Genomic DNA, 72,089 nt, shown 5'->3' with positions numbered 1-72,089 from the left:
ATGGCAAGTGGTTCATATAATTTTATTATATTAATCAACTTTAAAATTACTTTTAGAGACATTTTTGTGTATTCTTAAGTTTATTTGGAGACCTTACATTGATTTCGCGTGAAAAAATAACGCTGTACCTCCTCGTGGGGAGCGCGTCAGTCACTGTACTCACCTCTTAACCCCAGTCCCATTCCAATTTCGTATTTTCTAAGGACATCTGCTATTTTCTCCGCCTACCTTTCTATCCCGGACCACAGAAAGTTCTTATGTTACTATTGTTGGCACCGTTAGAGTCACGCCCACTTCTTTCCATTTCGAGCTAAAAGGAAAACCCGAAATTTCACCAAACAACCAAGCCATGACTGAAGTGAGAGATTAGGGTCAAGTTAGTCGAGTTTCCTCCCTTCTCATTTCATTTGTGCCATCGGTCATCGTCTAGATGTGTTAATAATTTATCTCCTCAAATACGACTTTCACTCCATTTTGAGTCGCGGCAACCCGTCTAATGATCACCGCATTTATCTTACAGGTATTCTCTATGAATTACGGACAACTGATTCATGCTCCAGATTGGCTCTCCTTTCTGATATAGGGACTGTGATGAGGTGCACATTACTTATTTTGTTGAAATCTGAAAGACTGAGGAGGATATTTTGAAACAAATTAAAAATAAATCAAATAAAATATTATCCAAAATATTTGGCGGTATGTATTAATATTAACGGCTAAAAACGTCTAATTGATGTGATTAGTATGTTGTAGAATTAATGAATTTTTGTCGCCTTCATAAATTGCATGCGGTTGGCCCTGGTTCTTGTGATGGTCATGTTCAACACAGTGTAATTTATATTTACCTACTATGACTATAACCATGGGGTTTGAAGGCAACCCATGTTTAATGGAAATACCTCAATTCCATTTACATAAACTACATATTTATCTTACATGGCCAGCACCCGATTGCTCATCGTCTTTAAGACAATTTAGTGAAAAGATTAGTGAAGCTTGTTGTATTTTTCTCGAACCTCGTTATCCTGACCTAAGATTATAAACATTAGCAATCATTTCAGCACTCCTTCGAGTTTACCAAGCTAATCTCCGAATTAATCCATCAAAATCATATAATAAACTGTAACGCAGGAGCGTGTGGAAAGGGCCTCACGCCATATCAGCTACTAGGGTCAATTCCAAGAAACTGAGAGATGCTGCGACCTCAACTTTTGACGGAGTCATCCGCTAATATGCATTAAAATGCAACGATTTCAGAGTGTAAAATTCAATCCCCTTGACCGGGATTCCGGTGAGGGAGAATGATTTTTTCAATCTGAAATTGTTGCATTGTAAAGCTACTAGGCTAAATGTCGATTTTTAACATTAGTTAACACTTTTTTTGCGAGTGTTTTACATTGTCGTATATGATATTTATACTGTCACATCAATGCATTGTTAGAGGAACAAAATAACCATTTTAACGCATCCCTCCGGTAGTCACACTAACTTCCTATGGTTGTTTCACCTACCAATGTACAGTGGATTTGAAGTTAATATTGACGATTCTTAAACCTTAGAATACTTCATCAGGAGTGTTTTTCACTATCCCGTCAATGAGCTTTCTTGACGCATTCTTTAAAGATCGTATACATTCCTATTCTACTTCTTCCCACATCTTGGCTTATTATTTGCTATCTTCGCATTTGATCGAAACAGAGCATGCATTAATTTTCTGTTTTTAAAACCTTTCCGAGCCCCATCGAAATAAGTAGTATTATGTCCCAGTGCATTTTGTGAAGTCCTTTCTAGGTTCACTTAGGTCAATTCCTGCTATTCTTCCATCTCCTCTAGATAAGTCCGAATAACTAATATTACTTCTCTACTTCTTCAGTGACCAGATGGATCTTTACATAATTACTCCTGGTCATAACCCTTAATTCTTTGAGTTATGATTCTTGACGTAGTTTTTTTTTATGGTCGCGTAGTCAAAGATATCGCTTGAAACGTTTCAAACTCGTCCACCCTTTTCTTATAAGCGCCGGAATTATAATGTTTTTCACGCATGATAGGAAAGGGAACTTAAGATAAGCTCATAATTTATTCAGGGTACGCTCATTTATGAAATGGGTCCCAGGAGGAGTATATTTTTCACCGTTAAATTAATAAAAACCTTTATTATTTCATATTGAAAACAATGCCTCAATAATATTATTTTACAGAAATGCGTGTAGACATTTTTCCCTTTTATGACTCTCTTTGAGGACACAATATGTTAACCAATAGTCCACTGAAGCTACTACCGGTCATCCATGTTCTTATAGCAAAATTTGATTGAGCGCGATGGAAGTTTTAAATAACCAATTCCTCTTGATAGTTTTGGAATTAGGATTATTGTAGAATTATAAAGCTATTACATGAGTGTACTAAGATAATTCATCGTATAACTTCATGGAATTGTAAAGGCTCGGTGTGATATATTAATGTTTCTTTGGGGGAAATTACTCTTGGGTAGAACCCCAAAAGAGAATTTTTCTGGACTGACCAATAAATCAAGCAATATAAGCAAATGAGTTAGAGGGCATGAAATTTACATTTGGAAGGAAAACGTCATTACCAAAAAATCAGCATCCAAAGAAAGCACTATTGGCATACGTTCTTCAGATCAGAAATAATAAAACATACGTGGTTTTCAGCCAGAGAAAAATTTTACGAGTTCAGGAAGGTAAAAATTAACCTACAGATGGGTAAGCTCTAAAATAAAATAATAGTTCAGCGGAATATTAATGTTAACCCATTCGCCAGAATGAATAGACATAAAATATTACATTATCAAAACAATATAAATGATATTTTTTATACTTTTAACATGAACTTAAACTTTTCATCCAAAGAACCTGTAGAAGATCGATAGGGGATAATACCTCATGGCAATTAAGTTCAAGAGTTGATGCAACTCCAGTGGGCATAAAAATACCAGTTAGAATACCAAAGCGAGCTAAAATGAGTTATATACAGCGTCTCTGAGTGATCCAAGTTGGTAAGGCCATTGAAATTCTTCACATTCACTACAAGTAAGGCCCAAATCTAATGGCTGTAACTAATTCTAAGGCTGCATCACCGCGGGAAAGAGATGCACTTTAAATTGTACGTATATGGAATATATTTATTAACATATCTCCTTTTGATATTATACTGACCTTATATTTATATGTATATATTTTTTTCTTTTAATAGGACTCCTTGGTCCTTTAAGTATGTATGCGTAAGTACGCATCAAAAGAGCTGCTGAGGTAGAGAGAGAAGGAGATCTGAAAAATCCCCTTATCTACTGGTTAAAGGAGGCGATGAAGAGGTATCGTATGAAAATAGAAACAAAATAAAGATATTTATATATGAGCTTCACAACGTGGCACAAATTAAACTTGAGGAGCAAAAGCAATGAGAGAAAACAATTTTATTTGCGATGGAAGAAGCAACCCTGAAATAATTGGCACGGTACGCGAGGAAAATAAAATATTCTACCAAAAGAAAAGTCTGAAATTCACTAATAACTTTAATAAAATGTTCATTTGGATTGCATATATCATGACATGAAAAATGAAAGCAGTAGAAAAAGCGTGGAAGCCTTGGAAAATCTGGAAGTTTAGGAGAATGAGGAAGATCAAAAGACGACTAAACTAACAAAGTGGTTCTACAGGAGTCGGAGAAGAAATAAATCTAATGCTGAATTTGGGGAGAAGACAACCGGATTAACTTTCTAGACTCTTTTGGGACTGGATGGCCTGATATAGGCAATATCGTAGAGGTTAAATTGAACCAGAATTGCCAGGAGATACGTGGAGCAATTGATTGCAGCCGACCAAGACTGGAAATATGAAGACATGAAAATATTAATCAATGGGGAACCCGAGTAAAAACCCGCGTCAAATCAACAGGAGGATTAGCAGCTAGTGATGATGTTGAGAATGAAGTTCGCTCATTAAGACGCGAGGACACATTTATCTTGAAATTTTAGGACTGGTATAGGTTACGAACGTTCACCACTACAGTAATGAAACAATAATTTAAGATTAAATATGGGTAAGGCCCATATTGGATTTTCAGTCAACACTGACCGCAAAGCCAAAGCCAACCGCACCCGATTTCTGTGGCTATACCCTCCATTCCACTCAGCTCCGATGCTCTCTCGCTCAGAATCCATCTTGCGTGACCATTTGTAGAGAGTATGTTGGAGATAAATCAGACGTCGGTATCGGAATACACTTTAAGGTGCCAGGAGGTTCACATTTATAACGTTCCATGCGACGGACGATTCAATGGTCTCCAAGTTCTGAGAATCCCACCACATTTGTATGAACTCCCGCATTCAGAGCAGAATTGAAGCAGCTGCGCTAAATTTCGTCCCTGGTTGCTGTATTTTTGGCAGGTCGAAAATCCGGGTTCAATCACCGGCTATAGCAATAATTTTTGGAAGTATTCCATTCCCTCCTTGGTGGTCACGTGGCGGAGAGCACAAGTTGATAACGCCGTTCATTGAATGGGACGTTAAACTGCTATCCCCTTGCATCTTTGGTTAAGATTAGGATACTACCGATATCGGGTTTATTTCTATCCACCCTTCTCCCATTCCATGAATATCCTACCTCCACAAAATCACCCACGTTTCCTGTATGGCGCAAATTACCTAAGGTGTCGGTCGCCTTGCCTTACAACTACTTAGCTGCGCTAGCTACAACACCAATGCGTTTCCACCTGTTCCTAAATGCAGAAAAACCCAAAATCTACCAGAAAGGTACAAAAAATGGAATGTACCTACAATTAATTCGCTCTTGCAGTGGAAAGTGTTTGCGTTCAGCTAGGCAGGATCCTTTTTTGTGTGACTAGAAAAACTGCCAACCCATCAAAACGGTGGAAAATATTTTTGCCACGCTTGGTTCGCTTCATCCGTTCATGTGGGGATCCAAGTTTTTTCAGAGCGAGAGAGAATTTTTCCGAAGCACGGTGGCAGAAGTTTGCACTTTCCACCTTCGATCGCCGGCACCTGACCATTCGGCCCCCTCGTGACTTTCCCCCTTCACCCGCCCGGCACTCAACTCTTTCTCACTACGAAAGGCCTTCCAACACTCGGCTTCGAGCAGGCCGCACTTCGGGTGCGTGGACAGAGAGGGTCAGGTAAGGGGAGGTCCACCAATGGTGCTGTGTTCAACCGTTGAGAAGCTCATTATTCCTTTCACGTGAAGTCCGGCAAAAAAAGGCACACTCAGCCCACGCTCCCGAAAAGTTTCGCCCTACGAATTCGATATTCCTCCGACGGGCTACCGCCCCTTGTCCGAGCGAGACCACAATCACTCACCTCCCGGATTACCGCATTATGTATACACACATGTAGGCAGAACGAAACTGAAAAGTGACAAACGACCCATTAAAATGATCTTCAGCCTTTATAAATTTATAAGATAGGGGTTCATATTTCGATAATATAGGTGCAAAAAGACGAGGTATGGAGAAGATGGATGGTAGGTATTTGGAATGAGGGAAGAGAAAGAGCGGCAAGCGACTATTAATACCAACTTTTTCAGTGAAATTCCTGCAGTGTACACAACATCCTATGCAAGTGCTCATATGTCATGAGATATTTACAAAATCATATTTATTAAATAAGTATGGCTCCGCTCATAACTTTTGTCTCCAAATAATAATGACGAATGCAAGTCAATCTGTCATTTTATGGTGTGGGAATCAAAGAATAATGAAAGCATACCTGTATAACAGGAGAATGCTTTAAAGCCGATGTTAAGTCATATTTGCTTCGAAGCTCTTTATCACTTCGCCTTCGATTTTATAAGTGAATAAATCTACAGGATTGTGACTATTACGCTCTTGGGAATAAATATAACATTTTGAGACAGTAAATTGAACAGTGAGGTACCAGTGAATGAGTAAAGCTAAGATTCTCAAGTACCAAAAATTGAAATACACGTTTGAAATACGTTTAAAATTTCATACATACATTCTAATTATTAGCAAATTCAAAGAATGCATCCGCATATGTATAGAATTTAAAATATACCACACTAATTCTTCATTACGTATTCTTTCAATGATGAATATTATCGCTTGATCACATCACGTTTAATTTAATTCACTTTCGTTTCATATTGTTTCTTGGTTCAGTGGAGTGGCCTCCGTCCGTGTTCTTAATTTTCAAAAGCCCACTGACGTATCTGAATATTATACGAGTATAGATTTCTCTTTCTGCGTTAAATTTAAAATATAAAATCTTCTTAGGCATAATAAGTTGTAACTTCACATGATAATTAGCATTTAAGAACTATACATAAACTGTTACTGTATTAATTGCTAACAAACTAGCTGAAATCAAAAGAAAAAATTATTTGGCTGACGTTGCTGCCGTAAGAATTTTTGCTGAAGAGTTTTATCAAGTGCTTGAAATATTAAAATTCCATTTGACTCCCAATGTTATGTGGACAAAAACATTTGGTGCCTTAATTATGTTTTATCTTTCGTCCTACCCCCCAGAACAACTTGGTGTTTTTGTGCATTATATCATCCAAGCCATCACTATGGTGTGATTGCCCACCAGGCACGCAACATCAAGGTAAAGTTTAGATTAATTGTTAGCTACTGATAAATATATAACATATTTCAATTGGGGCCTTGTTAACTACAGCTACAAACACCATGGTATCTAAGAGTAAAAGCTTTGCTATGCATGTGAGATGACCTGCTAGTAATAAGAAGAAAAATAAAGTATACATTAGATTTAATAATGTCAACTTAACAATTCATTGTATTGAACTTAGGATAAGACATTATTAATATTTTATTTAGAAGTTGACATCTCTTTTATCTTTACTTTATATAAAATTTTGAATCAATTTTCATTAATTATTAGTCCAAGTTTCAGAAACGCTTAATCCGATTAGTTGATACAGCTTACGAAAATAATTGGGTTTTTGGCTCAGATACTTTTCATTTTTCCTTTACGTCGCCTAATCTTGCAAGCAATTTGAAGTTTTCTGCTTTAAAAGCTCTTGTTAATATATACCCCAGAACTTTCCAATGCTCTATAAATCACGTGTAAATATATTTTGCACCTTCTTTTATGCAAACGGTAGTTTATTTGCTAAAATATATGTCCTGGAAAAACGAAACCGATAATTATGTCGCGCGGCGTATTAAAGTATCCAAATGAATACATCACTTGGAAGCAATCCGAAGGAATTCAACATTTCGGGCGAAGGACTCCTACATTGGAATTTTGATTAATCTCTGCAATGTGCTTATTCCAGAAGGGTTCATGCACTTGTATGTGAAGAGCTCAAATATCCATCCAATCTCGTTAATTAAGTGCATCATCTGCGCCAAATGGCACACTTAATCTCATTGAGTGCAGCTTTATTCTGTGTAACGCTCCCAATACACGCCATCAAATACCACCGTCAAGCCATTACCTTAGGGTATACTTTCAAAATATTTCACCGACACCCCAGGAGGATTGGAAGAGATAAGGAAAGCTGAGAGTCACTATTTCCTCCTCCTCCCACCACCATGCTATCTCTATATTTCCCCATCTCTCATCGATCCCACGCACGACTTCAAAAAGCTTTTACCGCTAGGAAAAGAGAAAGGATTTTATTTTTTTCTAGCATCGCCGATGAACAAATAATGACCACAGGACAGGTAAAATGTAAGGTTCGAGGAATAAATAAAAAAATAAGACATTTTCATAAGTGAACTTGTTCCCGTATATTCTAAATCACACAAAAAACTTTCGATCCAGGTTAATCAGTCTCACAATGAGTTGTAAAAAAACGGCAATTACCTCATAGCTAGTCAGCAGTAAAACTATTGATTAAATCTCAAAAGCGTAGGCTGGTCTAGAAAAATAATGGGTAATTTTCTACAACAGTTGTTGCGGTTTATTATCGAACCATTGAGTTTAAAATCATCACAAAATGTTCTTCGAGAAACACCAATACTAAACTTTTGTTCCTTTACTGTAATATTTTACATGGCTAAGATTTATTATAATATTACTTTTCTCCTGATAATTCGGTGGTGTACAGATCTATATTCAAAATCAAAAATAGATTTCCAATCGAAAAAAAATGGATATGTAGAAACTTTGAATTGCATTTGAAAAATAATTTTTGAGGAAGAAGTAGTTTTCTCTGGGACACGTCAAAAATCTTCTGTAGGATACTCACCGAAAACCTCTTTTGTAAGCACCAAGTGAAATATAGGAAAGAGCTAATAGAACACTGCAATTTATTAAATAAGTAATGGAGATATCCAATGAGAAATTAAAGATCTATAAAATGCATATAAAGATTTATGCTCTCACTTGAATGATGACATGCTGCCACGCTTTTTCAATCTTAAGAAAACTTCAATTCAACACGGTCCACTTAGTTATCATGAGGTATATATTGGTACATAAACACCCATATATATATATATATATATATATATATATATATATATATATATATATATATATATCCCTCCCCGGACTACAACCTTGACGTGGTGGAAGGGCTTGTGCGTTCCGATGACCCCTAGAGCTGTGCTGGCGGGAGTAATAAAAATTGCTCCTGGTAGGGTCACCCATGCCAGATAGGTCGAAGGCTAGGAGCCAGACGAAAGGTAATCCGCACAGCGTCTGTTCCTCAGTGAGGCGGCTGCAATGGCGTCTGACCCCAGTGGGGCGGCCAGTAAGTGATGGTGTCACGTTAAAAACACTATTGAGGAAGGCAATGGGAAACCACCTCAATTATCATTCCCTAGATTAACATGATGGACTCTACAGATATTTTGAGTCCTGCCAACCACGGGGCTCGGCCCAATCGGCTGTGTGTCGTGCCCGGCAGCGGGGGAGGCAAGGCTTCCGCGGTCGTCATCCCACGAAACCCTTGCAAGGGAAAACCAGCAGCAGCAGGACAGAAGACGCAGGAGAAGACCAAATTAGTTAGAATAGGAACGTGGAATGTTAGGACAATGATGAGGACAGGGAAATTGGAGAATGTTAAGCGAGATAGATGGAAAGGGGAAATATAGATATTTTAGGTCTATGCTAGGTGAGATGGAAAAATAGCGGGGATTACTGGAGTGATAATTATAGAATAATATACAGCGGCGGGGACAAGAGGCAACGAGGGGTTGCCATAGTATTAAATGAAGAGGTAGGAAGAAGCGTAGTCAACATAGGATAGGCAACGGATAGAACACTACCAGTAGAGATAAAAGCAGAGCCGACGAACTTGATTATTATTCAGTTATACATGCCACCGAGCAACCATAAGGAAGAAGAGGTCGATAAGATATACGATCAGTTAGAGGACATAATCGCGTGTGTTCCTGCAGGGAAATATTTGATAGTGATGGGGGATTGGAATGCGACGGTAGGCGAAAGAAGAGATGGTGACGAGGTGGGGGACTACGGTTTAGGCACAAGGAATGACCGCGGGGAGAAAGCAGTTGAGTTCTGCAGGAGATAGGGGTTAGTCATCACCAACACTTGGTTTAGACACCACAAAAGACGCAGGTGTACATGGAAAATGCCAGGTGACTCAGGAAGATATCAGCTAGATTATATCCTGGTTAGACACAGGTTTAGGAACAGTGTGATATATTCCCACAGCTTCCCGGGAGCGGATGCGGACTCAGACCACAATTTAGTTGTTATGAAATGTAGCGTACGTTTCAAAAAGATAAGGCAGGGGCGGCGAGTTAGAAAATGGAATGTAGAAGCATTAAATGGATTGAAAAGGAAGGAATACAAACAGGCGGTAGAGAAAAACATGGAGGATGGTAAAGGGCTTAGTACTATCGAAGAAAAATGGGAAAGGATCAAGAAAGGGTTGTCTAAAGCCGCAAAAGACACTATTGGAACCGTTAACGCTAAAAGGACTAGGAAACCATGGATAACGGATGAGATGATTACAAAGATGGATGAGCGGCGAAAATGGAAGAATATAAATACAGAATTAGGCAAAATGAAGTACAAAGAATTGAACAATAAATTGAGGCGGGCAACAAATAAAGCAAAAGAAGCATGGTGGAAGACGCAGTGCGAGGATATGGAAAGTCTGCAGAGGAAGGGTGAAATTGGTGCGCTGTACAGCAAAGTTAAATCATTATCGGGAAGTAAGAAAGGAAGAGCTATGCCAACAGTTAGAGATAAGGAGGGTAAGGTAATAGTTGACGCAGGAAAGATCCAAGAGAGATGGAAGGAGTATATAGAAGAACTGTATAGTAAAGAACTCAGACCAACAAAGTTAGACATTGAAAAAGAAAATGACGTAGAGGAAGACAGCTTAGGTCCAGGCATACTAGACAATGAGATAGAAAGGGCATTAAGGGAGATGAAACTAAATAAGGCCGTGGGGGTAGATAACATTCCCGTGGAACTTTTAAAATGCTTAGGAAAATGTGGGAGGAAGAGGCTATATGGGCTGATTCGTAGTATTTATGAGGATGGAATCTGGCCGGAAGACTTTGTGAGATCAGTTTTAGTACCTATTCCGAAAAAGGTAAAGGCCACGTCATGTGAGGACTATAGGACAATTAGTTTGATATCCCACGCAGTCAAAGTTGTTCTCAGAATCATCAGAAAAAGGATAGAGAGTAGGGCAAATGATTACTTAGGGGATGATCAGTTTGGGTTTAGGAAGGGGAGATGTACGCGTGATGCCATTGCAGTAATGAGATTATTAATCGAGAGGAATATAGAACACAACCAGGAGGTATTTGCCTGTTTCGTAGATTTCGAAAAAGCGTTTGATAGAGTGAATTGGGAAAAACTAATGAGTATATTGCAGAAAATAGGAATAGATTGGAGGGAAAGGAGGCTAATCCGCAACCTGTACATATCTCAAACTGCTCAGGTGCGGGTGGGAAACGGGGAATCAGGATGGGCAGTGTTAGGAAGGGGTGTAAGGCAGGGTTGCCCATTATCACCGTTGCTGTTCAACCTGTATGCAGAGGAAATGATCAAAGAGGCATGGGAAAACTGGAGGTAGGAATAAAATTGGGCGGGGAATTCGTAAAATCAGTTATGTTTGCTGATGACCAAGCTTTAGTTTGTCAATCATCCAAGGGGCTGCAAGCATTGCTGAGTGAATTGGAAATTCAGTGCGACAGGTATGGGGTGAGAATCAATGTTAATAAAACAAAGGTTATGCGATTTTCTAGAAAGAAAAAGCCCAAGCTTAACACTAAAATAGGTGGGCAAAAAATAGAGCAGGTAGAACAGTTTACGTATCTCGGTAGTGTTTTGGACCAACACGGTCAAAGTAATAGGGAGGTAAGGAGAAGAATTGCGCTAGGTGAAGAGGCTTCCACAAGGAGGAGGGAGTTGATGACAGGGACTTTGAGTAAGGATGTTAAGAAAAGACTCGTAAAAACTTTGATATGGAGCGTAGCTATGTACGGTGCGGAAACGTGGTCATTGAAGCAGGAGGATAGACGTAGATTGGAGGCTTTTGAAATGTGGGTGTGGAAAAGAATGGAGAAGGTGAAATGGACAGAGAAGAAAACAAATGAGGAAGTACTTGGAATGGTGGGCGAAGAGAAGGGTTTGTTGGGAGAAATCCTATGGAGGCTGGAAAAGTGGATGAAGCGGGTGTTGACCGGCAGTGGGATGTTGAAGACTGTGATAGAGGGTAGAATGTTGGGCAAAAGAGGAAAGGGAAGGAACAGGATAGGGATGTTGGATGGGATGAAGGGAGGAAGAAAGTACTCAGAGATGAAGAGGGACCTGATATAGAGTAGGATGATGGATTTTGTGTTTTGTTAGGAGTAATAAAATATTTGTTTGGTAGTTGTGTCCATCCAAAAACCTACCTTAACCGGTAGATTACCTTAATATATATATATATATATATATATATGTATATATATCCATGATATAGAAGTAGTCGCACGAGCAGTGTAATATTTTGACGGCACAATAGAACACAAATAAAATGGATAATGTTTAAAAGGACACTCACATTGTAGATTGTTATATATATATATATATATATATATATATATATATATATATATATATATATATATATATATATATACATACATATATATATATATATATATATTTCTATATAAAGGTCTTGTAGATAGCATATACAACTTAGAAACACAAAATAAGGTGACATAGTTTTGTTTTTATAACAATGTGGCGGCCACTTTCCAGCGGAAGGAATGAAAAGCAGTTTTTTTATCTTCATTCCGTTGAGAAAGGTGATTGAGCATCGAAATATTTTTAAAATAACTGAGTCTCTATATTCTAAATTTTTAATTACATCTCCACTTTTTCTTGAGGCGATGACTGCTGCAAAAAAATAGAAAAACTTCAAAAGCTACCCATGCCACTAATTCAGTAACAAGGATTTTAATGACTGGAATAGCATTGTTTTGATTCCACGAATTACAGGTATTAAGTAAAATATCTTATTGCATTGGTTTCCATTCGACAATATACATATACGACATGTGTGGAATTATTCAATCATCCAATTCTACTTTAGTACCGAAGAAAAATGTTGTAGTCATCAAATTCATTTAGATGGATACAACCTTTTCAGCCTGAAAATAAGTTTGAATTTGAAAAATATTCAATTATCCTAACAATTACTGATGATGCTATTGCTCTATCTATTCGCAAAAATATTAAGATGTAGAAAAAATTGAATATACAACATCTCTTTCCATTTATGGAAAAATATTTCTTTTTTTATATGAAATGGTCAATGTTTTCTATTTCACTGCACATATTCAGCAGCGAGCTCACGTAACCTTTAGGAAAAGCACATTAACTGTGAAAGAGTGGTTTTCAATTCGTAATTATTTAATATTCTTGGGCATTAAAGAGGCCAGGATATTCCAGACGGATGCGCTAATCATGCATTATAGTTCCCTTCGTGTATGATTGTGAAGTTCTCTAGTCCATGATTTAAGTCTTTTTTGGGGAGACGGCTGGGAAATGGCAAGGAATAGCGGTCGATTGACCTTATGCCCTCCCCACAGAACTTATGTTCCATTTGCGTCTCAAGTTTGGAATTACTTACCACTACTTCCGCCCCAAGTCGTGGAAAATCCCTTTGGGGAATACAAGAGTGTGAAAGACCACACTAACAAGAAGAGGAAAAGCATTTCGGACTATAGTACCTACTGACCAATAAAATTGTCATTTAATTCGTGAAAGCCACCATGTATCTGTGTATCCTGTCTTAACATATATAGGCTAACGATAACTCTTATTTCAGAGAAGATTAATATAATTTGTCAATAACAAAGACGAAGAATATTACAATTTTCCACTTAATAAAGATTTATTACCGACTAGTTTCGATGCACTACATCATTTTCTAGTTTAAATCTTTATTAAGTTAACACTTTTAATAGTCTTCATCAACAGTTCCCCCACATCACACGTATAATTTATATCAGAATTTGTGAACCCCTGTATTCTATATTTGACGGGATGAATGGCGAACATTGTGGCAAAAAATATGCTAAGAATTTAAGTCAGCTCTTATCTAGCAATATAATGCAAAATTATGCAGAGAATTTAAATTTTAAAATAAAGGAAATTTAAATTTACACACATAGATTTATATGCATCATAAATTTAACACAAGAATTTCAACGTGTGTGGTTTTAGACATAAATGATAACTAATGGGATATAATTTAACTTTTAAAAAACTGTTATAAATAACATTGCCTTAGCTATTTTGCTCGTCTTCACAAAGAGACAAATACAAATGTTTAGGCACCCTGAAAGATAACGCCATTGTTTTGGAAATATTTATATGAACCATCAATTAATTTGACCTTGAATGCCGCGTTTGTGATAAAAGAAGGGGTTGAGTCCGTGGTTAGGATTTTTAATATTCCGCACCATATCAGAGGCGGCAGATAAATCTACCAATAAAGCAACTGGGAACAGACAGATAAAAAATGAAAAGCTCTCTCTCGTTACCCCTAAGGGCTAGTTCATATAAATATGTCTAATTTCATCTCTGTCCACTGCGTTTTCTTGTATTCATTTGCTTTCATTTACTTAGTCTCTCTCTGTTCTGTTACTGTTATTACCAGCGCAGGGAGGCTATACATTCATTTCACGCATAAAAAAAACAAAATTTACACAAAAAATGTAAAGCGTTTTTTTGACGCCCATATAACCTCATTAAGTAGCTTTTATTTATCGATTTAAAAAAATATATATCGATTAAGAAGGTTACGATTTTCAAAACAAAATTACATGTAAACGCTAGATGATTCCCATTTTGCAATGGTAATATACCAATTAATTATGCCTAATTATATGTTCACAATCATAGATAGCTGCCACAAAGTCATACTAAATTTACTCTAGCGTAATATATGGCAATAAAGTGTATTTCTTATGAAATGATCATATATAAAGTATAGTTGAACTATTGATCGATACTAGACCAAGTAAAGAGATTGATTGTAAGGTATTTTAAAAACTAAATGGGGGTGCTAATGGAACGATGAGCCACATTTACTGTAGCACTTTTAACTCCTTCCGAAATAATTATTTAATACATAATCATATTTACTATCGATTGTTCCATTGCAAAAATTTCTGATAAATCAAAATTACATCTATGCCATCATTAACATCCAGCAGAGGGTGCTGTTGTATAAGATGTTGGTTTTTAATTCTATTAATTTTAACGAATGTAATATTTTATAATTATTGGTAACTATAATAATAATAAAACGACTTTATTGGGGCGAAATTGTGACTAGATAGTCCTTTCCTTCATCTAACCTCTCATTATTTGCAGGCCTCATCATTATATCCAACTGGTAGGACATTGCCATCCCACCCACAGGCAAGTCAAGCCATCGGTCCATGGGGAGAAAGAAATTAGTTCTCTCTCCTCCCCACCCCCGCTTGCCTCTATACCTCAATTCATTACTTTTCTCTGTCTTCGGGGCAACTTCCCATATGCCGTGATCGGGCTGTGGATGACGGCGGAGAGGGGAATCGTGATGGAGAAAGAATGGAGGAGGGGTGTAAGAGTTTACGTGGGGGATGGAGCAGAGAAATGATATAAGAACGGTCCACGAGAGTTCCCTGACTGATCCTATCACGCCAATTGAGAGTTTGTCGACGGGGGAGGGAGAGAGTGACGTGAGCTCTTTCCCGACAAATATCATCGCTTTCTGATGGTGAAGTGGCATCCTTTAATAAAATCATTTATCATACGCCTTCTTCTTAATATTTCCTGGTTTTTCTATCATGTCAAACCATCCGTTCACCTATTCCTCTTCGCAGACCTCACTTAGTCCTCATCCAATATCCCCTGCTTTCATTACACCATCTCCATCCAAATATACATGGTACCTATCCCTGAGGTATTGATTAGGGGATGATTTCACACCAAAAATGAAATATTCGTTGAACGTTGTTGAAGTGTTAGTTAAGGTATTTGAAATTGTCAAAATAATGGCAATAATTAATAAACGAAATATATACGCACTACGATATGAAATGTAAAATACGCGTATACACATGTAAGATGAACTGTCAGTAACAAGGTGAATGAAATAAATAAGATGACACAATGACAGCGCAGTGGGCTGTTTTAAATATTTTTCCTTTGTCCCTGTTTATTCTGTCTGTCTCATTCTACTAGAGCAGGGAATTAGGGGTAAGCAAAGACATTTTCAGATTTTCTCATCCTCATCCAACATTCTTACATACAGTAGTGTTGTAGGAGACAAAATGTAGTATTTTTCCTTTCCACATCCTCACCGCAGTACCTTTCCAGTGTTTACACAATGCCCGCTCATGACGCCAAATGGAAAATATGGTCCGAGGAGCACCTACCACTTGGGCCGAGAAGATTTTAAATGGCTCACTAGGAGGCATTTCCCTGCCTTCTCAAGCCAGCAACACCTCCTGCGTTAAACCTCACTCTCCTACCAAGACGAATTCCCCAACACTCCCTCAAGAAAACCTAAACGCATTTTCCTACTTATGATGGCTCGCGGATATCAAAAATACTTTAGTATTATAGAGGTAATTTTTACTGTAAAACCATATCATATATCCATTTTTAGTGTATCCTTAGCGCAAAGTTACATTACCAAGCACAGCAGTGGTGAATTTTGTATTTATGATATGTTATTAGGTTAAATTTCTTTTATAAACCATAATAGTTGGCCAACGAAGAACTTTCTTGAGTGAGGAAAAACCATGGATCTTTTACTTAGTGATGATATCAGTTCATAATGTACTTCCGGGAAACTATTTTCGATTTTTAAACAATTGTAGATAACATTTTTCTATGGTCATCACTCTCGAAACGTGCACATATCTCAGACTACCCAAGTGCGTGTGGAGGATGGATAGTGGAGTGTAATGGACAAGGCATTGCAATACAACAATTTTAAAGTGTTACTATCATTCTCCTTGACCAGGATTCGAACCTGGATCCCTCGATATCCAGCCGAACAGGTCAAAATTATATTTACGCTTAGAAATGTTAGCATAGTAAAACGCAAAATGTGAAGAATCCGTGAAATGTTATTTTTTTGGCATCCCCCGCAGTTTCTTAAAAGCTGGAAAAGGCAAGATAGGCAAAATAATTAGTAGATGGGGAATCTATATAATCAGTTAGATTTGCAGACGATCAAGCATTGATTAGCCGGTCAGCCTGAGGTTTTATAATCATTGATGTTCCAATCAGTTATGAGTTCATTAAAAACCGTGTGAAAGTGATGGGATGGGTATTATTGTAAACAAAACAAAGGTTATGAGATTTTCGGGGAGGAAGACTTTGTTAAAAGTTAAAACAGGAGTTCAGAAAGTAGCGCAGAAAGAACAGTTAACCTATCTTGGAAGTTTTTTGGACTAAAAGTAGTAGGAATATAAGAAAAATAATTTCGTGGGCAAAGGAGTTCCTAAAAGTTGGGTGGAGTTAATGACAGAAATGTTGAATAAAAATATCAAGAAAAGATAATTAAGAACATAAATACGGAGCGTGGTTTTGTACGGCATGGGAACATGGCAGTAGAAACAAAATGATGGGTATAGATTGGAGGCTTTGTGGGAGAAGGAAAGGATGAAAAAACTAAAATTGACGGAAAGAAAATCAAACCAAAAGGTATTGGGCATTGTAGGCGAGAAGAGAGAGTTATTGGGAGCAATCCAGGGTAGGTAGGAAAGACGCATATTGATAGGCAACAATACCATATTGTACCCTATGATATGATAGAGGATGTCGGGCAAGCGAGCAATCGGAATAAAAAGAATAGACATTTTGAACGGAATAAAGTGGGGTAGAAAATATGCAGATTTGAAGAGTAGTTTTTTTAAATGTGGGGTCAGGTTTTGTCTTGTTTGAGGCTTAGAAGTTCAGGGGGGGTAAGTTAATGTTCATCCAAAATTACCTTAAACCGTAGACTACCAATAATATTAATAATTACATACGACTTCAATAAATATTCATGAGACTTTGAGAACCTATGCCCTTCTATGTTTCCGCTAGCCCACGTTCCCCTGGGACAACTGGTATTCCGCAGGTCTGAGTTTCCCCATCAGATTACAGAGACCGAACCAGGTTTATGGCCTACATGTGAGTTTAACTCCCAAACCGCAACTTAAGGATTAGAATAAGCAAGTTTCCGGCAGATCCAGAGTCCAGGCCGGAAGATTCAGTGTGCTTGTGGTTGCTTTTCTGCATGGATAATAAGTCAATAAAGCGTTCTAACTTCAATGATTTTTAATGTGTAGTATTTCCATGCAACTACGATTGTTTTGCCCTATACAGAAAACATACATTGTACTGCCCATCAATTTGCGGTGGAAATATAATACAAAATAAAGTATATTCCTTATTGAAATATTATGCTCCTTTTGTTATAAAATTAGTATCTTATCTAGATTATCTGAGGGCCTAGTTTGTACTCACAGCGCGAAGGCTAAATTACATACCATACCATACATTTTTGATATACCGTGTCCATACTTAGGAAGCAGATGTCTTTTACAACACTGTTGAAATTATATGATTGGCCGTATCGATCGTAGATCCGACTGATTTAAAATATCATTTTTGCGAAAAATATTGCATTGGAGTAACTAAAAACGACCCCTCTAGAGAAAATATTCTCATATCCTTAATATATAGCAATTATTTTACCTGTCCCTTATCATCTTGCACTACTTGTTAATAGCAACTCGTCTCGCATGTAGAGATAAGTACTTTCCATTTACCATTAGATACCATTGTGTATGTGGTTGTTATTGAATTTTGTCCGTTAATTAAGCTATTTGATATGATTATTTATTACTTAATATTAAGTAGCACTTATGTTGCATTACTGTACTCATGTTTCCATTTAATATTCCGCCAACCTTTCTTCTCGCTCTGATTTAAGACTAAATATACTAAGTTATTTAGATTTAAATTTTAAGACATTTAATCAATTTGGCTTGGTTGCTTATTTGTCATCGTACAATTCGTGGAGCTTCCACAGCATCACAGTTGACTGTTCCAACCATGGTCTTCACACAGAGTTAGAAGATGCCTTATGAATATTTGGTAATTGAACTATTATAAATATATATTATAAATATATATTATAAGTACATATTATACACATATACATATATGTCTAAGGGTAGAGCGTTGGATTACTGACCGGGGGGTCCCGGGTTCGATTCCCGGGCAAGTGTCTGGGCACCTGCACCTCCTCACAAGCTATGTGATTTTTCGGGTACCAGATCTTCCTAGGAAACCATAACCGGCACAGGGAAAGGAACTGCCCCCCCTTCCCTGATGTGTGAATTTCACATGCCGTCAGGCTTAATACTAGATGAACTCTACCATCACCTACCAAAGCGACCTTCGGGGTGATTACTGTGTTTACGGCTATAAAATATCACGCAGAGTTGTACCTCTCGCCACTGTGTTGTCTTGTGTTGGTCGAGCCAACAGAACTACAACTTTGCTTCACCGATAATATTATTCGCTATCCAAGCAGATCCTATCCCACATAACTTGAAGCCGCAGCAAGCTATTAGGAATAGCAGTGGCTCAATGCCTCTCCCCCAGAGGACCTACTGCCAAGCGACGACATATCCTACCTGCTTCTTCTTTACCACACCATCCAAAGGAATTCAAAGACGTGAAAACCTTAAAATAACCTTCTTAAATAATTTAGCTCCGCATTCCCAACAACTCTAGATGATTCGAGGGAAACGTTTGATGAAATGAAATGTGTGAGCATCAGAGCAGCTAGGCAAGTCGAAAGATCCGTGGTTCAAGTTCGGTCAAAGAAATTTTACCTTTGCGATCTGCTTTCCCACCCTTCCTGTGTTTCTCCTTTAAATGTGTAATGTGTTCCTATACCTATTCCTTGTATCTATTTTCCGTGTTATATATATATATATATATATATATATATATATATATATATAACACGGAAAATAGATATATATATATAACACGGAAAATAGATAGATATATATATATATATATATACATATATATATATATATATATATATATATATATATATATATATATATAAGATAATTATGAAATCGCGCCAATAGCTGATCAAGGTTTACTATATACCTCCGCAGTTATCGGTAATTGAGGAATTTAATCGACAGAAGGAATTGACGAGATGGACTAAAACCCATGGTACCTAGGTACGTAGTTTCCTCAAGTTCTTTTTAAATTTGCATTTTAATCAAACTGCAATTTAAAAAAAACTTTATTTTCCAAAATATTGACCTTAATAAAGCCGAGCCGAGGATGTACGTAGCGAACAAAATTCTTCCATCAACCGACGGAGTCATTGTTGCCCGCGTAAGCTGAATGGAGAGGAAGCAAAATTTTTTTCATGGTCCCTGTATGTTTTGGAAGCCATGGCTATGTCGCAGGTAGCCATTTCTTCTTAACAATGGAAAGATGAAAAACCTGGCCACGTCACTTCTCAGTCGTTCATCTCCGTTAGCTCTTCCCCATTTTCGTCTTTTTTTAAATCATGACACTGTTCTTGTTACACTACCGTCTCGATTTTTACCCACCCCTCCACCCACCCACTTTCTTTTGCATGCCACCGTGAAGTCGAGGACGGCGACCTTTTGTGCGCTCTAGAGCGCATGACGTCCTCACGGTGATTCGGAGGGGCTTTTTATAGCGCACGTGCGGATATATCCATCTTCTGTCCCCGACAGTAGCCATTTATCCTTCCCGCTTACCACTACCCGTCCGCCATTCAAAAAACCATTCCAACGGCTTTGCAAACGCAGTGGCTGCCTTCGAATTTTATCTTTCATGTGTTCCAGTTTCTCATTTGTTATGTACGGACAGCCTTGATCTCATTTATTTGAATGATTGTTGATAACCTTATCTTTATATGGCACATTCTTATATAAATTACCATCTCTTAGGAGGAATATTCTCGATGTTAGGTCGACCAGAGTTTGGGGCTTTGCACATCCTGACCAAGCAAAAGCTGTCTCCGAAAATTTTTATCAAGATTCATAAGTCCGTATTTAAATAGATTCTGCAATGGATGATGATCTCGTAATAGCCCGAAATAAAATCGTATCTGATTGTGCAATGTAACCCAAAGGTTTCTGTTTTTCAAACACGCAGGAATCAAAGAGCAGGGATACATTATCTTGAAAAACATAATAAAATTTGAACAATCGCTTCTTTCCGTAAAGCTATTGTCAACTCTATTTTCTTAAGAATTTATATGGCATCTATTAAATGTATTGCATTTATCTCTTTGCGTGAAAGAACGTATCTTATATGGTTATGGTTCAGCAGTTGAAAATTTATTCCAAAAAGAAAAAAGTTAACCAAATCTCCGCCTCATGGAATTAAATTATTCATGGTCAATTTTAAATAAATAATTTTTAGCTAGCTATAATATTTCCTCTGTTTTATATATATATATATATATATATATATATATATATATATATATATATATATATAAAGTTTAAATAAGAGAAAATTTTTCAAAATCAACTTAATCAGGTGGTTTAAATATATAGAAATCTTTAAATATGCGATATTTTTGGCTTCCACTAAACGTCGACTCGCTATCTATCTTCGATGATTACACTTGGGGTCAGACGTGTCCCAGTTCCCAAACTTAGACCATACGCCAATGTGACTTCCTTTTGTGGGTGAGGACGGAGTATGACATTGGTCTCCATTTTTCTCGTACTGTGGCGATGACCCTCTTTGCTCATAAAATATCTCACTTTAATGCGAAATACCTTATGAGGCATAACACGCTCCACTCAAAATTACTATTTAAATTCACCTTAGCCATAAACCATCACCTCGCCGCTACCTACGAAGCAAACGCCGCCGATCAAGAATATTTTCTCTGCATGCACAAAATATAAAAATGGCAAGTGAAATAATGAATAGATATTTTTTGTAAGAAATGATAAAAAAAGGATAGTTTTTGTTATTCCTAATGATAAATTGATGGCAAATCTTATATTTCAGCAAGTAAAGATTTTGAAAACATTGGTGGATTACTGATTCAGTCTTGAAACTGATGGCACTGTCTGTTAAAACCTTTTATTTTGACATCAAATACCCATGGAACTCTTTAAATACTCCAACGTGACGTAATACTACCTAGAGTTTACCTGAAACTATGAGCCGTAGAATATAAATCTTAATTTAAAAATATTTAAGTTCAGGACCCAAAAATCCCAGCGCAGTGCATTATTTTTTTCTTATTCTTCCTCTCCAAGGAAAGAAGAATTACGTACAATTCGTTGCTGACTCCGTATCCGCCGCACACTGCTCGTGATGAAGGTACAATTGTTGCGTAAGCAAACTCGAGGTTCCGCAAGCTCACGCACATGTAATAACGGAAAACTCGTGTTAACAAATAATAATCGAAGCTTATGCTCCGCTGTTAAAGGTTGATTTATGTTTATATAGGCAAGGGTTTCCCCGTTAATCGAATTCTAAAGAAAATGGTACATCTGGACGCTATTTTTGCGTACCCCTATTTTATAAACATATATGCTTTTTCCTCCCAATCGCGACCCCATATTCAGCTGTGTTTGTGTGTGTATATACATGTATACACATATTATATATATATATATATATATATATATATATATATATAATATGTGTATACATATTTGTATGCGTGTATAATGATAAAAGTAATATAAAAGTAATATGGGTATATGTAAATATATGTAAGTATATGTAATAAAATAAATATCTATATATATAAAAATAAATAAATAAATAAATATATATATATATATATATATATATATATATATATATATATATATATATATAATTTTATTCTCTGATTTTCGGGAATTATGCCTATGAGTTTATTGTCAAGTGACGGACGCAATTTGTATTATTTGTATGATTTTACTTTTCAAAGTAAATCAAACAGTTACATTACGACCGTATTGCATGCCTAAAAGAGGAGCGATCTGTCTTGTTTCGGTTTCCTCCTAAATTATTTCAACAATTTGGCAAGGTTTTAGGAAGACATGCGGTTTCTAGGCCGATAGTAGCCTGTTCTTTCCTCTTCCTCGTTCTTCTCTCCCTTTCTCCTACGCTTTCTTTCTGACACTTCCTTCCCTTCGATCTCCCCGCTATCCCTCTGCTCATTCTACTCCCTTCGACCTTCGCGCTAACGGGTGCCCTTCCTGAAAACCCATTCGCTCGCGTCGAGGCTCGAGTTATTTGTGGCACTCAGGGGTCTTCCTGACTGAGACCCCGAGGAAAAGAGGACCCAAGAGAAAGATAGAGATAGAAACGTCTCTTTAGCTGGTAGGAAGAAAATCCGCGCATTATTCTAAGAGCTGGTTAATAAAACGTCGATAGTTCTCTTGCCTTCCCTCCGATCGAGCTCGCTTGCACGCACTTCTCATTCGTTTCCCCAACTCTTCACACCAACCAAAAGGTTAATCTTTCGTTTCTTGGCTGCAGTTAATGCCTTCCGTCATCAGTGTCCAAGTAGCTAAAGAAGCGATTGGAGTCACATTCTCTCTCACTCCTTGGGAGACTTCCGTTATTTTCCGCAGGATTTCCAAATTTCCGCATATGTGCCAGGGCGATATTATTACGGCTCTTTACTCTGTTCTCGGAACATCCGAAGTTTTTTCGTTTCTAAACGACGTGTTTGCAAACGGTAGGCACTCGTAGTTTAAACCTGACAGTCCGACAACGACTAGGGACGATCCTCAAGAGGCCCGAAACCTTAAAGTTAGACCTAAGATCTCGATCATGTTTTGAAGTGCCAACTACCTTTGGGATTCAAATATAACATTGGATTTAACATCTGAAAATGTTTTTCAGTTTTTAGAGAAAAAATTAACAATTCATTTCAAACAACGACCTAAACCGTCAATTATTCATCGAATATTGGTAATGATCAGCGGACATTTTCTTTCCATTTTAATGAATTGAGCTTTTTTATATGAGATTGAAGGAGCTAACATACTATTTTTTTCAAACAAGGTTTCATCACCAAACTCCTCAACATTTTCTTTTAAAATGCCGAGGATTTATAACACTTTAAAAACGTCTAACCTAATTTCAATGGTTTTAAACGAATAATTGTAGTGGAGAGAAAATTTAAGGACACGCTATTCGTTCCATTAAAGAATTACTTAGGTGAAGGAATATCGTGCGCTTGGATATCGTATTTACCATTTTATTTTTTTTTCCAGTATTTAATAGGAAGACAAGCCCACGAACCTGTCATTTGAACCCAAAATCTCCGTTGGGTTAATTTTTTTCCAAGTGACATGTACGAATGTACGTTTTTCATACAACTAGAGGGGCGTAATATCCAAGTAGATAGAATGCTCACTTACTGACCATAGGCACCCTGCCACGAATACTGTGAGCATTTTTCCCGCAATGATACAAAAAGATTGTGAGTGTGATGGGGAGCCGGAAAATCTAGGATGCAAGTGTGCCAGAAACGACTAAAACAAGTGTGACTTAGACTGTTATAAAAGTAGAAGACTCTTGAGTCTACTTGCGGCATCGAAAGAATTAGGACCCCATTAAATATGGTAGATCAGAAAACCAAAGTTGAAAACGAGTGCGCATTAGGCTTGGCTATAAACAGATGTAGCTGCGATCTTACTACCCTCAATCACAATAAATACAACCTTTAGCCCCTCATAACCTATGATCGAAGTATCCAAGGGTGAAACGACCCTCATTTTACGAATCCCTTTCACTCACAAAATATGGAGTATTCTTATTTTTTCTTAACTACACATTCAACGCAAGAGACGCTACGTTCCATAGTGTATCTGGCTCGGATCAAGGTGGCTGTTAGAGACGGCGTAGTTAACCCCATCTGTGTAATAACCTGACCAGCATCTCATTTTCCTGCGATACAACAGATGACTAAAGCAAAATTAATACCTCCCGCTTATCCGAGGTGAAAGAATATGACGAACTGTGGGCATTAGTGCAAATTGAGCTTCACTTTTGCTCTCAAAACTAATATTTTAAGTTTGAACCTGCGGTATTTATTTTTCTTTGGGGTCTTATAGAATTATCATTTTCTTTAGCTCATAATATTGCGCCAGATTTCTCAGATATTGAGCTAGTTTGATCGAAAAATATCGCGAATATTATAGCCAAACCTTTTTAAAAGAAAATGGAAATTAAAATCAATATCCCTTTGATAGAGTTCAAATTTTGCAGTTGTAATTCGACCAAAATATTATTCACAGTTGCTTTAATTAACCCGCTACAAATTGAAAAGGTCGCCCTTTTTGATTTTCGAATCAACATGACCGTATTCACCAAACCAAAGGACCCCCACCCGGCTGAATTCAATTTCCATGGATCACCGCTCTCCTCCACCCGGCAGAGGATTATGTAAAATGCCCCTTTGCGATTCCGGCAAGTCTCTGCCCGGCCTGATTAGTTTCTTTGCCTACCCCATCCTCCACCCGCAGGACGTCAAGACCATCATGCGTACTTACGTGGTTGATGTGGACAGCTTTAATTTCCATCACAATTCCGAGATCGCCGATCAGAAAGGGAAGAAGATGAAGGGAATAAAGGTGATTCGGATACCGCTTACTACTGGCTTTAAATTGTAAAATTCCATGTTCACCGGTTAATTACGTGCATTAAGTAGTTACTTTTTGGTCCTTCATTCTCGTATTTGATTTAGACATATAGTTAAATGCCAGCGAGTACATGGGTCTGAGACCCAGTACTAGTTTTTCTATATGCCTGTACAGTGTTCATTCAGCAAATTTTAATTTAAGGATTATTCCTTATTAAGTAATCATCAACGAATTGGTTATTAATAGGTGGTCTGTGCAATAAATGTGCCAACTGGTGGAATCTGGCAGCCATGACGCGGACTGCAGCCCCGCCCACTAGCGGCGCTAGTTGCTTGAGAACCAATGCCGTCTGTGCTTGGCGGATCGTCGAGCTGTGTGTATGGTGACAGTTATGTGAGTTTCTGTTGTCTTTATTTTTAGTGTTTGTCGAAAATGGAAATTGACGAAATCACGGAGCAACGAATTAACATCATGTTTTTTTGGTGAAGTATGGTAAGCATTATCAAGAAATCACTGAAATGTTGACAGCTGTTTAGGGTGATAATGCTCTGAAGAAAACATCCGTTTTCAAGTGGATTAAGCGTTTTAAAGATGGACGACAAGACACCATGACGCAAGGTCGGGACGACCTTGAACCTCCTGTGGTGACGACAGCATTGATCGTGTGCAGCCCCTTGCCCTTACCGATTATTGAAAAACTGTCCGAATAATAGCTGATGAATTGAAAATAGGAAAGTCAACAGTTCACCCTATTTTAATCGAACGTGATGGATAGACCCTTCACCATGACAATGCATCTGCACATTCAGCATTGAGTTCTCACCAGTTTCTGGCAAAACATTCAATCACCATCCTTGATCATCCTCCTTATTCGCCAGATCTCGCCTCCCGCAATTTTTTTCTATTCCCAAAGTGCAAAAATGTGAAGAGGGGACATCAGTAGTTAGATATGGACACAATCAAGCAAGAAACGACGAGAAAACTAAAAAGCCTAACTTCCAAGCCTAACTTCCTAAAAGGACTTCCAAGGGTGCTTTAATGAGGGGAAAAGAAGATGGAATAAGTACACAATATTAAATAGAGAATAGTTTGAAGGGAACAAAAGCGATTCAGACTAAATTTTGCAAAATAAGGTTTTTATGGCCTCAGTTCACATGTTTATTGGACGGACCTCGTATTAGTATTTCTTGAGAATATTAGCTTTGAGCTCATTGCAGTGAAAAATACATTAATTTTTCGATTGAATTTTGATGTGCGGATCTACTCCTTCTGAGAGTATAATTCTCACTAACAGGAACAACATAGTTTATCTTATAATATACAGAAGGCCTGTCCAAAAAGTCGCCGGGCTGAATCGATCAAAACATGTTATTGCCAAAATTGATATATTCACTCAACATTTTTCGAAGTAGCACCCTTGTGCATCCACACTCGGCTGCCAGCGGGTTTTTTAACGCATCGTACACCTTCTGGAAGGCGGCTCGCCTTAAAGCAATATTTTAAGTAGCATTATAATTAGCCACAACAGGCCGTGACGTGGGAGCTACTCAGCTCCCACTTCACGGCCTGTTGTAACGGTTCTACCGAGCCGTGGTGACGTCCTTTCAATACTGATTTGATATGGCGGAAGACGAAGAAGTCTCGTGGGGCAACTTTAGGGCTGTAGGGTGGCTGAGGCTTGGTCAAGAAGATCTTGGCAGATCCGCGTGCGAGTTCCATTTAGCTCGTCCCAGAACACCCGCAGCATCAACTTCGCACACACCTCCCTCATGCCCATGTATTTAATCACAAGTCGATTCACATCACTTCTACGGATTCCAATTTCACCAGTAATCATACAAACACCTAATCTGCGATACTTGTATAAGAAAGCCTCTACCCTTGATATATTTTCGTCACTTTTTGAAGTCGAAAGGCGTTCTGAACATTCGGCTTCTTTAACATCTTCTAAACCCTCCCGAAACAATGTGTACCACTCAAAACACCCGATCTACCTTTGGCGTTATCACAATAAGCTGCCTTGAGCATGTCATGAGTCTCTTTCAGGTTTTTCTGAATTTCACGCACACTTTGATGGCGTAGCGCTATTCCAACGACCGGTTCATTGCGGAGCGTAACGAGGTCACGTTAAGGAGGTTCCGCAAACGAGTTGTCCCTACTCGGAAAGACTGGGAGCCAACTGCCCCCGACCTTCAGTCTTTCCTGAAACTCCCCTCCCTCAAAATCAGCCAGAGAAACCGGCGCCCGTCTGCCCGGTAAAAAAATAAGTCACGCTACTTTTGGGACGAACCTTGTACCTACTTAGTTTACCGATCGACTGTGATAATTTAGCCCAATGTCATTCAGAAATATGTAATTCCTTAATTTTCCCTCGGTGGGTCTTAATTATTTGCCACAGATTTTAAGTGTGGCCCACCCAATATGAATTTGAATATTACGACTCACATATTACTCGCACATTTTCTACTACATCTATGCAAAACCTGTCTAATAAAAACAATTAAAATAGAAATTTTCCTCAACTCATTGCATATAATCAGGGCGGTACGCAATGCAAAATATAATGTGCATGCAAATGTCAATATCAATCCATAGCAATAATTATCCATGCGTCTTCTTTAGATGGCAATACTTTTAAAGAACTCGAACATATAAATCCCTACTTAAAGGAGATAGCGCCGCTAAGGGTTATCTCATTTTTAGCCTTGGAGAGAAGCTTTTGAGATGGTTTACGACACGATACATAAGTACCGTTGCTTGAAATATTGAAAAAATTACTTTGGTGTACATCTGATAGAGAAGATGACCAAATTTTGAAAAGCTTACGGTTTGAATATGGAGTAGAATATTTAAAGAAAACTAACCTGTAATATTTAATGTTTTTTCATGATGAGATTTAAGAAAGCAAAAATATACCAAGGAATTGGAGCTGTTTGGGATGACAGAATGTAAGTTTATGTAGCTTACTTAAGGTACCCATTCTTAAGGTGTAGCTTAATAAATAATTAGAGGTCTTTTAGAAAGTAATAAAATATGATGTTAATATTTGCCTATTTACAAAACGACGAACCAATCGAAAAATTCGGGAATAAAAGTTGACAATATTTTTCGAATGCGATAAGTCCCAATTCGTGAATAATAAGACTAAAATGTATCTCCTACCTTCATCGCCGTAATTAACATTACAACATTTTCGGAGAGGGGTGATTTTAATTCCATCTCCACCTCATTCCTTTTGAAGAGAGTAAATTGTAACTAAATGGGTTAAACGCCATCCACTATTCAGATGGGAAGAATTAAAACACACGGTTACGCAAAGAGATTAGATATTAAAAATCGTAATTTTCCATTTTTAGGGCAGAAGTTTATTGATTCGATATAAAGGGTTCGTCCGGAAAATAAGTGTACTGAGCTCAGGAAAAAAAAATTATTTCACTTTTACATATCTTAAGCTAATATTCCTCAAAATAGGACCCTTGTGAGTCGATACACTTGTTCCAGCGGCGTTCCCATTCCTGGAACGCTCCCGCGAAGGCATCATCGGGAACCTCTCGAAGACTCGTCGTCGACCTCTTCTCTGCCCTCCACGAACATCTTGTGCCACCGAAAGATCATGTTTCTGGACATGGCTGACTCCCCGTAAGCCTGGTTAATCATACCGACGGTTTCGGTAGACGATTTCCCAAGCTTTACCGCAAATTTGATGGAATAACGCTGCTCCAAAAACTTTGGCATCGCCCGCATTGGAGCGGCGCGCCCAGCCCAGGAGTCAGTACACATGTTATTTTCCGGACGAACACTGTACGGTGAACTGATTCTTCTCGCGGGTTTTTTTTTGGTAGCGCAAATTTTAACCGCTCGCTATGAGCAAAGTAGAAAATCCACATTCTGCACATACCACGGCAGGATGCGTACTGTGTATGGGGATGTTTAGATCCCAAGATGGTGGCTCTAGCTCTATCCACAGCTACGCTAGGCCGAAACGTAAGGTACTTTCTTGGGAGCCCTTGCATATACATATATATATATATATATATAAATATATATATATATATATGTATGTATATCTGATGATGACGGTCGTGCTGTCGAAACGTCAAAACTACATATGTGAGTATTCTTTCTCTGTGTTTCTATGTTTTAAAAATCTACATCTCCTACATCTATATATATATATATATATATATATATATATATATATATATATATATATATATATATATATATATATATATATATATATATATATATATTATATGTATACATATGTATATATATATGTATATATATATGTATATATTAAAATGCACTACATAACAGAAACATTCCCTCGACTATACTACTTACTGAGGTCCTTGTTCAAATATCTATCGTACATATTTTAAGCATCTTAAAGGATTGCTCATCATTAAAATTCCTCAACAAGAACAGACTTAAAAAACCTTAAAATATCTCACAAACGACATTCTTCGCTGAACAACATTTTGTTTGGTCACTGGGTGGAAAAAATATTTTATACCTCAGCAATGTTTGTGGTTCTACCAGAACTAAATGATACGTTTTTTAGGCTTTATGAAACATACGCGGTCTTATGAAAAAATAATTGAGAACATTCTTTGTGGCTTTAATTTTAATTGAGATTTACATTTGTTCATGGGGTTGAAAAAAAATGAAGTCTTGATGGAGAGGATTGTTCGCATTTGTATGTAAACGTATTCACCCACTCAAATTCTTCATTTCCACTGCGAACACTTGGTTCCAAACATCAAAATAAATGAACTCTCTCACCTCTTTGTGAATATCTAATCTTAAAGTCGTGGAGAGTATTTGTCGATGACATTTGCACATTTTAATGAAAGGTTTAATTAAGTCAACTTAATAATACCTTTTGAAGTGTTGTGATTTGCATGTGGTTGGCATTAAAATACCTGATTATTGGCAATCAGGATTTTGTCTCAGTTTATGACTTGTCCAGCGATGGCTTTAGACCGTCGCCAAAATTTCACTTACTTGAACAGGGCAAATATATACATAATATCTCTCTCTCTCTATATATATATATATATAATATATATTATATTATGTATAATATATATAGAGAATAAAATATATTTATTATATATACACATTAGTATATACTAATTGATGATAGAATGTTGATGACTGTAATAGAGGGGAGGACGCTAGGAAAGCAAGGTAGGGGCATGAAACGGATTAGCATATTGGACAGAATGATGAGATTTTGAAAGCATTCGGAACTGAGGAAGTTTAATGCGGTGTCGGGTACTATGTTGTCTTTTTGGACCAGAGCAGTGAAGTTTAGTGATGTTAATTCTGTTTCCATCCAGAACCTACATTACACATTAGATTACTCATAATAATAAATAATCATTCCAATTGCCTACAGTATAATTCTTGGGAAATTCTTAGGGAATATCGGCCCTCTCCGACTCTTGTGATGGGGTCGGTACATCTCAAGTGTGCTCTGCAAATCGGCGAAATATGCATTCGCCGATATATTGCGACTATGAGGATAACAAGCTACGTTATTTTCATTATTTTGACAACTAAAGCAAATTTAAGAAACTTGGACCTTTCCATGCAAAGAGAGTTACGTAGAAAAATATTTCCGGTATTTGGAAATCCTTATGCCGTAAACGGAGTGAAATCAAGGGAAACTGCAATTATCGGCATTTAGTTAATAGACGTCTTCCCCAACCTCCTAAATTACTCTCTGGACTCTTTTAAGACGAACAACTATAGTAACAAAATTCTAGAATATATATAATTTAATATGGACTTCCATCATACCATATCTTAAAATTATTTGGGGGTAGTCCTAACACCACGCCTTTCTTGGGGAGCACATCAGAAGAATACGCGGATCCGCCTTGAAGAAACTCGGCTTCCTTAAATAGGTGGGGAAACGTAGTGCGATAGTTAAAGAGAGGTGTTATTTCGCTCAAGTTATGCCAAATTTGGAGTGTGCCACAAGTAATTGTATTTGGGATCATTGGGAGAGCGCGTTGATAAAAGCATTAGATAAAGGTCAGAGAAGATATGGCAGAATCGTCAAAAGTTGTCACGATAAAGAGACGAGTGTAACAGACATTTTACAGGAATTAGGCTGGGAGCCGCTACAGACGTGATAAGTATAAGCGATATTTAGACTTTTAGCATGGTTCATAGCAAACGAGTTGAACTATGAAAATAAGGAAATTACTAAAACTCCGCAGCATTTAGGTAGGTTCGACCATTAAGATAAGATAGACTTAAGTACAGATGGAAACAAATATTCGTTCTTACATCAGGAATCTTAATGGCAAGAATTCGAAGTCGTTATAAAAATAGTTAAGGCATTCGATTAACAAGTGGGGACAAGAATAAACGCTGTGAAGACATCTAGTGCACTCGTAGGGGTATGTGCTTGGCATAATAGATTCTTGTATTTATATTTACATGTATTTAAGTTAAAAAAAAGTTTTCAAAGAATATATTCGTCCGTACGGATGTGTATTAGCATATTTTTTCATTTTTTTTGCATGTAGTTTCATTCTATTTTGGGGTTGATGTCCTAACAATACCTCCACACTCCCTCGCGACGGCTTGTGGTGCATTCTGGAGTTGGAGGACGTTATCACAACACAACTACTCGTATATCTAAGGAATCTTTGCTTTTCTAACCGGAAAATTGGAGAGTTTTATTTGAAATGTACAGACAGGTATCAAATAAGCATTGCATTGAAGCGTGAATCCTACCTATGAAGTTTCGCCTTTATCAAACAATATTATATGTATACAAATTCTATCGAAGAAATAACGACTATTATGGATGAGTGTGTTTCCTACCTCTCGTGATTCCTTCAGTGACTTTGAAGAGGAGGGAGGACTCAGCAACTGATAACGAGTTGGCCGCTACATATTCCTTTCATCCCCCATACCCACTTCCAACTGCCCATTAACTTCGGCCCTTTCAATTTATTTTAGCCAATTTCCTACTTTAGCCACCTCCCCTCCCTCTGTTTTTTTTGCTATATAAACTATGCACCGCAATATTCTGTCCCTGAAGTTGTCGTGACGCTACGTACCCCGGGTTGCAGTAATAAATCATGAAGTTGGTTTAACAATTTTTTTCGTTATTTCTGTGACAGACAACTCTCAGAATAAATCCTGAAACAGATTCCTTCGCAAAAATAAAGGAGCATTCGATAAGTGAGTGAGAAAGCATATAGATCGGATAAAATAATATGAACAGTTTTCGCTTAAGATTGCTACGGCTAATTATGTAATTTCATGTTCCTCTACTTAATAACTGTATATGACTAATGTTTACTTTAACTAACATATTTATTGTCTCAAGCGTAACGTTATGGAATTAATAAAACATATTGAAATGAATGAATTTGACCTGATAATGAAATTCAACGTCGAAACCTGGGTCGTGTTTTAAATAAAATGTGTGGAATCACTAAGTCAATAATTTCAATTAATTTAAAATTTTACTAAGATGTTGGTAAATTCATAACTTTGTTTTTCTATATCTTATATGAACCGCGAATACAGTGCCAAATTAACCAGCAAAAAATAATTCAATATCTTTCTTATGTTTTTCAGGTTGATTCCACGTTGATACAACTTGTCGGACTAACTGCGCAGCCAATTCTGTGAGTAGTCCATTAACTAGGACAACTTTGGGCTTTCTATGAAACCACTTCAGACATTGTATAATTTTTATCCTCTTCCATCAAATATCCACTTGATAAAAAGTAAGATTTATAGGGTTAATTAAGAGTGTCATAAATGTTATTTGATGGTATTTAATTTTAAATTTCAATAATTTGCGCTCAAAAGAGGACAAAGAATGTCTGGTTAAGGAGTTCATCTCTCATGATACATACATAATATTTTAACGATAAAACTTTACGGAAGTAACGGCAAAAAGTTACGGATGAAAACGGGATTCAAATTCCAATTCCATTCCAAAAGAAAATATTGTTTCCGACAAAAATGGTGAGAACTATTGAATACGAATATTATAGCATTTATTAATTCAATATGAAAGTTACCAATAGAAACCTAAAATACCGGTTACAGAACGATGACTTTTTAATTCGTCACCGGGTAGTCTCAATACATTTCATATGGAAAATATCGTGTTTTAATATTCGCATCACGATCCAATATTTAATTTCTACGGCAACGCCATCATGTTCCAGCGACGAACGTTTAATATCATTGGGATTTTTAGAGGCCATAAAACAGTTTAAGGAGGTAGCATCGATATTTTAGGTACATGTCATTTTCATTAATTTTCCTCTCTTTGCAGCCATAATTGTACTATATCAAATGAAGATGGCCAAACTGGGTCTTATTATATTAGTTGTTACAGCATTTTACTAGAATACCTAAGATTTTATGCATGCTATTATGAAAACGGAGGACTAACTGAGGAGAACTAATTTCTAATTCAGGAGAAATAATATTACGTAAAAGTTTACTTCACTCCTGATTATTTTAAAACTGGTCAGAATTAGGACGAATACGCCAATTCTCTTGTTCCCGAGTATTTGTGAAAAAATAGAAGATATCGAGTGTGGTCAAGGCATATTTTTTCTATGAATCAGCAATAGAAGAATGTGAAATAAAAATGCCTAGCAATATTAGGAGAATAAAGTAAAGTCGAATCACCAAACAGAGGAAGAAGAGAAAATGGGCTATGAGGAGGTGGTATTCTAATGAGGAAGAATATTAAATGACTCAGAAGCAAAGGAGTACGTACCACAGCATTTACGAAGATAAGCTTTGAATTTAGTCATGAAAAGACGAGTTGGTATGGAGTAAATTATTTAAACGACTAGGTTTCCTGAAATTGTATAAAATCAGTCACTTTCTTAATTTTTTCTAATCCTAAAAGATACACGTAAAGGCAATTTATTTGAGTGTTTCGGTAAAGATTGAAAGCACCAAAAATGGTAATAGAAGCTGGCCTTTTTTAATGTTAAATTTCAACTGTCTTTAGAATAACTAAGAATAATTGTAGTTTGTCTTAGTCAAACTTTTAATTTTAAACGTAATCGTCTTTGAATGCAACGCGAACTAAAATGTTTTTTGATTAATTATCGAAGCTTCTATTCGAGTATCTGCATTTACTTCAATGCACGATGAGAATTTCAGTTTGTCATCGAGACACGAGTCGATTAATATTTTTCGCATCTATTTCTTTTACCGAACCAGTGTGCATTTTGGTACATTCATTTCGCCAATTTCATGTCGGTTGAGCGAAGTTGAAGGCAGTGTTCTCGTTCTCAATGGTTCCATTCGAATTCGATCGCATTGCTGTCACGAAGTGTGAGGCAACAATTACACAATTCCTCCTGCATTATTTACATTTAGGTAGTGTGCTGCCAATTCACAGTCCCAGCATTGACATCCAGCTTAGAGGACGACCGAGTTCAGAGCGTCGACTTTTAACCCGAGGAGAAGAGCCATTTTGGAAAAGTTTTCTTGTAGAAGAAATATTTTTTTACATCGAGAGAAAGAGATAAGACACGTGCGGCAGGTGCACTTAAGAGCCGCTAAATGGAATCCTAAAACGAATACTTATTCATGTGCCTATATATGTATCGCAACGGGACGGATTATTATTCATAGTGTTTACTCTCTCTTATCTCTGTTACTTCGTGGCACTCATGAATTTGGGTAAAAATCCCTACGCACAACGGATAATAATTCCTTCTGTGATGCGGAGTGTATCTTTGAGTTAATGAAGTTAAGCGCGACCTCGCAAGTGACTCTAAGCAAGTTCTGAGCCCCATTGTGCCTTGAGACCTTCAGGAAGGAGATCCCTCCTTCCTAACGAAATTTTCAGACTTCCCTTCCACCAAACCCCTGACGCGGACACCGCGGCGCGGATTCTTTTTTTGGCATTCTATCCAATTCTTGTGAATGGATAGTGGGATAGACACTACAAATACATTTCCGTAGACATGGATGACGAGCAGGACGAAGCAGTATACATTCCTATCTGCCCAGACCCAGTCCAAAAGAAAACCCGAGACATTCGTCGTAGGACGCTAGCCAAAGGATTACTTCGCGACAAGAGAAGAAATTAACCTCCCTCGCCTTAAGAAGTACGTGTACCAAATCATCATCCACCGCCTTATTTTCTCTCCGCACTGCATGGGGATCAAAAGAAAGTTTTCCCACCCTTGGTCTTATTCCAAAAATTCACCTAGTTAGTCTGTTTAGTGGAGTGCTATGGAACCACTAGACCATCATTTACGCCTGAACTTTTTTTCTCCGTTCCCTCACGGTCGTGTCCATTGCCCAAATCGGACGTGTACCAATAGCCATTTATGTTATTATTGATTATAATTTTTTTCAGGAAATAAATCTTCCATATTTGAATCACGCCCAGGAGAAGAGTAAATGCACCCTTTGCCATGCCGTGACCCATCAGAACTAAAAGGTGGACTACTAAGTCCTGGGATTGGCTCTAATTCAGCTGACTTTCATTATTTTGTAAATAGAAATATTTTGAAATCGTATAGTGGTACCTCTCCCCTCTCTTTCACTTGAATCTTCAACAGCCGTCCATCATTTATCGGGGTCATATTTTTTAATATAACAACATTTTCTTCAATGAAATATTTTGTGGAAAAGTTTCTCTTCCATATGTATCTTCTTCATTAAAAATTAATGGTTCCAAATGGATTGAGCCGCTTGTGATCTCCTAATGAAAGTGTTAGTATCGGTGCCACCTGAAACCTAAGCTCACCTTTAATCCCTTTCGATATTGTCCGCCTCCTATAACAGGAAGAAAGGTGTTCCCAAACTGTACTTCATTGGGACTGTAAGGTCTAGGAATTGGGACGCAATTCTCACAAAACCTTAAGGATCAATCAGATAACAGACCCGAGTGGTCCGTGTTTTAATGGCCTTGCGGGTTTGGCCTCGCGTCTTTCTCTCTCCCTCAGGGCTCATGAGGATTTTCATAGTTTGTGGATTCCTACCTGCAGGCTTAAAATACTAGTTCCGAGACCAATAAAATCACTGGCATGGCCCTATCAGAAGAAAGACGAATGAATTTTCCACGAGTTGGTGTGCAACCCTTCAAGCTCTCAAGTCAATTTTATTTTTTTGTAGTCACACAGAAAGACCACATGCCACAACATATTTTGGTTGTACCATACCATAACTTTATTCAGAATTACGTCAAAATCTTGTGTTAATTCTGGGAGAATACAAGAAACAAGTTACAAGTGAGTCTTTAATCCTTGAATATTCACCAATCGTGAAAACTTTGGAAGTGTCGAGAAAAGGAAACTAAAAAGAAATGACTTTCAAGAAACTGCGGGAGATGCCGTGAGAGTAACTTTTGACGGAGTCATCCGCTATATGTACATTACAATTTAAAAATGCAAAAATACCTTCCCCCAAGGTGAATGGATGGTGCTGGGAAAATAAGACATGGTTTTACCGCAATGGTGCCGATATGTTGAACAAATATACCAACATCCCTCTTCACCTGGAGATTACATGCGTAAAGTGGGCTACAAAAGTTTAGAACGTCTGTTCTCTTGGTAATTACCAGTGTCATTAACATTAATACTGAAATACACTCATATATCTTTATTTATGCATAAAGTATTCTTTTGGCAATTCAGATTTTTGAGGAAATAGCTGAAAATATCCGAACAAAAAAAATAATGATTGGTCGGCTATGCAGGCAAAATTAAATTTGAAAAATTACCTTCATTAGCAAACGTAGGGTCGTAAACAAAAAGAGTAAACAAAGGGAATAAACAAGATTACATTGGTGCCGAGTCCATCCAGAATGATAGCCGATGGTCACGCTCTTGTAACTTAAAATTAAGCTTTGGCAAAGTTAATTGCTTACATTTTTTATCACGGCGATGCCGAATTACTCATGTAAATTACTGAAACGATATGAATTTTACAATTAGGAATTTCAAAAATTACTAATACGAGGAACGAAAATATTGCCAAAATCTTCAAGATTTTTGCTTCAAATTAGGATTTTTAAACGCTATATCATCAATGACTTACAATAATTTTTATTCACTTATCTGGTAAAGAAATAATTCCTGCGGTCGCTGTTTTTTGGTGCAGAAAAAATTGGAAAACTATACTATGTGAAATTTAATTTGTAACTAGGAGTGATTGCTCTTTCCAATGAAAACAGCAAATTGAATGGAGTTTTAAACTAGAACGGGTAACAAGGCATTTTGACCAACAATGTTGGCGTAAGTCTATGAAATAATACTGTGGGAAGAAAATCTTACTTGATTTTATAGGGAAGGAGGCAGATAAAGTTAGAATATGGAGAGTGGCAAGATAACAAAGGAAAAAAGGTTGTAAAATTTTTCCATCAGCAGCGAGGGAAAAGGACTTTGCTGCCTAGTGGGCTGTAAATGTTTTAGTTTAACCGAGCACGGCAGAGCTTTTGCTTATCTGAAAGTAGTAAACTCCCGTAAAGCTACAAACCCCATGAAAACAAGTTTATTTTTTTCATGCCTGCCATATCTCGCTTCTAACCTGCTTACAATTTTTATTTTTACTATCTAGAATTTGTCAAAACTCGTATGCGGTAAAGGTTAACCACTACTCTAATTATTTATTCCTCCATAATAAAAATTTTTATGGAGCTTATAAGGTTAAAATTTCCTTAAGTGTGGGGGCACTTCTATTAGTACTCACTCAAGCAATGTTAAATTCACGATACTGCTCAATACATAATTCAAAAACTAACCCAAATCAAGCACAAACTAAAATATTATAATTGAGCAATTTCCATTGGAAGAAACAAGAATTATTCTGACAGCGTATGGGTGGAAGCAACTTCAAAGGTACAAATAACTATGCAGTTTCGGAGGGCAATTTCATTGTATGATTTCCATCTTTACAACTACAACTTGAGTGCATATGCATTAAGCTGCCTGAATAGATTTCTCTAGCAGAAGCAGCCTGACTCATATTTTTCTTAAATCCACTTAAATAGTGTGCCACCTCCCTCTGCAAACGGCAGGATTGTTTCAAAATTCTAGTTGAGAAGACCACTAGCTTGTTCTTTTCTCTCAAAAGCATTGCTCAAGATGTCTTCACACTGTTACTTCAAGCTCATTAGCAAGCATTCAAGCATTATAATGTTTTGGTTCAATAATTTTCCTCGTAGTTCAGGAAATAAAATCTAAATTTCTCGGTAACTAATTATTGGGCATAATTTTTCCTGCCTCAGGAGTTAAAAATCATAAAAATATTAAACAAAATTATCTTTAATGTACATTTATCAGCATTAAAATAGGCATTTTTTAGTTGATGCATTTAATCAACTATGTGTCACTCCCGGGTACACGAATTTTAAGTAGAAGTAAATAGCATTTCGGAAAATGCACTTTTAAACCTTAACTCTCAGACTTTCAGAATTCCTCTAATATTTTTCCTTACTAAGGTGATTTTGGGGATATTAATAATTGCTATCTGTTTCGTTAAATTTTAGCGTACTGGTAGACCTTGACTCTGTAGAATATTCCTAAAACTTCTTTAGCCAATGGAGTTCTACGCTTTTTAATAGTCCATAAAATATATGAGAAGATCCAACTAAACTCGCAGAAATATTGAAGTAAATTGGATCGATGGCACACTTACTGGCTAATGGCCGCGTTGGTACTCGGAAATTATTATTATCATACAAAATGGAGGCACATTCGAAAATTAAAGGTCGTTTTCTTTAAAATTCGCGGGTCAGAATAACATTGTACACAAGCAGTTACATCTACAGGTATTGATTGCTTCCAAAGCCAAAGAAGTTATTGTTTTGATTGAATAAACGTTTGCTTGCCAGTGAATGCAAATAACAATGTCAGCAAAAATCGTTGCTCCCGCCACTTGCAATGTACCTACTTTGATTCAACTTTTGTGTGCAAAAGGATCATTGGTGGCCAAAAGCCATCAAGAGTTGTACCTAGTTTATGGACCTACACTTGGTATTAAAGCAGGATAACAGATATGGCATAGCATTTTGCATAGAACTTTGGCATAGCACTTTGTGCATTTAATCTTTTATTTGCAATTTTTTAATTAATGAGTCTATCAAATTTATTTCGTGCTTAAAAGTATAATGTTAAAAAAATTCAAATTCTCAACTTTTCTTGATAACATTTGCATATTTGCGGATAATAAAGGCGATCTAGGAGAAAAATTTATCGGCGGAAATAAATATTAAAATTGTTACTTAATTAATAGTTACAAAGCCTAAAAAATACAGGGCAAAATACCAAGAAATAAAGTAAATTCAAGATTAGATTAGTGTAAAAAATGGAAGAGATGAATACATAATTGCAACATATACGTCAAATGCATAATAATAGTAGCATATTTTAAAGCGAAATTAACAAGAGGGATAGGAAGCACAGGTAGAAACCGTATCATATCCTAACATAATATAATTTAAAGTAAACGGTGCAGACCTCACAGTGGAAATTGAGCTGTGAAACAGGACTCATGCTAAGTATATTTTCAAATCAGGGATATATATGAAATTATAAATACATTAAAAGGGAGGAGGGAGGACTGTGGTTGTTGGATATGCTGTGATGCAGAAAATTGCCAAAATAATTGATGTACGGGACGAATGCTCGGTGAATGAACCGCATGAAAAGGATAAGGAAATAATGCATTCTCATTTTAATGCATGAATCGCCCTTCTAAGTATGAATCTCTGTTAAGGCGAATAAATTTTAAATTGTTGAATTGAATATTATAATGAGAATTAAAAATTAGTTATAGACAGTGGAATGAAAAGGTTACAGTATTTCAATAATGCACACACACCTTGTAGACTGCGAAGGCAAGAAACAATAAATTATTCAAATTAATAGCTGATAAAAGAACAAAATGGGGACGTGTAAAAACTGAAGATGGTGAGATCCACCATACGATAAGAGAGGCGCCCATTTAGAAATAGCGGCGTACACGATCGTAAATACGATTTTATGTTTTATCTCCCACACCTTGAAAATCTGTTTTATATTCCCATCATTTTATCCAAGCCTTCATAAATATTCCCTAGACCACATTTCCCTCGAAACGAAATGGAACTTAATGGAATGCAAGGCGGCAATTTTATCTCCCAACTTCACCCTTCAAGGAAATCTAGCGACTTTCCTTGAGTGATTCAATTAATGAAATGAACTCCAAAACTAACACAAGATGAAATTTTCAACGACTTGGAAAGTTATTCTGAGCATATTGCCCGATTTTGGGATCTTGAATATTTGCTGCTTAACTTAATTTCCAGTAGAGACGAGATAGGGTTTTGGAACACACGACGCAGTGATATTAAGTAGCAAAATTTTACCGGAATTGTATCACTGCAGGAGCTGAATTAAGAATTAATCTTCAATAAAGGACCACCAGTAAAAATTGCATTAGGTACGGTCGACCTGCTAATAAACACTCTTGCCACGCTAGTTTTTCGAGTTTTTTTATGTCTGTCTCATAATATCTCCACGAAAACTATCGCATTCCCATCAAATTGAATGCAAAGGTTATTCTGGGACATCTAAAAATAATTGAATGTCCAAAAGTTGTTCTTTAATCTTGCATTCAATTTCATTCAGTTAAAAACTAATAAGTTCAAAAACGCCATAGATATTCGCAAAGAGTAAACAAATGTATCTGAATCATACAACTCTCGCCTTAAAGCCACTAGAACACTTCTCCAGTACCCTTTATCATGCATATATAAAAATTGATTGTTTGTAAAAACCAGTATTTTAGTGTCATGTGTTTTATAATAAATATAAATGAGTAGTTCCATGGACTTCTGAGAACTCTTCATTACGGACATATGGTAATTTTATACCCTAATTTTTACTGCGTAGTGGAATCAAAAAATGGAAATGGAACGAACTAGGCTGTCACAGTGTATTAGAGTGTCCTTTTTTTCCATTTAAAATAATTAACTCCCTAGGTTTTTTCCGAAGTAAGGATTGCGTATGATAACTTTTTCCTTAGAAGATCTGAAATTTAGAAAAAAATGTTTTATCGGAATACTATACGAAGGACAAATAATTTCCTACCGGAAAATGGAATTTAGTGGCTATGGTTGTACATTAGGACTACCAACATGAGACATACAGGGTCCGTACAATAAGTATCGGGACTGGTTCCAATATCAAAATTTATAGCAGTCACCATTACAATTACTTAATACTCTTCAAAACACATTCCTCTTGCATCGATACACTTAGTTCGGCGCGTCTGCCACTCGTCAAAAGACCACTGGAAGTCAATTCCCGGAATACTGTTGAGAGCCTTTGTCGTCGTTGCTTGAACCTCCTCTATGGAGTCAAACCGATATCCTTTGAGCTCCTTTTGATGTAATAACGTTGTCGAGAAAATCTTCAACTTCCTTGACGCAGTCCTAAATTTCTTGCGAAATTTCCACCCGACAGTTTTTGTTCCTCGCTCAAGACCTTCGCCACCAGCTTCGCGCAAACTTTCCTCGTCACAAGATCCTCTGTTACAATGGTGTGGATATTTTCAACTGAACGGCCGGTCTACTTACTGATAAGGGCGATGGTTAAACGCATGTCAGAGTCCAAAACATTTTTCATTTTGGCCACCAGAGCATCGGTTCGAGCGGTCGTCGGGCGTCCGACGCGGTGCTTGTCTTCGACGAGCTCCCAGCCTTCCTTAAACATTTTATGCCTCTCAAAAACCCTTGTGCGGCCCAAGGAATCATCCCCATAGTCTGTTTAATTAGTTCAAGGATCTCCGACGCAGATTTCCTGAGTTTAACGCAAAACTTCACAGCGTAGCGTTGCTCAATGGTGCGCTCCATGCTGGCGCGACGGCACGTCACAAAAATCCATCTCCTGTCTCAACACATGCCCACAGGCGACTGGACTAAAGTTGCGCCTGAATGGTGGGGGACCCCTCTACCAAGTTGACTGGTCGGACCCCAATCCACCGCTCTGTTGAGGCTACGGCGAAACAGTCCTGATACTTATTGAACGAACCCTGTATTACGACGAATATTCTATATTCCTGCAAATTGGAAGTCATAGCTATTTGAATTTTTAAAATAAGGGCTTTAGAATTACTTTGTATGACACGTATAGCACTCATGGAAAGATTTCTTAATCTTATTTATTACACCGGTATTCTTGATAATATGCCAGGCGAAAATCTACTCACGAAGCACCAGATTATCTCTATCATCTAATTACTCGTAGCTATGGGCTTAAGAATACAAAAATGAAACTTGAATTTCACCTAAAATGGAAAAGGGGCAATATTATTCAGGCATATATTACTTTTAAGAAATTATTAATGCTGAAAATGGCACATTAAACTCTTCTTACAGCATTTAATTCAGTAGCATGTACAGAATGTATAAAAATATGATTTAGAGCGAAACTATATGAAACCCAAAGGAAACTGCCCTTTACTTAACAAGTAAATCATGGATTCCAGACGAAATGATTATGAAGAGCGATAAGAGGAGGCAATGAAAAAGTGTAACCACAAAATTAAAGGGTTAAAGAAGCACAAAGAGATAAACTGAAACGGGAAACAAACAGTATGAAATAATGGTGTTGGAGTTAACGAAGGAATGAAAAAAATAATGCAAAGCACAGAACGTTGAAAATACTATCAGGAATTAAGAAAGGAAAATCCATTCCTAATAATAAGGGAACAGTTGAATAATTATGGATTAAATCATTAAAAATTCAAAAGAGACGGGAAGAATATGTGGTAGATCGGTATAGTAAGGCTATAAAGCTAGTGAATTTAGAGATAGAGAATATGACGATGGTGTCAGATTGTTTCTTGTAAGACAAAACTAAGAAATAACAATATTCCAACTCTACAGATCCAAAACCCTCTTTAAGCGGTAGACTGCCAATATTAATCCCGCGGCTGCTGTAAAACTATTTTAAATTTTGAATACTTATTTAAAATTTTAATATTAAGCTTGCTTGCAGGCAGATTTTGAGATTTCAAGGCATGGGTACTGGAGGACATCTGCCAATATTTTCTGTTACAATCCTATCATGAAGACTCACAATAAATGTACGTAGCAATAGTGTAAGGAAACTACATCGCACTTAATTAAATCTCTATGTTGAAACTGAATTATTCAGATACATAAGAAAAACCAAGTTGGCCGTGAAATGAAAGAATGACGAAAGAAACGGTTAAGGATAGAGGAAATAAGATCAAAATAATGCTTAAAAAAGGTATGATTAATGCAAAACTAGGAATTCTTGTCAAAACTAAAGTTTTGAGCAGATGGAATTCAAATATCTTTAGAGGTTGGCCAAAGCCTAGATATTATAGTAAAATGAATGACATGAAGAAGAGTGGATTTTAAACTGATGTAACTCAACTTCAACCGTAGCCTCTCTCAATTCACTATGAAATACAAATTCACCGAGGAAAAAACAGAATTTGGAGCAGATAAAATTTAAAAATGATGAATTATAAGCACTTAAATTGAAGCAGAGGTTTTTGTGACCTGAATGACCTGACTGCAATAAATCACTCTCAAGTGAGAATGTTTCGGCATTAATGAACATATGATGAAGATCAGATGCACCCTGAAAGAACAATGGGCAGGAATAAAAGACAGTAAAAACGCATGACAGCTGAGAAGCTACCTAAAAGTGAGGTGCTGTTTCATCGCATTGAATTATTATAACATACCATTCAAGCTGAAATTCATTATGTTCATTTATTCCTTCATTCAGATGTTTCATGCGTGATTAAGTCTGATAACATGAATCAAATAGGCGTGGTGGTCTATATACCCGCCACTGACTTCCTACGCCTAAGGACCGGAATACATCACACGGTTGAAAAATTTCTTGATTTACACTATCATGTGAGAGACACGTCAGATAAACATTATTCCCGTCTCCTGCCAGAACAATTAAAAGTTAAAATATATATTCCCAAAGGGATAAATTTTTTAAACAATACTTAAATAGTTATGTAAAAAAGTGAAACGTTGATATTAAATTAGAATCAGTATAATCAGTTTGAGTATAAGGGACGCTAAAATTATCACCATGCAAACTTTCAGATAGAGTTATTTTTTCACTAGATATGACGCAGGTCCGATTTATTATTATGGATAATTTCAATAGGTTTCAAACTATTTCCCCGAGCCTCCCTCTACTTCTTGACAATATTCATTTCACAACCAAATACCTTTTTCAGTCGGACGAGACGTTCAGTGCAGGACCGACTATAATACGCTAATTTAGATAGAATGGTATAGATGTCAGAGCTATCGTTCAGTCAGATAACGTGTCTGAGTAATTTTCCCATTTCTCCGATGCTAAAGAGACCGAATTTAATGTTGATGAATAAAGCTTTAAAGATTGAATGGAATTATGTGTAAACTGTTGCATGGAGGCAACCTCTAATATCTCAGGGAACAATGTAGATGTTTCATTTCGTTTATTAAATTAAAACTAAATTAACAAGATAAGCCTCCACCAACGTTTTGGTATATACAGATACATATATATATATATATATATATATATATATATATATATATATATATATATATATATATGCATATATGTATTTGTGTGTGTGTGTGTGCCGGCTTAGCGGCTTAGTAATACACTCCTAAAAGACGATCAAATTATTTGGCGATTATTGCGTGAACGAAATGCCGTAACGAGATTTCCTTGTTTGGAAAAAATCGATAAAAGTGGCAACGAGAATTGTACCATCCGAACAGGTAGTATTCTTGCCAATTTCAAAATCCTGCTGAGTTTAATCTCGCTAAGCCATCCCTCCAACCCCCCCTACCCGATCCTAACTTCAGGCATTCCTGCATTCGGGAGAGGAGAAAATAGGATCTCCGTTGACCCTGAACTAAAAGCACGAGAGTGGATAGGTAGATGGGTACTTGACTGCACTCGGGGGCCTTCGCACACTTTCCTTTGAAAACAGCATGGTTGGAGGAACGAGGAGAATGAAGGAGGAGACATAAGGAACGCGCTTTACGAGGCCACTAGAAGACACGGGACGTGGATTTTTATCTCCTCGAGGCGCATTCCGATGGAAAACCTATTATCCCCGGGCTGCGGGGCGAAAATAATGGTAGTAGTGAGAGAATGAGAGAAAAAGAAGAGAGGAAGAAGCAGGAGACATAAAACAACAAAAGATTTGCCGGTGAAGAGGGAAGGATTGAGGACGGAGGAGGTGGGAGGGTGGAGAGTAATTCGCGACCGTCACTAGTCCAATAATACGAGCTCAGTTGTGGAGCAGGCGAGCGGGATCCTCATTGTTTCTCATCTTCATCTCTTTCGCACCACGCCATAAACTTATGTACCGCGAGGGAGCGTAAAATTCGATCAAAGAAAGCCCTGTCGTAGACCTGTGTTCGACATTTTTAGCGGTTCAACTGTTATTTTTTCGATATCCCAATCTTTATAACCCTCGAAAGACCTCGGTTCCCATCTGAATCACAATTTTCACAACTGGACGGATCTCATGAGCTCAGTGATAAAAATCAAACATTAAATATCGTACTCTCTAGAACATAAACGCATTAGGATGACTGTCTTCATATAAGGGACATAATTTTATAATCTACCCATGCATAATTTAAACAATGTACGTATATTTGTATATTATTGGTGTTAGATCAAGAACCATGTTGAAGTTTGAATATAAAAGTGAATATATGTATGTAATTTGTTGTTCATTTAAAATAATAGTATTCTGAAATGTTTTAACACAATATGTAAATAACAAAACAAATTTATGTCACCCTTACAATTAGCTATCAATATTTTTACCATACAAAAAGCTCATGAATATTTGAAGAAATTTATGAACAAGGTACAATAATTGGTTTATCATGCGACGTGTAGATACTACTACCACATGTAGTACGTTTAGGAAAGTGGTGTCGTATTCTTATCAGAGTTATCAGGCAGGGATTCTTTCACTCTCACCAGGGATATCAAGATTTCTTTTTCGAGAATTGATACAAACTATAGTCGAATTTTGATGCAGCTCCAAATTAAGTCATGAAAGTTAAACATGAGTAATAGATTAAAAAATGAACAAATTAATAAATTCTGATCATTTGCTCGCGATTTTCACTGTCATAACCTGAATTGGGCCATGAAAGGCCATATCTGAGATATGTATTCATTATTCCCATTACTTTTTCCTGATTGATTAATTGAATAGATAATTAACTGACTTTAAAAAATAGATATCTTACAATAGACCTTGTGGCATTTATTGCAAGATAATATTTAGAACAAGCTAGCTCTTTTTTCTCTCTGATTACAATGGATTGAAGAACATTTTTAAAATGCGTAACTTATGCGTACTCATTACTAATGAATTGCTTTTTCGTCTTTTAGTTAAAATAAATTTAGTTAAATGGTTTTTATTCTTTCGTAAGTCAATTGTCTAGGTTTTAATCTGTCAGAATAACTAAAGGTATGTTTGAAAGATATATTTAAATGAAAGTAATCCTACGCATTGCGGCACTTTGCGTCATTTTCTATTTCAAACATATGATGGTGCCCATCTTTGAAAACAAATACGAATGATAAAATATCGCCAAGACGATTAGTATCAAGTATGCATTATATTTCTAATGCCACACTATTTTTCTATCAAATACCAAACGGCTTGGATAGTTGCATCACATGGTGTAAAGTCAATTTAAAACGGGTTATTGAAAGTTTAATTCCAATGTTCGAGCACAAATACGTTCAAACGTGGAGGGGTAAAGAAGAATTGGAGAAGGCCGCAGGACATGCATTAACCAAAATGTTCCTTTCATTGATTGCTACGAGTTTTGTACGAATCCTTCTCCTTAATAGAAATGAGAAAACAGCTTAGAGAGATCGGAAATTCAGCACGTACTGATTGTTTACTGCGAGTTGATCTCAAGGTAGTGGCTGGCCGAGCGTGCTCCAATTTTTCTTTCCGTACACTTTCGAATGGTGTATTGCAGTCTGTTACAACGTGCTCGAAATATTTCTCCCCTCATTCGCTCGTCGAAAGCGAAGAAGGAAGTCAATAATATGCTCGACAAGCTTCATACATGCACTCGTCATGTCTTACTCTGTGGTTCAATTTCATTAATAAACTCTATAAATCACCTATAAAATACTAAATTTTGTATAAAATAACAATATTTTCACAAATAATGTAACAGTATGAAAAAAATTGTCGTTAAATATTCCAATATTATTTCTAGTGCATCGATATGTGCACTTTATTGAAATAATAAAAATAGAAGTATATAAATATAAAAAATCAATGAAGAAACACGCGTACAACATATAAAAACACGAATTCACTCAAGTATAAACTCTCTCTCCCTGAGAAAGGCCTTGCTCGTCTAAAACGTCTAGAGTATTCCTCTGTTCGATTTTTGTGTTTCTATGGCTAGTTAAGGTTTGAAACAGAACATAGAAAAGTGATATATGTATATATATATATATATATATATATATATATATATATATATATATATATATATGTATATATATATATACATACATATATATATATATCCATACATATATATATATATATGTATATATATATATATATATATATATATATATATATATATATAGTATATGCTTTCATAGACGTAACACGGAAGTGCCGAATAGTACAATACACAGTAACACATAATATAGAAACACAAAAAAAGAGAACACTCACACGTATTTTCTTGATATTTCGACGGAAACAATCCGTCTTCCTCTGAAGATGTAGAAGTAATGACTGCTGGAATTGTTGAGGTGAGGGGTGCGAGAGAAAGGGAAGGGGGCCAGGGGAAGGGGAGAACGGGAGGCGAAGGAGGGGTGAAAGGAATGGTTGGGGAGAGGAAAGGGAGAGGGAAGGGGTGGAAGTAACAGTTTTAGGCCACTCCCATCAGTGAACGACATTGAGGCCCGGATGCTGATAGGCCATACAGATGTAAATGAAAGCCAATTCAAGGGTTTTTAATTCTATAGGGTTATCGGATGTGGGAAGGGACGCTAGGACGGAAACATTGTAACACTGGTTGAAGGGGGTATTATGATGGGAAGCATGTTTAGGGATGGGGAGACCCGCGGACGGGGAGGAGGGATTGCACGAGGCGCGGTGGTTGTTAATCCTAATGTTAAGTGGTGTGGAACATTGGCCTATGTAAAAGGACGGGCAGAGTTTACAGGTAAGAAGATAAACAACATTCTTGGAAGTGCAAGAGGAATAGGGGAAGGGCGGGAGAGAGTTGAATGGTGGGATGGAGTGGGGTGGAGTGGTGAAAATAGGGCAGGTTTTGCATCTTGCTCGATGACATGGAGTGGGTATGGCTCTGGGTGTGTGAGGGGATTTTGAGAGTGGCCTGGTGGATTTGAGGATATCTGCTAGGTTGGCGGGACGTTTGAAGGTGACAGAGGGGCAATTGGGGAGAAGGTTGGAGGAAGTGTTGTGATTTTTGAGGATGGGGAATAGGTCTTTGAGGATGACTTTGAGAGACTGAATGCCTGGGAAGTAGGTCGTACAGATTGAGAGAGGCTGGGAGTCTGTGGTTGACGCAGGCTTGGGGGTGTAGGAATGTTTAAGTATTTTTTTATGGAGGAGAGAATCAGGGTATCCTCGTTGGAGGAGGGAGTGGTGAAGGTTGTTAAGGTATTTGTTAAGGGATTCGGGATGGTTGCAAATGCGGTGACCGCGGATAGAAAGAGAGTAAGGGAGGGAGCGCTTGGTATGGGAGGGGTGACAACTGCTGTAATGAAGGTATTGCTGCTTATTAGTAGGTTTGGTGTGAACAGAGGTAAGGAATTTGTTGTTGCTGAGGGAAATATTAACATCGAGGAAGGTAATCTGAGAGGATGAAATGGTCGAGGTGAAAGACAAAGATGAGGAATCATTGAGTTTGGAGATGAAGGAATTGAGGGAATCTATGCCGTGTGGCCATAGTAGAAAGATGTCGTCAATGTATCGGAGCCACAGGAGAGGTTGCAGAGGATAGTTGGAAAGGAAATTCTCTTCCAGGACACCGAGGTGGAGGTTTGCATATGAAGGGCTGAATCTGCTACCCATGGCACAGCCCTTTATTTGGAGGTAATGGTTATTGTTGAAAGAAAAGGAGTTGCGGGTGAGAATGAAGTTGGAAAGATCAATGAGAAAATCGGTACTGGGGATTTGAGGGGTAGGGCGTTTGGAGAGGAAGTAACGTTCCAACCTTCTCCCCAATTGCCCCTCTGTCACCTTCAAACGTCCCGCCAACCTAGCAGATATCCTCAAATCCACCAGGCCACTCTCAAAATCCCCTCACACACCCAGAGCCATACCCACTCCATGTCATCGAGCAAGATGCAAAACCTGCCCTATTTTCACCACTCCACCCCACTCCATCCCACCATTCAACTCTCTCCCGCCCTTCCCCTATTCCTCTTGCACTTCCAAGAATGTTGTTTATCTTCTTACCTGTAAACTCTGCCCGTCCTTTTACATAGGCCAATGTTCCACACCACTTAACATTAGGATTAACAACCACCGCGCCTCGTGCAATCCCTCCTCCCCGTCCGCGGGTCTCCCCATCCCTAAACATGCTTCCCATCATAATACCCCCTTCAACCAGTGTTACAATGTTTCCGTCCTAGCGTCCCTTCCCACATCCGATAACCCTATAGAATTAAAAACCCTTGAATTGGCTTTCATTTACATCTGTATGGCCTATCAGCATCCGGGCCTCAATGTCGTTCACTGATGGGAGTGGCCTAAAACTGTTACTTCCACCCCTTCCCTCTCCCTTTCCTCTCCCCAACCATTCCTTTCACCCCTCCTTCGCCTCCCGTTCTCCCCTTCCCCTGGCCCCCTTCCCTTTCTCTCGCACCCCTCACCTCAACAATTCCAGCAGTCATTACTTCTACATCTTCAGAGGAAGACGGATTGTTTCCGTCGAAATATCAAGAAAATACGTGTGAGTGTTCTCTTTTTTTGTGTTTCTATATTATGTGTTACTGTGTCTTGTACTATATATATATATATATATATATATATATATATATATATATATATATATACATACATATATATATATATCCATACATATATATATATATATATATATATATATATATATATATATATATATATATATATATATATATATATATATATATATATATCGGAATGATGGTTTACCAATTTAAGTATCGAAGAAACGTAATTACTGGTCATATCCGCGGGTAGCTTTTGTAACCAAGTGAAACAATGGTTTGGTCGATAGACTGCGCTCGGGAGCTATTTCATCCTCTGCTAGAGAAATGAACGAACACGGAAGAGAATATGTGAAAAAGTCAGGTATTGTCATAAAGAGTAGGAATTGCATTTAAAGGCACGCATAACTAGAAGATGAAAGTGAGCTATATTTGTCAATCACGCGTTCTTTCATGAAAACCCACCAAAAGGAGAAAACATATTCATTGGGAAATGGGTGTATGGAAAAGACGCAACTTATATGGAAGTATTCATTTATGTCTATCGTGAAACTGATTGTACGTTATACCCTTCTACCAGTAGGTGAGAAAGAAAATACCTCGACACCTTACATACTTCTTACACATCCACATTCAAACCTTGAAAATCCCTACGCCACGCATCTGAAATATCCTACACCGGCTGGAGCGATGGAATACGCTTCTGATCACCAGCGAAGACTAAAAAAGGCGTCAAAGTGGTGAGGTCATTCCTTTTACCTATCAATCCCTCATCCATTAGTCCCGTTTCATACCCTTAAAGGGAAGAGCACACATGTTGAAGAGGAGCAGGAATAGAGTCGTGTGACAGCGTAAAAACCTCACCGGAGGCGGAGAGGTGATAGCACTGTCAACAGAATGTCAATGTTCGAGTACAAAGTGACAGAGAGAGGCATTAATCACAGAGTGTCCGAATGCTATTTACACTTTATTCCTCTGAAAACCATTCTCCGGAGATTCGGGCAGTGGCTTTACCATTACGCGTCTGAGAAAGGTATTTATTGTCACCTATATTATTATTATTAGGTAACCTACCGGTTAAAGTAGGTTTTTGGATGGACATAATTACTAATTAAATAATTTGTGACCCCTAGCAAAAAACAACATCCCACTCTACATCAGGTCGCTCTTCAGCTCTGAGTACTTTCTTCCTCCCTTCATCCCGTCCAACATCCCTATCCTGTTCCTTCCCTTTCCTCTTTTGCCCAACATTCTACCCTCTATCACAGTCTTCAACATCCCACTGCCGGTCAATATCCCCTTCAGCCACTTTTCCTGCCTCCATTGGATTTCTCCCAACAAACCCCTCTCTTCGCCCACCATATCAAGTACTTCCTCGTTTATTTTCTTCTCTGTCCATTTTACCTCTCCATTCTTCTCCACACCCACATTTCAAAAGCCTCCAATCTACGTCTATCCTCCTGCTTTAATGACCACGTTTCCGCGCCGTACATAGCTATGCTCCATATCAAAGTTTTTACGAGTCTTTTCTTAACATCCTTACTCAAAGTCCCAGTCATCAACTCCCTCCTCCTTGTGAAAGCCTCTTTGCCTAGCGCAATTCTTCTCCTTACGTCCCTACTACTTTGACCGTGTTGGTCCAAAACACTACGGAGATACGTAAACTGTTCTACCTGCTCTAGTTTTTGCCCTCCTATTCTAATTTTAAGCTTAGCCTTTTTCTTTCTAGAGAATCGCATAATCTTTGTTTTATTAATATTGATTCTCATCCCATACCTGTCGCACTGAATTTCCAATTCACTAAGCTTTTTAGGGAGGGAGGTCCGGGGAGGGATTGTCACCTATGTCATAATTTTTTACTCCATCTCGGGTGATATTTGAAGGAAGTTCGGAAGAGTCTAAAATGCGAGCAAGTTTGGAGCTGAGAATTTCACATCCTTGAAGCTAACAACGTGTCTAATTTAAGGATGTCTCCTGCTGTCAACCTGGTATTGCGGGCGAAGATTAGTATTTTAAACTTTGAGATCGAAGTACATGTGTGCTGTATGTAAAAATTGTTTTCTCCTCTCAAATCCACATTCTCGTAAATATTAGAAATATCGTATTGAGTAGCGTAGAATAAATGTATTATAAATAAATTATTTTAGGATATTAATTTACTGAGTTATTTAATGCTTCCTTCGGCCAACTAATTTATTTTCGCCTATTGTAAAGTATTATATACAGCACTATAATTTAAATATAACAGAGAATACCACTTAAATATTTGATGGCCATCTACCGTTAAAACTATGTTTTTGATGGACGCAGACTAGTGAAATGATAAAACCTGTCACATCAAGCTACATTAAACTGTTCCTCAATTCCGAATACTCTTTATCTCCCTTCATTCTGTCCAACACACCCCCCACCTACCTTCCTTGGCCAAAGTCATCAATTCTACCAAAGTCTTCAGTATTCCATCACTATTCAAAATACTCTAGATCTATCCCTACCTCCTTTGGACCAAAACCTTCTCTTCTCTATCACCATGCGTTCAAGTTGTAGTGTCTACTTCCTCGTTTGTTTTTCTCTGAGTCCATCCGACCTTCTCCATCCTTCTCCATATATTAAAGTATATATTCCTAATAGAAGCAGGATGCAAAGTTTTCTAACAGTACTTAAGCTAATTTGATCTACTCCATTAGATGAATTACTCTTGATTTTTATCTTTCAATAACAACTGTTTTTGTTTTCTTTTTCTGATTTTTAAAAGTATGATTATTTTTTACTTGTCATAGTTTTTGACCTTGCCATTATTATCCAAATTAGATATTATATTATCCATTATTAATGAAAATCATTTCAGTGTTATCATATGGACGCTGAAAATACAGTATGTGAAATTCTTTCTGGTTAATTACATTATTCACCAATATTTGCTGCGAAAATGTCAGGAAAAAATAATTCACATCAGAACATATTCAAAAAATAATTCAAATCTACAATAAAGAAAGATGGTACCGAATAAATGAGGACAGCCAGTAGATGTGAAGGTGGTGGTGAATTATAAACTTTTCTGCAGAAGGAGGTTTGGCCAGGCAAGAATATTTGGAGGGGGTTCATTTTCGAGGCGCCCGGTGCGCCTCTATCCACAATGGGGGGAACATGATGGTGAAATAATGAGAAAACTGCGAAAGGCAGAGAGGAATGGGAAGTTCGGGGATTCACTTGAAGAGCACGTCCATTAATCGATTTTTTGAGACTCCCTGGAATATTCCGTTGTTTACCACGTATTTTTTATACATTTATCCCATTTTAGAAACGATTTCGATGGAGAGGGGAGGCACATAGTTTTTTTAATGTCATTTTCATAATGTTATACTCGGTTTGTACTATCAAAACCAAGATTATTACACTCCTTCTACACTCCAATTAGTATTTTTCTGAGAAAATTTGATGAATTAGAACGAGAATCCGGATTTTAATTTTCCAAAATAACGTCCCGACTGAACAATATAGTATGGTCTCGATGATTTGTGTCAATGGCCTCTCCTACATATAACACACTCTTTGAGGAGGTCGATAAACTCATTTTGCAGACTTAATTTGACTTGCAACAGCTTTAACACCGGTTTCCATAAGCAACTCTCTAAGCTTAACGGAAATTAAGACACAGAATCGCTCTAAAATAACTGCAATGGGCATAACTATTCTTCTATATAAAGTATTATTTCATTTCATTATTTCGTTCAATATCATTCTTCTATTGTGAAATTAGTTTTATATTTTGCAAGGGAAGCATTCGCACAAAGGGCAAATTTTGCCATTATCATAGCATTAATTAAAAATAGCAATTTTCCACAAAAATAAAATTTAATGCGACCGGTTTCAATGTTACTACATCATCATCAGGTGATAGTTAAACCTCAGAGTCCAGTATATATATGATTAAAGGCAAGTAAGGGGAGGGTGGAGGAAAAGAGGGGAAGAGGGGGGAAGGTGGAAGGCAGAATGGGTGACTATGTGAGTGGGGTGGGGGGAAGAGGGTTGGGGAAGACAAGGTGCAAAGACCCTAGGAGTCCGGAGAGCGCGTCGTGGCCGAATGGAGGGGGGTGTCTCGTTGAGGGTGTCCCACGGTGCGCCGCAAAGCTCTTCGGGCCGCGGGGGAAGAGGACGGGATCGGGGGTTTTTCCCTATGGTCGTGGTCTGGGAACAAGGTATCAATACACAAATAAGCACTGAGTTGAAGGGTAAAGATTGGGATCACTGTATAGTTTTAAGGGGGCGCCCTAGCGAGGTTTTAGGGAAAGGGTGTAGGAGGGAATGTTATCACTAGCACATGCCGAATAGGGGGGGGGTTGGATTGTCCCGCAGCGGTGAACCTTCCCTCCTCGTCCGTGAGGAAAGGGGTGGGGACTCGGGGTTTCCCACTTGTCCGGGAAAGCATGGTCTCCGTCTGCAGAGGGGGGGGGGGAAAGGAAGGAAATATCCAATGAGAAGGGGCAAGGGATCACTGGTCACATGTACGTCTTGGGAAGGTGATGGAGAGGAGGGGGGAGGGTGAAGATAAAAATTGGACTTCGTTGATCAGCTCCAAGTCCTTGCGATGTAAGATTTCCAGCTGTTCCATGGCATCCAGCTTCCTTCCTTTTTCCAAATTGTGAAGCACTTTGAATTCGAAATTGCTGAAATGGTTAGAATCGAGAAGATGTTTGGCAAATAAAGAGTTGGTATGACCTGTTATGTAGCCTTTCCTATGTTCCCCGATACGTGTCGAAAAACTCCTGCCAGTCTGACCAATGTAAATGGCCCCACAATCACACCGAATTTCATATACACCACTTTTGGTGTTGCAGTCTATAGGATCTTTGTTTGAGCACGTCTTTTTTATGTAATTATACATAAAAAAAATAAAATAAAAAAGACGTGCCCATTAGACCAGTCGTATCTAGTGTCAGTGCTCCAGTGCAAAAATTAGCAGCAAAATTAAACTCGATCTATCGACAACTCTCAGGCTTCAAACCCAGATTCTCAATAGAAAACTCCATTTCCTTAACTGAACGTCTTCTGCCCTTCACCTTACCACCCAACGCTAAGCTAGTATCGTTTGACGTGTGTAGTCTCTTTACTTCCATTCCGACGCATGAAACTTTAATTTACGCTGAAAATATATTAATCAACGCTAATGTGAACCAACACCACATTAATGAATTAAGTTCACTTCTCAAAATTTGTGTAGACCAAAATTATTTTTTATTCTGTGGCACCTACTATAAACAAAAGGATGGTCTGGCTATGGGGTCACCCCTTTCCCCTCTCCTCGCAGAAGTTTTTATGGATAATTTAGAGGACAAGATCCTAAGTGAAAATAGATTCAAGAATAACATTTTATACTGGTTCAGATATGTGGACGATATCTTATGCTGCTGGACAGGCAGTGATAGACAGTTAGACCTTTTCTTACATTTCATAAACTCCATCCACCCATCTATAACTTTCACCATGGAATCGGCAGTGGACCATAAAATCAATTTCCTGGATCTCACTATTGAAATAAAAAGAAGCACACATCATTTTTCAATATTTCGGAAACCCACGTATACAGACCAAGTGATACCCTCAGACTCCTGCCATCCCTTCACCCACAAACTAGCCAGCTTCAATTCCATGATCCACAGATTAATCAGTATCCCCTTGTCCAAATCCAACTTCGAACGAGAGCTCAATACGATCAAGCACATAGCCTTTAAGAACGGTTACCATGTCCGCATAATTGATAATATACTGAAGAAAAAACTTAAGAAACAGACATCTACATCTACATCTACATAATACCCCGCAAGCCGCCGCAAGGGCGTGTGGCGGGGGGTGTTAGGTCACCAACCGTAAAAACGAAAAATACCACATGCAAAAAAACAACACGGAAAATTACACCCCAGCAGCGCACACACTCATGCAAAACTCCCTCCATCCAATACTCATGCAAACACATACACCGCAAAACAACAAAAAACTGCACCCCAGGATACAGCACGAAAGCCATCCTAAAACACGCAAGCCAGGACACAACAAGCAAGAATGTGAAACATCACTACCACATGAAAATGCACCACAAAACACTCAACCCCCCAAAGAGACAGTAAAAGGAAGGGAATTCGACCCAACGTTGCAGGTAGCAGGAATTTCCCCCCGCCGGGAGGGAAGAGGGACTGAAAGGGAAACTTAAAAACAGATGAACAGAACACGAATGATATCATGCGGAAAGAATGGGTTATTATAACAAAACACATAAGGTTAGTGGAGGAGCAAGCATTTAAGTAGAACTAATTATTTTTTAGACACTGAGGGTGGCAAGTGGAATTTTTACTATCTATAATCCTACAGTTGCTATCCCGTATTGTCCGTGGGAAGAAGGAGTCCTTGAGTCGGCTAGTCCTGGCATCTATTTCCCGAATTTTATATGCATGATCCAAGCGACCAATGTATGTAGGAGTACGAATAATCTGCGAGACCTCGGTGCTGAAACATGCGGATCTGAATTTATTTAATAATTTCAGTCTTGCATTGAATCGTCTCTCTTCTAATGATTCCCACCCCAAATCCATGAGCATTTCGGTAACGCTTTGCGTTTTATCGTAGGAATTTTTTACAAAACGGGCTGCCCGGCGTTGAACCTTCTCAATTTCCCGAATGAGACCTTTTTCACTCGGGTCCCACACGCTGCATGCGTATTCTAAATGAGGCCTTACAAGAGCGTGGTAACAACGTTCCTTGACCTTTGAGTCACTTTTGCCGACAATGCGTCTAATGAATCCCAATTTTTTATTTGCTTGACCGCAGACTTTACGTATGTGAGTCCCCCAAGTTAAGTCTTTAGTGAATGTGACACCTAGGTATTTTACCGTATCAACTACTGCTAGGTCACCTCCAGCTAATTTGTAAGCAAATCCCGTTGATCTTTTAAAGAAATTTACCACTGAACATTTATTATAATTTAGAGTCAATCCCCAGTTAGAACACCATTTAGTAATGCAATCTAAATCCTGCGCTAGAATAAAACGATCCTCATCCCCAGATATCTCCCGATAGATCACCGTGTCATCCGCAAACATCCTAATGTTACTTTTCACTTCGCGGTTCAAATCGTTAACAAAAATCAAGAAAAGTAACGGCCCGATCACACTTCCCTGAGGTACCCCCGACGTGACTCGAACGCTGTCGGAACTAGCGCCATCAAGGACTACCCTCTGTTCCCGCTCTGAAAGAAAATCTTTAACCCAACTTATAGCGCCCTTGTTTATACCCGCGACCTTTAATTTATGAATGAGTTTACCATGTGGGACCTTATCAAATGCCTTTTGAAAATCTAAGAAGATGGCATCCACTTGCCTACCTCTCTCACCAGATACAAGTAAATCATGTGTAAATAATCCTAATTGGGTTTCGCAGGAGCGGGTTTTCCTGAATCCGTGTTGATTGTCACTTAAAAAGTTAATGTTGTCAAGGTGTCTCATTATTGAACTGACAATTATGTGCTCTAATATTTTACAACAGATAGAAGTGAGAGATATAGGTCTGTAATTACTGGGATCCTCCCTGTCACCACTTTTAAAAATAGGCGTTATTTGCGCGGTTTTCCAAATCTTAGGTACTTTGCACTCTGTGAGGGATTTGTTAAATATAAATTCAAGGTACGGGGCAATGTTTGGAGCTAAATGTTTTATCACCCTAGCTGGTATATTTTCGGGACCCGGGGATTTGTTGGGTTTAATCTCATTAAGTAATTTTAGAATTCCTTGTTGGTCCACTGTTATTTTTTCCATGGGTGGAGTATGTATTGTTTCTTGGAGATATGCGGTGGCAACATCATTCGAGAAAACGCTTTGGAAGAATGAATTTAAGATGTTAGCTTTAACCTCGCTGTCTGTATGAATTACATTGCTACAATCCCTTAAGCAAGCCACGGTTTGTTTACTCCCATTTACTTCCCTAACATATGACCAGAAAGCTTTGGGGTCAGTGTCCAAGTGCTCGCAAAGTACTTTGCGTTTAAATTCCAGTAAGGCGCTACGTAATTGTTTTTTGGTTTCAATTTTAGAGGATCTATATGTGTCCTATAATTGTGTATTCTCAGGAGATGATGTGTTCACGCCTGCCCTCTTTACCCTAGAGTGTAGCATTCTCTGCTTTCGAAGGGCTTTTCTAACGTCTTTATTGTACCACCTGGGGTCGCGATTTGCTTTAACGTATTTTATAGGTATGAAATCTACGATTCCTTTTTGCATGATATTGACAAATTCTGTCCAAGTTTCTTCCACGTTGGCATGACTTAAGCGGGTTTTGAACTCGGGTAGTGAAGAGTTTAATTGATTGGCAAAAGATTCAAAGTCTGCTTTATGGTAATTATAAATTTTTCTTTTTGGTTTAACAATCTTTTTTATTGCTATGTCCAAATGGACATTAATTGCTTTATGGTCACTCAAGCCCTCATCAGTTGATACACTAATAATACGTTCCGGCGTGTTTGTAAGAAATAGATCCAATATGTTTTTTCCACGGGTGGGCATGCGTACTGCTTGATGGAGGGAGTTTCTTTGAACCAATTTTATCATGGAATTGCAAGATTCGCGATCGCGGGTCCCAGATTTAACGATATTGCTGTCCCAATCTATACCAGGGAGGTTAAAGTCGCCACCAATTATGTTTATGCTGTTATTATATTTACGTGTAAACTTGTGAATTTGATCGTTGAGGGTGTGAAGTGTTTTCAAATCTGAGTCTGGAGGTCTGTAGAAAGAGCATAAATTTATGTTGGGTTGATTGGTCCGTAGTAAGGTGCACCAAACACTTTCTATGTTATTATTTTCAAATGAAACTTGCCTGCTTTCAAAATGACTTTTAACTGCCACGAAAACCCCTCCTCCGGGTCTTGTATCTCTATCGTGTCGGTAAACTTTGAAATCTATTGGGAAAATTTCTTGGTCATTAATATCATTGCACAGCCAACTCTCTGTGCCTAATACTATATCAGCGGAATGAGTTTGGATTATGTGTTCTAGATCCGCTGATTTGTTCTTGAGGCTTCTGCAATTTATAACAAGTATAGTTAAATTATTTTGATGTTGAATAACGTCCTTATTAGTGTCTGACTGTAATTTAGGACGCCTTTTTGGGGAAGTGCGTGTCACATGTCTTTCTAAATCATTGCCAGTGTTGTCAATGACTTTTATATTTTTATTAATAATATTATACGCGCTATCCCCAGATGTTATTGACCCACTAAGTGACCTGCTCTCTATCCTAAAAAAGGCCTACAGTGGTCGAGTATCCTATCCGCTACCTTACTCGCCGCTTCCGCCGTGTAATGGACCCCAGATCGGTTAAGGGGAGTCCTGCAAGATCGGAGGGTTGGTCTGAGGTCGACGAAGGAGGCTCCTATGTCCGAGCAGAATCTCGATAGTCTCTGGTTTATGCCTTCCACTCGGCTCCAAACCAGAGACCCGCGATCCTCCCTCGGAACGATGCTGCAGACCGTTAGTCCCAGCCGAACCCCCTCGACGCCCTGGACGCGCTTCACCTCGGAGCTCAGTTCCCTAAGGGAACGGAGGACCTCCTCGGATCCACGGTCCGTGACGTCGTTGGTGCCCACATGGGCCACGACCTGCAGCCTAGAGCACTTCGTGCCTTTGACCGCCGCCTCGATCGCCTTCGTCACCTGAGGGACTCCTCCGCCTGGTATACACCAGGCGGTCACCCGTTGATCGGCGCCTACGCGGCGCGCCCTCTCCCTCAATGGGACCATTACACGACGGACATTCGAGCTACCTATTACTACAATTCCCTCCCTTCCCGTTCCCTGACGTCTTACCCTAGGCAGTGCCCTCGGAGTAGGGGTAGGGGCTGCAGGTACGGTGGTGCTGTCATCCGACAACACCTGGTACCTGTTGGAGACGGGGATGGTATCTGCCTCCGCAGAGTCCAATCCACGCCGCAGCGTTACCTTCCCCTTGCCCCGAGAGACAACCCTCCAATCGTCTGACCTACGGACGTGAGACACTCCCTCGTTGGGAGATGGGACACGGGGTAGGTCTCTAATCGCCCAGCCACGTGTAGCATTCGGACGAATCCGTGCACCCATATGGGCGTGGCGGGTTTTCGTATTCCCACCCCGAGCACCATCTCTCCTGAGGGGAGTCCTCCGGCCAGCGATCACCGATCGAAGCTCCCGCACCATTCTCTCCAGCATGACAATACGGGCCCTTAAAGCCGCGCATTCGCCAGTGCCTTCGAGCATGGCAACAGGGGACCTAGATGAAGCCATCCTAATTAAACTACTGAGTTCCCAATAAAAGCTAACCTGTATACACTATGCTAAAATTTCTAAGAGGGGTTAGTTAAATTTAGCTCAATCAATAAGTTACGCTTTGTAAGTAAGTAAAGAAAGGAAAGAAAAAAGATGGTAAAGAAAATAAAACACTCACCGATAACCAATTAGATTCGACGGACAAAAACCACCGCAAGCCACTAAGAGTACCCACAAGGAATACCACCAAACTATTAAAAACTAATAACAAACAGCACAAAAACTAAATAAACTAACTATTTCACAAAATTAAAGCTAACACTAAACTACACTTCACTAGGGAAGAACAAACACAGAAGTAACAGCAGGCACGCAGGTAGTCTCAGGTAGGGTCGAACCGGTTCTAGGGAGCGAGCTCGAGCACGTCTGTTCTCGGCAGAAGCCAGGCAGACCCTGAAATTAAACATCTCCCTTGCAGTCACTACAGTCTCTGAGCGCAAATGGTGCAAACTTCCATTCCATAACTCTGTGTCATATAAAATCGCGAACAGGTTTCCCAAAGACAAATTCCGCATTTCTTTTTATACCCCCAATACTCTATATAAAGCCCTATGCTCAAACAAAGATCCTATAGACTGCAACACCAAAAGTGGTGTATATGAAATTCGGTGTGATTGTGGGGCCATTTACATTGGTCAGACTGGCAGGAGTTTTTCGACACGTATCGGGGAACATAGGAAAGGCTACATAACAGGTCATACCAACTCTTTATTTGCCAAACATCTTCTCGATTCTAACCATTTCAGCAATTTCGAATTCAAAGTGCTTCACAATTTGGAAAAAGGAAGGAAGCTGGATGCCATGGAACAGCTGGAAATCTTACATCGCAAGGACTTGGAGCTGATCAACGAAGTCCAATTTTTATCTTCACCCTCCCCCCTCCTCTCCATCACCTTCCCAAGACGTACATGTGACCAGTGATCCCTTGCCCCTTCTCATTGGATATTTCCTTCCTTTCCCCCCCCCCTCTGCAGACGGAGACCATGCTTTCCCGGACAAGTGGGAAACCCCGAGTCCCCACCCCTTTCCTCACGGACGAGGAGGGAAGGTTCACCGCTGCGGGACAATCCAACCCCCCCCCTATTCGGCATGTGCTAGTGATAACATTCCCTCCTACACCCTTTCCCTAAAACCTCGCTAGGGCGCCCCCTTAAAACTATACAGTGATCCCAATCTTTACCCTTCAACTCAGTGCTTATTTGTGTATTGATACCTTGTTCCCAGACCACGACCATAGGGAAAAACCCCCGATCCCGTCCTCTTCCCCCGCGGCCCGAAGAGCTTTGCGGCGCACCGTGGGACACCCTCAACGAGACACCCCCCTCCATTCGGCCACGACGCGCTCTCCGGACTCCTAGGGTCTTTGCACCTTGTCTTCCCCAACCCTCTTCCCCCCACCCCACTCACATAGTCACCCATTCTGCCTTCCACCTTCCCCCCTCTTCCCCTCTTTTCCTCCACCCTCCCCTTACTTGCCTTTAATCATATATATACTGGACTCTGAGGTTTAACTATCACCTGATGATGATGTAGTAACATTGAAACCGGTCGCATTAAATTTTATTTTTGTGGAAAATTGCTATTTTTAATTAATCATGATATTCCACCATATCACGCCTGAAACGTCTCTTTTTATTATCATAGCAGACGCACAATAATTACGCATACGATGACGGCAGATAAATATTTAAAAAAACACGAGCCTTTAATGAACGCATTCAGACTATGTAATACCTACTGCATACTAAAAAAGATAGAACCCATACAATTTCTAATCCATACAATTTAATACAATTCCGTTTTATGTTCAGAAAAAATTCCCCCTTCCATCTATTTTCTGATGAAATTTCAAGATATTTTTTAATCCAAGGCTCTCTACGTAATGGGCGATTGTTGATTAAGAGCCGTTACATACTCAAAGAGTAACTCTTCCATTCTACCTCAGTTCAAAAATATTTTCACAGGCAGATTGTCTAGCTTCGTCCAGCAGGACACAACCTGACAACCCACACTAAATTAACCTCTTCCTCTTGCAGTCTATCTCCCTTCATTCAATTCAACATGCCTCCTCTCTTCCTGACCCTTCCTCGTTCACCTAACGTAAATCCCCTCTATCAGGTTCCTCAACATTCCATCGCCTTTCAAATAGGTATAAATACACTTTTCCTGCCTGGAAATGGATTTCTCGCAACATTCTTCTCTCCACCACCGTGCTTAATTCCCATTCATTTAATTTAAATTGAAGTTTATTTGCAATGAAAAAAAACAAAAAATAATATAAATTTTACCCCTAGATATGCAGAAGAATAACTGAAAAAACAGTGATGATATAGTTGAACTTTTTAATTTAAGTAAACAAACGAAGAAACGGGTGGGCAAGACCCTCGCTTCTTCACCTATTGGCCGAAAGTTAGAACTGTACCTCTAGAATGGTTAAACATCAAGGCAGGTATTAAATAAATCTTTTGTAGCCTTAAGCCACAACATTTATCGACGACGCCCCAAAACCAATAAAAAACCTTAAGAAAGGTATATGTGATGACAGAATAATATTCAATGTGCGGTGGAAAAACGTCTGATAACGTCGGAAATAAACATGTCATGACTCGAAGAGGTGCTCCAAAATAAATCAAATCGTTTAGCCCGCCGCTTTTACGTCAAAAAAATTTATATTTCCACAGTGTGAATAGGATGCAGTAGTCATGGTGGTCTGAGTTATGGAATGGAGAGGAATGAATCATTTAACTCCTATATATCTGTGTTCAATTCTGATTATTCCGTCGGCAACTTTTTTTTTATTTGTAAAGAAAATTCATAGAATACATGGAGGGTTTATTTAGTTTAAAATAAAGGGAAATGAAAAAATACAGATAAAAACAAAATGAACATAAATGAGAACCTACTAAGAAATTATGATCAGGCTATTAATAACTTCCTGCGACTTAACGGCTCAGTCGGTTTTAATTATCCTCCGGCGTTGTTGGTGATGCTGCCGGAAAACGAAAATACCTAATCTCCGCTCTCTATGTTCTCTCACCTTTTGAATCCACATTTCACGTTTCCAGGGGTGAGTACAATTTAAAGTATTGAAATGGGGACTTGAACGTCAAAAATATAAAACATGATGCCGGGAGAGAGGAAAGGGATAAAATTCCGGAAGAAAATAGTACGTGGAAATCCTTGAGATGGTGCACACATAATGGAACAACTATTCCGTAGTTATAAAAAATCTAGGTAGCTTCCCAATCGTATTAGAAAGAGTAAAGTTTTTTGAGTATCAAAATGATTTCGAGTTTTAATCATGTAAGTCCTCGATTTATATAATTAGATGCAAATTAGGTTTCAAAAGTACCGTGAAATAAATGAATGAATTTGGTTATGTCTCACGTATTGCGGCTGTTTTGGATATCTTAGAGACGTTTTTCACTATCAAAATTTGACTAAATATGACAATAAAATATTTTTTAAAATCAATGAGGACATTTTAAACAATATAAAGAGGCTTATTCTTCCTATAAAGATCAAAAAGGATAAATTTTAAACATTTGCTAATGCATTTTTAGTTTAATAATTTTAGTTACTGAACGAATAAAAAAATTTATTTTTTAATTACCACAAATGAATTTTGGATATTAAGATACGAGGGCTGTCCTGAAAGTAGTCTCCGATTTCGTGTAGCATGATAATTAGTGGAGGGAGCCGAATGGTCTCGGTATTGATCCACAGAGTTGGTCAGTACACCGCGATCTGCAGTAGTTGGAAGGTCATGCCGCTTGTGGTTTGTTTACAGCAGAGAGTAAAAATGAACAGCACAATTGAAATTCCCGCCAAAGGTGGAGTCCGTTCAGTGATAAGGTTTTTACTGATAAAAAATTTCAAAGATGCTGGAATTCATCTGTAAATTTGTGCTTGATATGGACCAAATGTGATGTGACAAGATTTGTGCGTTAGTGTTGTCGTTCGTTTAGGAGTGAACGCACAAATGTCTATGATGATGATGACGGAAGTGGCCGCCCCCGTCTGCGGTGAACGATGAACTGCACTTATAAGTTAACTAATGAAAATTAATGAAAAAGTTAGTGTAAAACGGCGCTTTAAGATATCAGAATCCTTAGAAAGTTTTTCACAGGCTTCTGAGACTCTGTCTGTTGCATGGGAACACGACTGAAAAGTTAGGCTACTTCATGTTTTGTGCTCGTCTCGACGAGAAACTCCAAGAGATGCCATCATCGTTTGGCTGTGATCTCAGGAGGCAGAATTTAATGCTGAAGGAATTTGTAAACTATTTCAGAGACATGACAAATATGTAAACCTGCTTGGCGAATACGTATAAAAATAGTAGAGATATGTGGTTTTGAGATGAAAATAATAACTTTTTGCATCTATTCCAATGTATTTTTATAGCATAACGGAGGTTACTTTGTGGACAGCCCTTGTATATTAAGAATGGTTTAACAAGATAACAATATAGAGTGAGAAATCTTGGACCATATCATCCAGGAAGCTGAATGCTTAGGGAAAAATATCAGCAGCGGTTCAATGAATCGTACCGAAATCCCATTTTTATACAGCCTACACATTAACATGCTCACGTTAAACTAAATAATAGCCAATCAAACAAACCAAAGTGTGGATACAATAACTTTTTAAATCGATTTCACAACATGACATCTCATGTTGCCAAGTCTTTTCACGAGTACCAGTATGCTTTCCTTTTGTTAACTGCCAGCATTCAGAAATATTTTAAATCTTCTCGTCTCACTCTTTACCGGAGCGATAGTGTGACAACGAATTGAATGGAGGAACATAAGATTGGAATTTACTTTAAAAATAGTAGAAGAAACCGAAGGAAACCAGCTTTAGTCCTTATCATTGAGGTCATTCACCTGGTGCGTAGAAAGGTAGCAAAGTGCGGAATCATGATACGATGTTCATCTGAGGGAATGGAAGTGATATGCTGCGAAAAATTTCGTATTGGTACGTGCTACATAACTTAATTGGAAAAGAGGTGAGAGCTACCCATATGTTTGTGAATGTCTCGAGAAAATTCATAAAAATTCATCAAAATTGCGCAATCCATAAAAAATCATAAAAATTTTTGGAGAAATCCAAGATAATAAATTTGAGACATAAAAATATGAGATTTAAATAGATAAATGTGCTCCATTGGTACTGCATTTTCATTGCTCATAAACGGTCCATAGCTTGATTAGAACTCCATAGATATTACTTAATATTAAATGGACACGCCAAGTTTCAAAATATTCCAAAAGGATATCTAAAAATGAACGCGCACATTTTGATAAAACCTAAACTAGAGAGTGAAAACAATTATAAAGATACAGGGTCTACCAAATAGTCACGTAAGAGATCTTCATTCTTAACAATATCAGTATCGTTACCGGAAAAGAAAGAAATACTTGGTTGTTCCACATATATTTTATTAACACGACCTAGGTTTCGACTTACAAAGTCATCATCAGGTAAAGAACAGAAGACACAGGGCTTTATATAGTGGATAGAGAACTGGAGAGGGGAGGTGTTTGAGAAGAGGGAGGAGGGGAAAGAGAAAGGGAAATGGTGTGTAAGTTTGGGGGGAGGGGGAGAAGACGGTTGTGTATGGCGTCGGGGTGGGAGATTACGGTTGGGTACTGCTTCAGGGGGGGAGAGGGGCTGAGGAACAGAGGGAGGTCCAGGAGGGGGGAACGGGAGGAATAAGTTAGGTCATTAACTAGAATACCCTTAAGGTGACTATTCTTTGAAATTTCCAACCGTTCCAAGGCATCTAATCTTAAGCCTTTTTTCTCTACATGCAGAATTTTGGGGACAAAGTCACTGGAGTGGTTGTTTTCTATAAGGTGCTGGGCAAAATTGGATGACATATTTCCGTTTTTTACCTGATGATGACTTTGTAAGTCGAAACCTAGGTCGTGTTAATAAAATATATGTGGAACAACCAAGTATTTCTTTCTTTTCCGATATGAATCGCTTCCACAAAGTGACGCCTCAGACAATTTTATTCATCAGTATCGTTAAACTAAAACAAAAATTTCCGATACGTAATTCTTTATGGAATATTGTAAGTTTTGCTATTTCAATAAAATATGAAAGAGACTTCCGAAAGAAGTGAGAAAGTGTAGAGGGTCCTTTTACTCAGTTACAAATACTCGTTTATTTTCTGGGCCAATGTTAACTTTGCTTTTTGAGACTTAATTTATTCATGTCATTTTTTGTATTATTTTCGTTTGGAAGCAATAGGCTCAAGAGAATGTTCTTTTCAATGAATTATCTCCTTAATCGTATGAAGTGACCTAAGAACTTTGAAGCTAGAAAAAGAGCCTTTTGGAAATATTTTCACAATATCTACACGGTACCATGCAGAAGGTAGGAAGGAGGTTGGAAAGATGGATACAGAGCATTTTAAAATAGAATTCAACTTGAAATTAAACCACTTGGCTCTTCCACATAGAAAAATTTATATTTACTACCTATGTTTCGTTATGGTATAACATCATCAGGTAAAAATACAAGTCAAACACAGTGTATATAGCTCTGGACGGAGGGGAAGAGGAGGGATGGAAGAAAGGAAGGATTGGTTGAGGTAGGAAGAGGGGGAGGAGGAGGAGAATTGGCAATTGGCAATATTGATAAATTAGCAGGCTGGGAGAAGGAATTAATAAAATGTTGAAAAAGTTTTGCTTGGCGTCGGTTAGTTGGCAGAGGAGTGGGGGAATGGGTAAGGCGAACGGGGAGAACGGCACTGAGTAATTAGTCTGGTGATTAAGTAGCAGGCTGGGAGGGGTTACTATATTGTTGAAAAAGTTTTGCTTGGTGTCAGTTTAGTTGGCAAATGGGCGAGGAAAATACAATAACGGGGAACGTGAAGGGTAAAGAAATTCATTGGTCAAGACATCTTCTCCGTAATCCATCTGCTAAAGTATTTTTAATTGCTCCAGCACATCGAGGCGGTGATCTTTCTTCTCAAAGTGCAGGATTTCGGGGAAAAATCGCTGCTATGGCCACAATCTCTCAGGTGTTTGGCGAAGAGTGACGTGGATATTTTTTTTCTAAAGCATGCTCGGTGCTCCTTTATTCTCGTCTCAAATCTCCTTCCCGTCTGGCCTATATATATCCGGTTGCAGTCTTTGCAGAGGAGTTTGCACACCCCACTCTTGTGTATGGGTTTAACTTGGTCCTTCGTGTGGCATAACAGGTTGATTAATTTTGATTTATTGTACAAGGCCGGTCTCACCTTTTCTTTTGGGAGGATTCTTTGCACTTTTAATAGTTTAATTTCAAGTTCAATATGAAGATTTTCCACCAAGTGACTCCAGAAACTGTTTTATTTGAAAATACTTAATTGAAAAAGGGGAGAATTTAGGCAAACGAGGAAGTGGTAGGAATAGGATAGGATCTTGGACGGAATAAAGGGAGAAAGAATGTTTGCAGAATTGAATAGGGGCTTACTGCAGTGGAGAAGGTAGCGTTTTGTAAGGAGATGATGATAATGGTATCGTTACACCATTATGTAGGCTGTATTCATCAGAAACCTACCTCAACCGGGAGACTTCCAGTAATAATAAAAATGCATACGAATATTAAGCTATATATTTTCAATAGAAACTTCGAGTTGAATATTGTGGTGTAGGGATTACCATTGAGATTTAAATGCAATGCACTCGATTTCTACTCTGAAAAAGTAGAAGTGTATATCTGGTATGACGGAATTAAAGTTAACAAAATATAATTCCTCGATTCGTATTAATAGCATCACAAACGCTCCAGATGGGGCAGTCCGGATGAACACTCCTAGTCATACTAAAGCTACCTGGTGGTCATTGCAATCACCGCTTAGGTGCCAAAATATGTAATGTCAGTTACTATCATGCGGCAAACATTGGTAAATGGAATATTATCTTTATATAATTGTAAAAAAAGAATAAACAATGCTATGAACGAGAAAGTTGGTTTGGTAGGTAATGGTAGAGTTCGTTTAATACTACTAAGGTCAACGGGGTCTGAAAACTCACTCATCCTGGTACGGGAGCCAGATGCATTCCCTGTGCTGCTTATGGTTTCCCAGGATTTTCTGGTACCCGAAAAAATTACACAGCACGGGTGAAGCTGAGGGAGCCCAGAGAATCGACACCGGGCCCTCCAATCGGTAATCCAACGCTCTACCCTTGGAGTACCACGTTCCCCTATGTTCATGTTTAACGTTAAAAATACACCACGGTCGAAGGAATGTGTGAGTATAATTGAAAAGTAACCCTTAAAAAAGTATGAACGTGAACCTTTAAGCCGTAGAGAGAGTGATTTATCTCCGTATAATCATGAGCCCATTTATTATTAGTGGCTGCAATTCACTTATTTTCAATTGGTAAATTTAACATACGCAACGATACTATCTCCAAAAAAGTTTAAAGTACCATGGCGTTCTACGTCTAGGTATAACGCAAAAAGTAAAAGCACATATTTTGATAACGGCCAGAGGTACCTCCTATTACATTCGAATAGGCTGAAGAGAATATGTTCAAGCTTGACCTTCGCTCCATGTTTTGACATTAAAACAACGATTGCATTTTAGCACTCTAGATCGCATCCTATTTAAATTTACCTTACCTTAAAAACAAAATTAGTCTGATATATCAGCATATCGGGAAAATACGTCCCGCTACGATTTTGAGATATTCAAGTAACGAGTTGCAATACGTCCTGACCATCCCCTAAGGAGGTGGATGATACGCATTGGGTTATCAAGCAGATACGTGGAGGAAGAGAGTTTCTCCTTTAGGTCAACACTAATAGTGTGGGAGGTGAAGCTGGTAGGTAATGGGGTAAGGCCAGAGATCTTGGGAAAAAGAATGAGAAGGGAATGAGAGATTCGGAGTGGAAGACGAGAGGCAAGAGAGAGAGGGTAAGCGATGTGGAAAAAAACGCACTTTGTCACGTAAACCTTTTTGTGGCGAGAACGATGGGAGAGGGAAGAAGAAGATATTGGGCAAGATAGGCGACCCGGCCTCGGCCTGTGCGAGAGGTGTCCTCGAGAGGCAGAAGATTATTTTTTGGAGAGAGAGAATGAGCAAGTAGGGGAGAAGGGGAAAAGAGAAATGAAAAGCGAGAGAGAGAGAATTTTAGGGGAAGGTGAACAAAGAAAGGATGAGTGAGGGAGCAAGGTATAAAACGATGGTGAGAAAGAAAAGTACTACCAACGTGGGCTGAGATCGCGACTGAGGGCTGCTATTTTCCCCAAAAAAATGAAGGTTGATACATCGCCCACAGGTGCAGGGGTGTCTGACTCTACGGCCGAATTATTATTCATGCTTCCATCCCGCGGAAAAGTTCTGAATCGCGGCACTTTCATTATTGCTCTTCCGCTGGCAGATGCTTTTGCAGAAATTGTCATGTTCCATTTGGCCACGTTCACGCTGAGTTCCTCTTCTACTGGAAATTAACTCTTGCCATCTTATTCTTTTGATGAAGATGCAGACATTCGCACTTCAGTGCGAACGGCATGCGTCAAAGGAAATGATATTGGAATACAACCACCGGAAACCTTTCCGGAAAGGAATGACGGGTCTACTGACTATCATGGCTCGACCATTTTTACACTCGAAGTTTCTCCGTAGAAAGGAGTTAGAAACGATGCGCGTTAAGCAACTGAAAGTATCTCGGGGACTGGAGAGGCCTTAATCATTCGAAACATTACGCATCGTGAGAAGTACACGAAATAGAAAATAAGCATTAAAATAAATTTTACAAAATTGGAGGAAAATAATTTGGAACGGCTGATTAGGGATGAATGAATCCGAATACTAATTGACTTCATTATTTGGTATACTTTCAGTTCACGAAAGCGAAACTTCAGTTAAGCTCTCAAGTCAACAGGGCAACAGATTACACCAATCGTTCCCTATGGCTCTTAATACAGGTATATACGCTATTAGATCAATTAAATGAATAAGTATTCAAACAAGTCAAGGTTTCTTAATATGATCAAATGACACCATCTGCATATTAGATTTGGCAAATGGGTAGCATCTGATATATTACAGGAGAATTAAAAAACATTAGTGCAGACTTCAGAAAAGCGCAGTATATTTTTGTAATTAAATAGCACATACAAAACCTATGTAATGAAAAACATATCCGGCAATAGGAATATTTATTCATACTTTTTACGGACAAAACCCATGTTGTATAAGATAAAGTCCTCACAAGAATAATAATGGACAGCGAAATTTGAAAAAATGCGTAGTAATACATTTTTGGGAAAAGAGTAACACCCTCCCATTTAGTTACAAAGTGAATCAAACAGAAATCGCGAGGGTAGATTCCTTTAAATACTTGGGTGTAACAATTACTCACGATCTCTCCTGGGAAAAGCACATACGGGAAATATGCGGTCGCGCTAATAAAAAATTGGGATTTGTAAAAAGAGTGCTGGGTAAATGTGACGAAAAAGTGAAGGAACGATGTTTTCTTGGCCTAGTCAGGCCCCATCCGGAGTATGCAGCCAGTATATGGAATCCTCAAGAGATGAATTTCATTTCGGAAATAGATCAAGTGCAGCGGAGGGGGGCTGGACTTGTCATAAATTGTTATGACTAACGCAGTAGAGTAACTACTTTGCTAGAAAATTTAGGCTGGGATTCCCTTAAACAGCGGCGTTTACAATATAGATTAAACTTATTAAAAACATTTAAAGATGGGTCCTTTTCCGATGACATCAAGAATGTAATACGAACCCCAACGTATTACGGGCGGAGGGATCACGAATATAAGATTAGAGAGATTGACTGCAGGACCGACAGATTTAAATGGTCATTTTTTCCAAGAACAATAAGGGACCAGAATGCTTGTAATTGAAATCCCCCACTAGTCGGCTCGACATAATAAGTATTAACCTACAAGGTAGCGACTGCGCATTATTATAATAGTATATTTATATATTTTTTGCAGGTTACCCCCACCTTTCCCCATCCATTTGAAAAACCCTAACCCCCTCATGCCTTACCCTTTCCTCCTGGTGCTGCACCCCTTGCCACACACCTTTTTGGTGGCTCGCAGGGCATTGATGTGGGTGCAGATAAAGCCGACCCCTACACATTAATTTCAATCGAATATCGGTTGCCACAAATCATTACCAACGCGTGGAAATGTATACTGAAATGTATCCGAGAGAAGAGAAAATACGATCAGCCAATTAGGAGACGAAAAAATTGACGAAACAATCAGCTGGCGCTTGAATCATAGAGAGAGGACATATGCTTACATAGCCGTCATTTTTTGGCGATTGAATTTCGCTGTATCCTTTGTGGAGGTAATTTTTCTTTCCGACCCCGAAGAGGAACTTGTTCCTATAACGGGAATTTATGGTCATTATTGTTGCTTAATAATATCCGTGAGTATAACATCGTTGCTTTTTTATTCTTTCTCATTCTTCTGTACCTGACAAGATCTCGGGAACATGTTGGACTGAACTGAGGATCGACCATCAAAACTGGAGATGAGGGTTTTCTAACCAGCTTTCCTAATGCTCAGGTGAGTGATGGCGTCCATATTTAATGACCTTTTAATTTTTCATAGTC

Source organism: Hetaerina americana, unplaced genomic scaffold (genome assembly GCF_022747635.1).
Source record: "Hetaerina americana unplaced genomic scaffold, ioHetAmer1.1.p SCAF_5, whole genome shotgun sequence".
NCBI lineage: Eukaryota > Metazoa > Arthropoda > Insecta > Odonata > Calopterygidae > Hetaerina > Hetaerina americana.
The sequence above is the reverse complement of the archived record's forward strand: the minus strand, read 5'-3'. Positions refer to the sequence as shown.